The following is a 71,737-nucleotide window of genomic DNA, read 5'->3' on the forward strand; positions in this document are numbered from 1 at the left end:
AGTTTTTCTGGAGGCCTGTTGTTGATGTGGGATACAACGATGTTTAAAGTAAGTAACTGTTATAAAGGAGTTAGGTGGTTATGTGTGGATGGAGTGCTGATAAAGAATAATTTTTGATGTGCATTCTGCATGGTGTATGGTGAGCATGTTAGGGAAGAAAAGCTCGTTGTGTGGGAAGAGTTGAGCTTCTTGACGGGTTTATGTCAAGTGCCTTTCTGTTTTATGGGGGATTTTAACGAGATTATTCAAGTGAAAGAGAGGCAAGGGGCTACTTCTTTGCCAAGGCCTGCAGAAGAGTTTAAATCATGGATTCACGATATGGAGCTAGTGGACCTCGCTTTAAATGATCGTAAGTTTACTTGGTTCAGGGGTCAGTCATGTAGTCGGATCGATAAAGTCCTGGTTAGTCTGGAGTGGTTAGAAGAGTTTCCTGAAACAAGATTACGAGGCAGTCCAAGAGGCTTGTCAGACCATATGATTATGACTGTCACAAGATTGGGAGGAGGACCACGACCGTTTCGGAGTTTGGATGCATGGTTTGCTCATAATGGTTTTTTTAGGATGGTGAAGGAGGAGTGGAGGAGCCTAGGGGAGATTTAGTTCATGGATAAGTTGAAGGCTATGACGATTCCGCTGGGCAGGTGGCATAGAGAGCACTTTGGAAATCTGGATATGAGGATTAATAAGTTTGAAGAGGAGATTAGGAAAGTTGATGATTTGGTGAGCAATGGAGTATATGATGGAACAACGGAAGCCAGAAGAAAGGCGCTTGTGAGCTCTTGCAAGAAATGGTATATCAGGAAAGAAATATATTCGAAGCAGATGTCACTGTCTAGGCATGCTAAAGAGATGGATAAAAACACTAGATACTTCCACAATTTAGCCTCGGCTCATCGAAGAAACAATCGGATTGAAGTCTTAAGGATCCATGGACGCTTAGTGCGGAATCAACCTCGGATTAAGGTTGCTATAAGAGATTTCTATAAGGAGTTGTACCATCAGGAGACATCACCAAACATTGGTTTTCGGGAAGGACTGGTAAGGCGAATAAATGAGGATGAGGCAACAGAGCTGGAGCTGATGCCGAGTGCTGAGGAAATAAAGTCTGCAGTGTGGGATTGTGAGTCAACAAAAGCACCAGAAAGCGATGGGTATAACATGAATTTTATCAAGAAGTGTTGGGCAGAAGTTGAGAAGGAATTCACGGATGCAGTGATGGGGTTCTTCCACTCAGCATTGTTACCTGCAAGATCGAATGTCACGTGGGTGGCGCTGGCACCAAAATTCGTTGGAGCTACAGAAATAAAAGATCTTCATCCGATTAGTATGGTGGGTTATGTCTATAAGGTCATTTCTAAGGTGTTGGTTCGGAGGATACGGAAAGTAATGCCAGACTTAGTAGGCGAGACTCAGAGTGCTTTTGTGCAGGGTAGGAAAACTCACGATGGGGCTTTGATAGCTTGTGAAACTGTACATTGGCTAAGGTCAAGAAAAAGGAGTTCAGCGATAATTAAACTGGATTTTCAGAAGGCATACGATAGAGTCAAATGGAGTTTTGTGGATGTAGTGCTGCAGAAGATGGGTTTTGGACATAGGTGGCGGGGGTGGATTAAGGAATGTGTTTGTTCTGCGACTATGTCAGTGCTCATTAATGGATCTCCCTCTAAGCCTTTCAAAATGGAAAGGGGCCTACGACAAGGGGATCATTTATCTCCCTTTCTGTTTGTGCTCGTTGTTGACGTACTTCATAGAATGATCGGGGAGGCGGTGAGGAATGGGTGCATATCACCGCTGTTGGTTGGACGGGATAACATCGAGTTGTCACACTTACAGTTTGCGGATGACACTATCCTTTTCTGCCCTCCAGAGGAAGAGACCATACGGAATTACCAACGCCTACTGCAATGCTTCGAGCTGATGTCTAGGTTGAGTATCAATTTTGAGAAATCCAGCTTCATTTCGGTTAATTGTGAACAGAGTTAGGCCCGCAAGATGTGTCTTTTGGTGGGATGTAAGGAGGCCTCTCTCCCTGTACGGTACCTTGGCATCTCTTTGGGAGTGAATCCGAGGCTAGTTAAGACGTGGAAACCAATGATTGATAAGGTGGAAGAAAAGCTAAGTCTGTGGAAAGTAAAGACCCTCAATAAAGCGGGTGTTGCAGGAAGCAGTACTTCTGGAGGAAATAAAAAGCTATAACTTCACTAGTGCTATCTGGAGGGGTTTCCTCCCGCCTAGGGTCGAATTATTTTCTTGGTTTGTCTTGGTTGACAGGGTGAATACTAAAGAAAGACTTTGTAGATTAGGGTTCATTAACCAGCTTGATAATTCGTGTGCGTTATGCTGTAAGGCTGTTGAGTCTGCTTTTCATCTATTTCTTGGGTGTGAGATCACTTGGCAGGTGTGGGGTGCTTGGCTGTACGCTTTTGGAAGAGACTGGATCATACCAGGTACACTAAAGCAACACTTTGAGAGCTGGACGACTGCCACACAGAGAAAGGATGAGAAGAAGAAGTGGTTGATTGGATTCTTTGCTGTAATATGGACAATTTGGCTGGAAAGGAATAATCGAGTGTTCAACAATAAAGGCTCAGATGTCGTGAAAATCACCAACAGATCCTTTTGTGCTCTCCGAGGAGTGGATTGGGGGTGCTCCCTTTGGTTGTTGATGGCAATGCCGAAGATGACTAGGGGTTGCTTTACTTTCTTTAGTTAGTAGTTCTATTTTATGTTCAGTTGTACTTATGGTTCTTGGTTTCTGATTTGTTTACTCCACCTAGTGTGTTGAGCTTTTTAATTCAAAAAAAATATCGGTCTCCATGGGAGACTTCAACGAAATTGTGCAGGTAGAAAGGAGAAAGGATGCTGTCAAATTAACATAGTTTTGCTTAGCTATTGACAGAATTTTAGTAAAATTGGAGTGGCCAAAGATGTTTCAATGAATACAAAATTAAGAGTACAAAATTAGAAGTACACTATACAAAAAATCTAAAAAATAATTGATAATTTTTTTGTGATTTTTTTAAAATTTGTCTGTTTATTTATTATTATTTTTGTTTTATTTATTGTGTTGAATTTTTTTATTTAAATTAAAAAAAGAGCTATATATATATATATATATATATATATATATATATATAATGAATTTGAGAAGTAACAAATTGACAATATCCTCTTTACACTATTTAACCTACTCCATGTACTTGTTAATTCAAATTTCATAAATTGAGTAAAAAAGTCTTGACTTAAAAAATATAAATAAATAAAAGAGAAAAGGCAATAAAAGTGGGTTAGTTTTTGGATTGTTTGAGGAGGACCACTAACCCTGGGTACTCCATTGTGATGAATTTGATCCATGAGTGATCACCGAAGGAACCAATGCATGCATGAATTGTAGTCTCGATTCGATAATAAAAGAACCCTTCCTTAACATACATTGGCTACCAAATAAAATTTACAATATCCCAATGCAAGCTCATTTTTCATTCTTTTGGGGTTTTTCAGGAACATTAAATATCTTATTATCATATTTTATTATTATCAGGTTAATTAATTAGGTTCACATAAATGCTGATCACAAATGCGTATATACTGTAGACTTGTGTTAGAAGGGACGAAACTAATTAATAATACTCAAACAATAACAAAATAAATGTATTCTTTATTTTTTAATTATATTAAATATATTAATTATATAAAATTAATAAGTGTAGTATAAAAAAATTACAATATATAAAAGCATATGAAATAGTGCAACATTTTCTTTACGAAATAAAAAAAGTACTGAACTTAATAATTGAAATAAATGGTAAAAGTAAAGAAAGGAGAACGAATTGGATGAATAAATGAGAGAGTTTCTTTAAGGTTAGGCAATGGAAGAGTAAGATACATGCTTTTGAAGTTTTGATGACTCGACACGATAAAGAGTATGAGGTGTAGGTGTGTGAGTGTCTTGTATTAGTTCATTTTCAGAGTTTATAAATACGGCAGTCATGCATGGATCACGACATGATATGATATCTTAGAAGGTGATATATATTCTTCATCAACCGGTAAGGCGGTGCTGTGTTCTCCAAGTCACCACCAACACTTAATTAATTGCCCGTATCAATCGTTTTGGTTGTTCTCATCCGTCTCGACACGCCAAACAAATAAAATATTAATATCACACAAATTATTATCTATTTTTTTCATATATTTGAGAAGACAAATGAAAAATAAACAACATTTTAACTACCGCAAATCATAATGCAAGAGAAATGAGAGATTGATCAAACACGTGCTGTTATCTTCTTGGAGTTACAAAAATCGGCTGCTTGGTACTTGATACTTGATAGTGTTTATTATGTATTTCAATAACGTAATAAACTAGAAAAAAATATGAAAAGTACTAGATAAATAATGATCATTTGAAATAATATGAATAACTATCAATTAAATAAAAAATATTTATAAATTATACACTTAAATTTTAATATTAAAATAATTATTTATATAACTAATAAAATAAATATTTAATATATTTATTATTTATATCATTTAATATTTTTATTGTCTGTCTATACTTTTTCAAAAAATATATATTCTGAGGACAAATGTTTCGAAGGGATTCTTTTGTTATAATTATTTGCATGGGGAGCTAGAGTTAATTACTAATTCCAATTCTAAAAAATTTAGACATTCATAAAAAATTCTTTACTAGATGTTATTGATGAAATAATTATTAAATAATTTAAAAATATAATAAAAATAATTAATAAATATTGTATTTTTTATAAGTGATAAAAAAATTTGTTATATTTAACAAATAATTTATTTATTTAATCTGAATTTTTATGACAATATTTAAATAAATATTTAAAAAATACGAATAAAATTAAAATAAAATTTGATCTTTATGTATATTTTTTATTTTTTAAAAAAATTAGTCATTTACAATAAAAAATTTAAACAAATTTATTTAACATAAAATTACTAAATTTTAAGAATAAAAAATTATTTTATTATTTTTATTATTTGTAAATATATTTAGTATTTTATCACTTTTCAACTCCTTTTGTTTTCGTGATCAAAATTCTCATAATCTTTTGTTGCTCGTTAAAATTTTTATTTTATTTAATTAAAAAAATACATCTAATTAATAAATTAAAATAAACATGGTTATATATTTTTGTAGATATTCTTATCAAAATATCATTACTACTTCAATAATCTCCGATTAATTCTAAAAGTATTAATATATTTCTATTTTAAAATAAATATTAACTTTTGAATGTAAACATGATAAAAAAATATTAAAAATATTATTGTAAATTAAAATTAATTATTATATTTTCTAATTAAATATATATAATTTAATTTATTTTTAATATATATCTTATATTTTAATACGTATTCTATATTAATACTTAATTTTTTGTGGTCGATTTTGGTTAGTGTGGTTGGAAAAGTATATTCTATTAAGGATTATTCCTATCTTTAATTTTCTTCGTTCCATAGTATCATTTTTCACTAATTAATATTTCTAAAGAACAGATAGAATAGTTATAGTAAAATACAAAAGAGAGGATGAAAATAAAAATGAAAATATGTTATGAAGGAAAAATTTCAGAAGGTGAATCCAGATAGAATGAATATAGTATTTATAAACAAGAAGAATTATAAAGTGCATTTGTCTTCTGTACCGGTGGCTTTTAATTTGTTTTTGTTTTGTTCCACTTCCACTTTAATTTATAACACTCTCCGATCGCAATTGCATTGTTTTCAAAGGAAAGAAAAGGATAAATGAAGATAAGGACGATGTGCCAATCAATGTTTTCTATCTTTTCTATGACTACAAAGACTCAATACATAACTAGTAGGAACCAATTTCGTAATTTAATGAGATGTATAAAATAAAAAATCAACTTTTAGAATATATATTTAAATTATTATTATTAATAAGTTTTTTAAATTTAATTTTATACTTTAATAAATATATAAAAGCTTAAATTTATATACTTTTATAAAATTCTTTTCAATTGATAATGTTATACTCTTGTAGTAGTGTATGTGGTTTCATTAACTTTATAATTATAAAAACTTGAAAATAACTTTAAACCGTTTGTTTATGTTAAAAATAATGATATTCCATACTTTTATATAAAAAAATTAGATAACAAACATTATGTGATGATTTAAATATATGGTTAGTTTAAGGGACTACAATACTGATGTGATAATTAACTTGTTACATCAATATTTAATCTAAATTAATGATATAAATTAAAATAAAAATATTTTAATTTTTATAAATATTAGAATAAAAAAAGTAGATATTTTTATAGGAATAAAAATTTACTTAAGCCATTAATTTTAATTGATGAATAAAATTAAATCTTGATACATAAAAATTTATTTTGACGATTAATTGTAATGTATAAATAATATTTTTTATAAAAAATAAAAAGGTCAAAATAATTTTCTTCAATAATAAAATGATAAACAGTAACTTATATTTCCTAACTTCTTATAAAAAATAATTCAGTAGCAATAATAAATTAATAAATATTTTTAAATTATATTTTATATTAATTAATTATTATTAATTAATAATTATTTAAATTTTATTTTTTAAAATATAAAATTATCAATTATTAATTATAATTATTTAAAATTTACTAATTAAAAATAATTTATTTATACCTTTTTATAAAAAAAATTATAAAACTGAATGAGAAGAAGAGAGCCGTACAGACTCAACGTTGTACATATAAAAGTAAAAGCAAAAGGCGGTGTTTGTTGTTGTTCTTTTTTGGAGATTTGATATCGATGATGGCAACAATTAGCGACAGAGTGGTGAGCAACCTCACAAGCATCTATGTGGCAGTGATCGCATGTATGAAGGTGTACTGTGTTGCCTGTGGCCAAAACATGGGAGGCGCTTTTGTTCTCATCTTCTTCGCTTCCATTTTCGTGGCTCTCATCTTGCTGGCAGCACTCGCCTGGGATCTATCATGCAAGGCCATGTATGCATTTGCCGCCTCCGCCGCTACAGCAAACAATCATCGTTCTCACAAGGTGTGCAAAGGAGGCATCTGCTGGCATGGTGTTGCCGTCCGATCACCCGCTTCTCAGGTCCATTTCAGGCTCCCACACCATCTTCCTACTTATCCCACTTCCTGATCCAAACACAACACCACCTCACTTCGCACTTCAGACATTTCTTTTTCTTTATAATATATACATACTTATGCCGAATCAAATCATGAGTAGTGACTGCTGAGATGTCAAATTTCGATAGGAAAACAGTAATTTTAATTTTAGTCTTCTGAGTATACATATATACTAAGTGTTTATGTTGTTTTTAGCTTTCTTTTACTGGTTTCTGCTTTTAATTTGCTTTTTTTTGGTAACTTGTCGGTGATGTACTTGTAGTTTCTTAGGTTTATGCTACTTTAACCACTTGGATATGTTAATGTTATTTATATTATTTTTTATTAGTTTTATATTAATAATAATTAATTATAATAAAAGTACATAAAGAGTACATAAATTTAATTACCTAATATTTTTTAATTTTTTATTTTTATTGATTAAAATTTTTAAAATAAAGAGGACTAATTACTGTTATCTTTTTTTTTTTCTTTTTTTTTTTTTTAGTTAGGAATTTCGACATGTATAGTTAAATTTGTGTATATACCTACTATGCAATATAACAGCTGATTAAATTGAACTTATCTGAACAAATGATGATGACAAATTTATTAATTGTTTTATATAATTAAAAGTTTTATATATTAAATAAATAATTAGAAAGATGATGACTTCTTTACTAGCATAGTATTCTAATAGTATATACTAAGTCAAGACTGATGATTGATGAGAAATTTATGCAGGAGATAGACGAAGGAGAGCGGGGACTAAATAGATAGAGTTTGGTGAATGTGGACTGATAATAATGAATGCAATTTTTGGCTATTCTTGCTTTGACATATTTGGAAAAAAGCAATATGCTAGATATATATTAAAAATAAATAAAAATATATATATTAATTAGTTTTAGTATATAAATGATATTAAAAAAAATAAAAAACAATTTTTTTAACGGATTATTAGCTAATATATATTATAAGGACAGAAACTAAAGCTATAAACTGTAAAAATTGAATTGATATTGATTAAAAAAAATTGCTTTACTAAGAGTCTAACATTGCTCTGTCTGAATCAGGACCAAACCACACATGCACGCTACTCTAATCTACTCTGAGGGCACTGTCATTCATACAACACATATAACCCTATCATATTACAATTTATTTCATCTAACTTAATTAAAAAAATTTCTAAGAAGTTTTAATTTGGTGACTATTTTTGGAGAATATATAGTACTGTGAATGATAAACAAAAGATAATACTTGATTCTAACATCCATGTTGTATTTCTTTTACGGTATAACCCTGTATTATATGTTCCTGTGTGTTGTCTTTTATTAATTATACGTATCTGATTAGGACCCATCAGACATAACTAAAAATCAGGGGTCCCTTGTGTTGCGTATGATAATAACTTGTTTGGCCTTGAATTAGCCATTTGGCCACAGCATATTTTTCATAAGATTCTGAGGAAGGAAAATTCTAAATAGCAACAGTGACTTTTGATAAATACTAAATACCAATTACCAATTAGCAGAATGAGAGTCAGCGATGACTTACCTACTTTTGATTTTTTTCAAATAAGAAAATTAGCCTAAAGGCCAATGGCTAACAAGTTAACGGATTTCGTAATATAAAAATATTAATGATGTTAGATATTATATTTAGTAACTGATTTATGTACACATAATATAATAGTTGTTTGCAATAATGTGGTTAAAGATACTTAATGCACCTTAATCAAAGGCAATGTAATTACAAAAGTAGTAATGGATTTTGCAATAATAGTCCACGTTGGGGATTGGCCGTTGGTAGGAAGTGTACGAAGCAAGTTGTTTGGAACGTGGGCAGTGATATTGTTCCTGGAGAGGTTCAACAAGCTTAGAACCTCCAAATGATTAATCTCACCAACAAGAACAAGCATGTTACTACTCAAATCCAATGACATGAGTGAAGTGCATTGAGAAATTGAATTTGTAATAGGACCACTCATTTTGTTGCTACTCCAGTTAGATAATTCATCCCCAGTGAGGTTACAGTTGGCCATGTCAAGAACTTCAAGTCTAAATGTTTCAATCTCTGCTGGAATGGTGCCAAACAGAGGAATCAAGGAAACATTCAGGCCAATTACTCTCCAGTTTTTGTTCCAGTCTTCATGACACTCTTGAGCTTTAACAACCCCGCAGACCCTTATTATGCAAAGCCATAAAACTGAAGCATGCAACATAATATGGCAAAAGGCTTTAGTTCTTCTCATCTTTCTGCTTGCTTCTCTTGATTATTAGATTGCTTATATTGGAAGAAAACTATCTCAAGGAGAAGAAAGCGTATAATGATAAGTTGGAGATGGAAGTAGCCGTTTAGGAATGTTTTAGTAATTCACAAGAAAATGGAATGAGAGAATGAGCAACATGTGTTCATGATGGATATAGTATCTTGTATTCTTCACTAGCTTAGCTTCACTTGTATATTTATATGGAGGTTTCATTAATACCTTCAAATATTTTTTGGAAACCAATTCCTTACTACAGTAAATTATAGTTATCTATAAAGGAAATTAATGAATATCGTGTGTCAGAAAAAAAGAAATTTAAAGAAAAAGAAAAATATTTTCTTAAAAAAGTTGGTTAATTTACTCTATAAATTATAACAGTATAGGCATCCACATAGTTAAATTTGAGTCACTCATTAATAGAAGATATTGATATACCCTGCCTCATAGGAAAACTAATGATATGACTTGTTTAAATGTGCATGTTTGAAGTGATCACAAGTTGCTAAGTTGACACCGAGAAAACGGCGAAGAATCTATACTCTGACAAAAGGCTTTTCAAGTTTGAACACCTTGCACTTGCTGCATTAAATTAAAAGGAATTTGAATGTCTCATAATTGTTTTCCTACGAGTGCTTTGGAACCTAACAGCAACATATTTTCTTATCCTTTAGGAATAACCACGTGTTGCTAATTAGTAATTCACAAAACATTCTATAAAGAGTAACTCCTAAGGTACTTATTGAAGTTGTTTGTTTAATGTTTATACATCAAATGCTCCAAATTTTGTTTACAAAATTATAAACACTGTATGTTGATCAAGGAGTTCTCCACTGAAGCTCAATTTGAATCTTTCCATTTCTTGAGTCAATGAGATGATATTTCTCGTTGATTCTTTTGTTGCTAACAGCATCAGATAGATTTATATCCACATAACCCAAGGTTTCCTGCTTGCAAAAAGATAATCATAAATAGAGCGGACAAATTATTTAGTCAAGATTTAAAAATGAGAAATACCTTGGGATGAAGCAGGCCTAGTTTAGAGGAGGCACTAAGCACTTCAACATATAGCCTCTCATTGGTGGGAGGTTCCTCCAGTGTAAATTGAAATGTTTCATTCCATCTTGGATCTCTATTTTTCTTCACATGCTGCAAAGTTAAGACTCAAATTAAAACTTGTGTTCATTCTAAATAGAATAAGAAAATAAATAACACCTTGGTTTTTCTCTCCTCTCCTTTGAAAATGAGTCTTGCATATGGATTTGTGTGGTGTTTCCCTTCAACATCTTCAGCTTCATGGATGATAATAACAAGCAAACCACCAGTGGCAGGTGTTCCTTCAGGAGCCTTTTCTATTGCATTAGGGTCCTCTGAATTCTGAGCCAACTCATCATCTTTAAAAGGCTTATATAGAACTTGTACCGTGATCTCTCCCCGTGACTTCTCATTCTCTGGATCATTAGGCTCCATAGTCTTGCGTAAATCAAGAGTCAGCTCTTTGGCTTCGTCCGCTGTAAGCTCTTTCAATTGAATGACATTCATTCCCATCTTGTCATGCTTCCCAATCTAGGCAATTCAAAGTGAAAGAAAGAATAAGAAACATGTCTTACAAAGTTTGTTACATAACCACACAATTACCTGCTCCCAATCATAAACACTAAGTTCCAAGAATTGAGATTCCGGATCTTTGACAACCATATTGAATTCCTCATTCCATTCTGGATTCAATTTCTTATATTTCACGCTAGTTTTCTTTGAAGGAAGTTTGTCGTCAGAGAGTTTAAGCTTCACGTACGGGTCTGATCCTCCGAGTAGATCTTTCTTCTTGAGATTTGTTGCTCTAAGAACCTTCACATGGAGGATTCCTACAGGTACTTTCATGGCCCTAACAAAACAAACCAAGCAAACTTATTAGCTCACTCTAACACCTAGTAATGTTATGAAACTGATGAAAAGAAGAAAATAAAACATACTTTGTTGGATCCATTATTTGCACCTCAAGGGCCTTAGGCCATAAGTACATTTTTGCTACCTGTTCTTTGATGATTTCCTGAAAATGAAGAGGAAAAATCAGTGCTACAACTTCACAAACACAAGTTGATGACTTGCACCAATTTGAATTTGAGTATTAGATACCTGGACAAGCCTATAAACACCAGGAATAGACATTACATCAGCTCCAAGCAGTTTTAATCCAAAGTCAACATGTGGCTGCAATCACAACACAATGTGACCATTATTTTGCTCATTAGTTTCTGTAATTTATATAGAATTGGCCAAAGTATCAGATATTTTTGCTATCACTAGAAATCACAATGAAAATAGTCATACACACCTTCTCCATGAGTGACACATAAATATTCGCAAAGCAAGGAAAACTCGGGACTAAAGGCTTCAATGTGATTCGTGGAGAGGCAAATACTTGCAGATCAACAACCTGGCATGTTAAAATCATAAGCCAAACATTTCTTTTTTCTGTTCTTCAGATACTAAGAGAATACAAACCTGAACTGTGGCTCGCAACCCGAATGCTTTGATTGCAACTATAATGTTAGGATTCCCAGCCCATTTTACTGATGGTTCCATAATTAACTCCTTTTCATCAGTATTGTAGACTTTCATTCCTGAATATATTGACAAATTTATGGGTCAAAATTGTGTCTCCACGGATCAGATGAATAAATTATTTGGAATTGTGAAAGATAACGGCACAACAATCCATCACAATGATTTCATCTTTTCAGTGCAATCAAGACCTTTGACATTACTTAAGTGACAAGGTACCAATAATTTATAATCTGTTATCTTTTAGCAGCCAACCTTAGCTTCAAAGAATCTTACATCTAAATAAAACTAACCAGTTTACTACTAGCTCAGTTGTACACTTGATGGTATTGACATGTCACAATAAGAACCACATAAAAATCACAAAGATTTTGTTCTTTTCACCTTCCTAAAGATATGGAGGGAAAGAAAAGTAACATTGAAAACAAATAAGAGCTCAACCTTGAAAAGTTGGAGGTAAAGAACCCAAGGTAAGCGTTTCAAATTCTACTGAATCAATCTTGTACTTGGGAATTTGCTCAGCAATAATGGGCTTTGCTATAGTCCTTGCAGTCTTGCAAATTGCCTAAGAAGATTGAATTATTGTTACTATTTGGAAAAATGTGATAAGAAATTATGATAAGGCCACAATATACAATCTTGGTAGATTGCATACCTTGTCTAGATAAGGCCACATATGCTCAACAAATCTATTGAGCCAGTCAAGCTGCAAACAAGAAAAATCTGATAAACTTTTATTTGGAAACCCAAGAAATATACAAGGGGCAAAGTGTAACAACATACACGATCAAAATCTGGATTCTTTATCCACAAGGGTATCTCTGGAAGCATTTGTTGCAGAGTTTTGGCATCTTGCTCGGCCAAAGGACGAATTATGGGATCCTGAAATTAAGAATGTCATAGTCTGAAAGTGTTAATTAACTAACCAAAAGATAAGGTAATGAATAGCATCTTCTATAGTTAAATCATAACAAAACTTTGAAGCTACCCTCTTTCCCCACTATGGTGTTTCAGCTGAAAGTATGCGTTCGCAAAATTCAGTAGTGATTAAAGCTGATATAGTACAATTATATTAGATTCAACAAATAAGTCATGATTACCGGAAGAAAAGGCAGACCAAGTACTGCATTTTCCTTGGATTAGAACCTTAATTATGACACATCTTATATGAAAACTAAGTCTTGCTTTTCGGCATCTTACTTTAGACAAAAACAATCTTCATCAATAAAAATTATCATAGAAAAAATCTACTATATAGCATATACACCTAGCAAGGAGGTACCTTTTAGTTTCATGCAAAAGTCTTCTAATGGTAAATTTAATTGGCATACTGGATCCAAAAATTAAAAGGAATAATAAAACAAAATAAAATAAGAACAGTTGAATTAGTTTAGAGGAAGAAACTAACCTTGACATGTGTTGGCTGAAAGTATATAAACACATAGTATCCAATGACCACACCAATTGAAGTTCCAATTCCGAAGCCAATACAAGTACCTATGGTACTAAAAACACCCATCTTAGCTGAAAGTTTTGTCTGTTCAATGTGTAAAATGGAGAGTGAAGCTAACTAAAACTTGCACAATAACAGACTGGGTAGTTAAGTAAAGACCTGAACTCACTCACTTTGTGTGCCTGAAAAAGACAAGAACCTATCTTTAATTTGTATATCTTGTTAGAAAAACGTTCCCTTGAAAACCAGTGGCCAGTAACTTTAGCTTGATCAACCATCATTTGATCCACACAAAACTGTTTGATAACGAAATTTGCAAAGACGCGTGAGGTGGCAATTAATTAGTGTCGGTAAGGTCCTCTATGCTCTTTCAGATATATATTTTTCTTCTTTGACAGAGAGGTAGGGGGCCAGTGATCTTATTACACTGCATTCATTCATAAATATATGATAATATACGGTAAACTTATGAATACCATTTTCTCTCAAAATATCAAACGATGGAGGTCCCACTCTCCCTCTAGCACATGTTTCTGTGTCCATTGTAATTGAGACAAAACTCACAAACTTTCTGATTTATTAATAATGCTTCCTTATAATTTTGTGCTTCCCACATCATTCCTTTTCAGTGTGTTGCATTTGCATGTATACATAATTCTTACTGGATAGTGGATATATAATTCCTGTAAAAGAATAAAATGAAAAAGAAAAGGAACAAGTAAAAAGTGCCTGGGCCACCTTCCAACACAGACAATATTATGCAATGCATTAATGCTGGGAACAGAACCACTTGCCAGATCTTTTGAACCTTTCTTCTTTTATTTTATTTTATTTTTTATTTGATGAAGACAAGTCCATCATCATCCAAGACCAATTACAAGCTATTGCCAACATTTTCTTAACAAAACATAAAGTAATGACCCAAGAAAAAAACACTATCGATAACTTTATTGTCTCTATCAATTCCATGATCCAAGTCCCTTTGTTTTTTGTTAATGTAAAAATCAGCTTATGGATTAAAATAAAAAAATTAAAGAGGGGAAAAAATCCGGTGCATATTGTCCTGCCATTCAAGTTTCATTTTCACAAGATTAATCATAATGTCAAAGGGACGGTGCTATGTACTTTGATTTTTAAGTTCTTCTCTCATCCGTTAGGACCTGAAAAACAATCCATGATTGTGAATCTGTACTTTTTCCTTCTATTAAGGTCAGCAAGGGTGAAAATCTTGCTTAGATATATCTGCCTATAATTAGTTGCAGCTTTTCTTTGTCCTTTTCCTCCAATATGGCCCAAACTTTAGTGACAACTAAAACACTACACTAGAGGATTCAACTCTAAAGACTAGGATGTATCTCATAGTCATTAGACTACTCGATCTATATACTTTTTCATAAAAAAATTTCTATTTCTTTATAGGAATTTTTAGATTTTTAATATTTGTGATTTCATCAACAACTATTGTTAAGGTATAATATTAGAAAATAATTAAGATAATATATACACTTCTGCTGCCTAAAATTTTAGAGTGCCAGGTCTCAGTCTATAATTTAGGCATTAAACAAGCTAATAATGCATTGGTATTGTCCTTTAATTTTAGGCTAAAAAAAATTTCTTGGTCAATTTTTTTCACCGTATCCTCTAACCTAGCAAGATAGAAACTAAATTTCTACGGATTTGAGCTTGATGGTTATCATGGCTAAAAGAATGGGGGATTGAATCTTAGTTTTTTTTTCTACTAAATAGTACTTTTTCTTTTTTAAAGAAACTTAGCAGATATTTTTACTTTTATCTCGCAACGAGTTGAAAGACATTTTCATTTTGTCTCATAAGTAACAGAAATAGAAACGAAGTAGAGAAGAAGGAATAACACCAAATATATCCTGGTTCAACTATTTAGTGCAATGTAACCTACATCCAGTCTTCGTCATAACTATGATGGAATTTCACTATCTCTTTTCAAGATTACAAACTCCAATGCTTCCCTAGGATCTACCCAATCATATCCGGAACAAATCTAAATTCTAACCCAATTCGAATTTGATTAGGACTCACCGTAGCTTTTAACTGCAAAGTGCTAACCCAACTTGTAAGAAAATTTCCACAGGATCATGACACAAAATAAAAAGATGTACAAAGCAAACTTGAGATAGCTTATGACCTTTTCTCATTGTTTATCTCACTGCTTTTACCTCTCATTGGTTTTTTCTTACAAACCACACCATGTTTGTCTTTTTCAATGAGACTCGGACATAATAAACTAAGAAAAAGAAAATATTATATGAACTACATGAAGAAGAAGGACTCAAACAGTTTGGGTAGTTATGAGAGTGAACGCCGTGCTTTTCACTTACTCTCCTTACCTTCAACACTTGGCCGTTCACCCTTAATATAGAAAAATGAAACTTCCAAGGTTGAATCAAGTTCAACCCGAACACTGTCTTTTTCTCCAACATCAGAGACTAGCAGCGGTTTCATCAGAGAGGAGAGAGAAATTCGAATTTGTTGCATGCAACTCATCTATTCTCTTTCATCTTTTTTCGTCAAGATTCTTCAATCTTGACCGTTGAGCTTGACTTTGGCTCCAAATTTTGATTTTGAGCATTGATGAGCTTCTGAACCAAGTTGACTTCACATTCTCCATTATTGCTTCTTCTGTGCTTGAGACCTTGTGGCTTTCTTCTTGATTCCTCGACGTAGCACAAATGAGAGAAGATACTTTTGATGTGCTTTGACCGAGTGAGACTAACTACTTGGTTGTAAACTCTTTTCCTTGTTTTGATTTAGCAAAACTCTTTTTGCCTTTCTTCCTCACCATTTTTATGTGGTTTTCATTTTCTTCTTTCTTCTTCTTTAATTGACGTGACCAAAGCAAGAGTGAGAAGAGAAAGAAGTGATGGCTTTCGATGAAAGTTTCAAAGAAATTAAAGTGAATTGGAACTTGGAAATTAAGTTGCTTGAACTATGAAAGTAGGTAACCATAAGAAAAATTTCAAGTGTACTGGAAACACCGATGTTTCAGTTATTTTAACCGTTGATTTTAATTAATATATATTATATATATCTTTTATAATTCAGATTAACGGTAAAAATAACTAGAATATCGGTGTTCTCGGTATAATTAAAACTCTTCCTGTAATCATATGAAGCTTAAGTTACTTTACTGATTGGACTTGATTTCTTTCTTTGGGTCTTTTTTGTTTTCTTTCTTCCGCCATTAGTCTTGAATCAATTTGATATAAGACTGAATTTATTTATTGATCAAGGTGGGCTTGTTTAATTGCACCAGCATGAAATTTAATTTGCTTTCCTGCAAAGTACTATACCAAATACATCACATAAACAATTGGCAATATTTTAATAAACACTTAATAATATTTTAATAATATTTGTTCATAATTTTAATTGAATATTAGTTTTTCAAAATCAACAAAGCTCTATCTAAAGATTTATTGTTGACAAATAAATTGTTGGATAAATAAAGCGAGATTCTTAATCAAATTTTTAATTAGACAAATTAATATTTGCCAAAAAATTGGAACGGGCTCTTGAGGGTGTTAAATATTGGACAGATTTAAAAGTTGAAGCCCAAAGTGAGATGATAAGGCTAGCCCATAAAGTATTTGTTGCATGTGGCGATATTGGCGAAGATTTTTGTGTGGCTTTCCTTGACCTGAAAGTGCTTGACAGCAATGTCTTAAGCAACAGTCCAAACACAACACAGCCAAAATATTGCACACAAAAATTGATTCCTCCTACACATCTCTAAACGACATATATAGAAAATGATGTGCAGCAATGATTAAAATATATTTTAGCAAATACATTTTAAGATGGGTAAAGAATACAACATGCTACTTGTCATATTAAATTCTATTAGACATGATACTTGTTTAATTATATATATTTTTTGGAAAAGTTACGACTGATTATTAAGAAAAGTAGATTTTATGGTGGTTACTGGTTACTATAACTATGCTGCATTATGATTTGAAAAAAAGCGAAAGCCATGAAAGATAAATAAATCCACCTAGCCCTAGCTGCCGAATTTTTTTCTAAGTCAGACTGGAACCGTTGGTCACGATCCTCTAAACGGCTATTACTAAAACCATAATCCAACGGCTCCCATCACTCCGGCGGTTGCCGCCCAGTCTTAGAAGTAACCGACCACCACATCTTGTTGCTAATTTACGAGTAAATCTTGACCCATCCCCCCTCTTTATTATTTTTATTTTAATTATCAATACCATCATCCTCTGATCCATGCATATATAATATTATAATCTTAATACTAATTGTAGAATATTCCAACTTGAGTTTGCCGTATTGCACCAGCTATATATATACATACCCTAGCACGCATCTTGTTATATGATAGAATGATATTTAATTTGATTTAGTAGAAGGTAAATTATTGTTGAATTGCATCATTCTCATTCAATGGATCAAACACTTGCTCCGAATTACAAGCAAAAAAGGAATAGCAACCCAAAGAAAAACATGATAAGAAGAAGCAAATCCATCTCCAATTCAGGTCCAAGACCTCATTATTCTCTTCAACAACCACCTCTTCTTCCTCTTCCAACACACGCTCACTATCCTTTGCTACCGAAACCAGGTACCACAATGATTCACAATGTTGAATCCAACAAGAGAACAACACATTATTATTCCTCCTTCTCATCACACTCTCTCACTCCCCCTCTCCCTGTTGCTTCAACACCCTCTTCTTTGAGTTCAACCACATGCAATATTGGACATGCCATGCTTTCAAGTAATGTTTTGTCTCCCCCACCTAGCAGCCTACCACTGCCAAAGTTTTGTATCAGATCAAAGCTAAGTTGCAAAGCCAAAACTGGTTGTGCTCTACGCCTCAATTGAACTTCATTTTCAGAAAGAAAGATAAGATAACATGATATGAAGGTGATTTTGTTAGAACCACAAGTAATTTGGTCGGTCTTGGTGATCTACGTTATTAACTAATATAATAATAATGATACATGTTTAGTATCTTAAGCTGTTTTTATCATATCTTATCGTTGTTGTTTGTTCTTTTCCCAATGGGAGTGATGATGCCCTTTTTTTTTGTAAGGTGCATTTTGTGTATACCACTTTTGTTTTTCAATTAGTGGTGCACAGGAGATGCTGATGGAGCCTTTTTTTTCCACCCTACTCATCCATGTAATACTCTCTCATTAATTAATTACAAGTTCAAGTTATAACTTCTAAGACTTATTTCTGCGCGCTGTATGAGGCTAACTACTATTATGTTTATATTTAGTTGTAATAGCTACACTATATTATTATTATTATTATTATTATTATTATTATTATTATTATTATTATTATTATTATTATTATTATTATTATTTGTTTTTGAGTTGTTTCTCTTTATTATACTATATTTATATCTTGTTACTCTAGTTTTGGATTATTTAATAGGGTAAATCATTAGAATAAAATAATTCCAACTTAAAATTACAAAACTACTTCATATTTTAAATTAGAATGAGTTAAAATTAATTTATGCTGTTTACATATAACTTTTACATATAACTTGATTCGATTTATCATGAATGTGTTGCAGAGTTAAAAATAATTTAATTTGATTTATATATAAATAGCATATTTGATTCGATTTATATAAGATTATGTGTAACCAATTATAATTTAAGACATATATTTGTGCAATTTTAAACTGAAATATTTTATTTGTGTGATTTACTAATTTATTACCAACCTTAAAATAAAGTAAGTATTATTATTTTTAGTAATAAACATTATTATAAAGAAATTCAAAACAAAGACTTTAATTTAGTATCAGTGGCTAGCCAAAAGCATAAAGATATAAAAAATGTCTAACTAGATATACTTACACTGATTTTCAGACGTATACATGAGAGAAAAGAAAAATCTTAATTAGTTGTTTTTTAATGAGATTTGGGTTTGAAAAAGTTGAGTGAAAGGGAAAGAATATTGTCATATTCAAGTGATGAATTGGGAGTGATCCGCCGAAATCAGAAATCGTGGTATGTTGGTCAATTGCAATGTATTTATTATTGTTATATCTAATTTTTTCTTCTACTGAATTCTAGCTTGAATACGATTCAATCTTTCGAATTTACAAAAAGTTTGACTTGGGATCTATAACTACTGTTGGGCAATTGATTCTTGACAGTTGTCAAGGCCTTCAAGCATCTCCAAACTACTCTCCATTTTATAGGAGCTAGAAAAAATGACTTATATATATATAAAGGGATGCATGGTGGAAATAAATTAATTAATGGTCTTTCCTTTCTGTTTGATAAAAAATCAACGGCAAAGTTTATACAAACACGAAAGGTCTGGTACAATAACGAAAAGTATAATTCATATATACACATCAAAGTTAAGATATTCATCACATTTTTTTCTGAAAACAATGAGATTGAATGGACTTTAAATTAGAATTTGTGTTACATCATAACTTATAAGGCAAGAACCTGAGGATGAGCTTGGCCCAAATAGCTAGATCCGATTATCTTAACTTCGGCACATTAATACATATTTTAAGAAGTAAGACAACAGATAAATATATAAATAAATAATAAACTAACAATAAAAGTTTACATATTTTAAGACCCTTGTTACAACTATTTATCTTTTATTTCATATTGTATATACTCGTTATGCCTCTACATTAAGTTAATGTACATTTCTTTATTCTTAAATAAGATGCAAAATTCTATATATTTCATGAATCACATGTCTTATTCAGTAGGTACAACAGATATATATAACATCTCAATGTGTATGAGACAAACACACACACTTGTACTTGTAGTTTGCTGTGAGTAAAACTACGATTTACGTTTAGAGAGAAAAGACATGTTATTAATTCTCTTACACAATGTTTCAGAATTCCTATTATATAATTTACTTTGATGCAGAAGAATCCCCATCATTGGTAAGGTTGTTAGCCATTGCCCATACTAAAAGGCTCATCATCTCATAATACAATTAATACAAAGTGACCTAAGCAATAAATCATAGGTGAATTATTAAGTAGATTGTAGTAAGGAAGGAAGTTTGTATGGGCAATTCAACTCACAAGTCACACTCTTTGAACCACAAATTCGGCATTGGGGTTGTTGGCTCTTAATGACTCGTATATATGAGGTTTACATTTCTTAATGCTTTATTTCATAACAGATAACTTGCTTAGCTTCCTCCCATTCCTACTCACTATTTCTATCTTATTATCCCACACGGAGAGGGATTAGAACATTATACTTTGTATCTTTATTAAGGATTTATATAACACTTATGTTATATATATATATATATATATATATATATATATATATATATATATATATACACACTACCAAATAATTATTGTATAAAAATATTTAATTATATTATTCTACTATGATATGCTAAATTATTCTTATAGTAAATTATATTATTTTACTAAAAAATATATAAAATAATACAAATATATAATAATTAATTTTTTATATTCATAAATACTTTTGTTTATTGAATGAGTTTTGCTCATATAAAGCCAAAAAATACTTGATAAAACTTCAAATTAACTACTTTTTAAGCCTTAATAAGCCCTTGTAGAAAATATATAATTTCTTTTTTTTTTTGGGACGGAATATAATTTCTTAATCAATTAAATCATCAAACCATAACTATATGTTGTATTGTTATAAATAAATCATGTAGATACTGTGTTTAGAATCATGATATATATAACTAAAAAGCAACTATTAGATCAAGCACTTATATATAGAATAGATATATTGTAATATAAAATAATACATGTATTTATCTACAACAAATATATTACGTAATTATTTTGGTGATTGATTTTTTTTTGCATGCGGTATTTTTCTTAAGTAAATAATCCTTTAAGAAGATTGTAAGTTAAGGAAAAGTATAGGGTACCAACATATTATCTGCCAACTTATTACCAACAATGATTAATTATTATATTTTAAGCATATATACAAAGAGACACATTCAAAAAATATATCTATAAAGACACTTCTATTAAACACAGCTATAAAAAAGATATTTTTATTAGATACATCTACAAAGACACTTCCATTAAATACTCTTATAAATAAAAGTTGGCAGTTGGCAGAAATGTTGTTGGTAACTAGCGGATTGGTAGGTTAATAACAAAACAGCTAAACTAAATAAACCTCGTTTGTGTGCCTTTAATAAAAACAGCTACTTAACTTTGATGTATGTATATAAATAGTTTATAAACAGAGTCCTTAATGTATAAGTTTTGAATTTAATGAGACACTTTTGTACAAGCATATTGAACAAATATTTCATTAAATGGAATAATGCAAAAATACTGGTATGAAAATAGTTACTATCTTCCAAAATGATTGATTATATAGCCGATTTGTTAGTTGGCAATGCAGAAATGGATGGTTGGTTGAGCTTTGATCTCACTTTATATTTATTGGCGGGAATGGACTAACTCAACCATACCCCACGAGTTTTCCATTTCGATCTTGGCTAACACACTTTTTTCCTTCAAAGTCCAACAATGGAAGAACTGGAGCTTGCTTCTTCAGGTTCTCGTTTGGAAAAAGGACAAACAACATCATCTTTTAAGATGGATCAACAAAAAGATTCAAAATCAAACCAAATGGAGAGTGTTTCCTTCTTTGGCTTGTTTGCTGCAGCTGATTCAGTCGACTATGTGTTAATGTTCCTAGGAAGTGTTGGTGCTTGTGTTCATGGTGCTGCTCTGCCTCTCTTCTTTGTTTTGTTTGGTCGCATGATTGATTCTTTGGGACATCTTAATAGGGATCCTCACAAATTGTCATCACGGGTTTCTGAGGTACAATACATACACTTCTGTTTTTTTTAGTTAGCCATTATTATTATTGGTAATCATGGCTTATGTTACAAACAGGAATTTGATTAGAGAATAATTAAAAAGAATGCGACTAAGTGGGACTTAGAATATAGAGAGAAGATTTAAGTGAACTTCACTAACTTTTACAAATGATACCATTCAACTATATATTTATAATTCTAACTAGTATTATAACATTGCACTTGGGATTCATTTTATCGTGTGTTTAATTATATTCAAACTTAGAGAGTGAGTAACAGATGCAACTCTTTATACTATACATGGTTTTAAGGAAATAAGTTAATATTTTAAGTACTCATAGCAACTAAACCCAAAATTTTATGGATGAGCTCCTTAAATTTTCACCCTCAGTTTTAATTTTATCTCGAACGAAACGCACACTTGATAGTATCAAGAAACTTTCTGTTGAAAACAAATTTGAACTCAAAATAAGCTAATCTCAACACACACCAGTTCTTGTTATTCTGTCTGGCTATAAACTGTATATATAGATTTTGGTTGTGTAGACCTTCTAAATGCTTATATATGTAATCCTGTATATTAATGCTAATTCATTCTCCATTGCAGCATGCTTTGTACTTGGTATATCTTGGACTTCTTGTTATGGTATCAGCTTGGATGGGTACATTACATACATCTTCCCACCTGAACTTTATCTCTTTCTTTCTTTCTTTCTTTCTTTCTTTCTTTCTTTCCAAGTAATAGACTTGTTTCCAAGGATCACAGCATATCATGATGATGACAACAAACTACTGTTCTTCAGGTGTTGCATTCTGGATGCAAACCGGTGAGAGGCAAACGGCTCGGTTGCGCTTAAATTACTTGAGGTCAGTGCTAAAGAAGGACATTAATTTCTTTGACAATGAAGCCAGAGATGCTAATATCATTTTCCACATCTCGAGTGATGTAATTTTGGTACAAGATGCAATAGGCGACAAGGTAACATGTTCATTTTGAAATGTTTAGAACTAAAATGAATAATGCTTAAAAAAAGCCAAGGATTTTTATTTGATTGTTCCTATTTATGTTGAACTGAATGCAGACAGGCCATGCCATACGTTACCTATCCCAATTCATTGTTGGATTTGGCATTGGATTCACATCAGTGTGGCAGCTCACACTACTCACCTTGGCTGTTGTTCCATTGATAGCTGTAGCAGGAGGAGCTTATACAATTATTATGTCTACTCTCTCAGAAAAGGGTGAAGCAGCATATGCTGAAGCTGGCAAGGTGGCAGAAGAGGTAGTAAAAGATATGAAGCACAGATACACCAACAAAGCAACATGTTCATGTCTTACATAAACTATCTGAGCTTTTCTTGTTTGCATGGAACAGGCAATATCTCAAGTGCGCACCGTTTACTCATTTGTAGGAGAAGAGAAAGTGGTTGGCACATACTCTAAGTCACTTGACAAAGCTCTTAAGATGGGGAAGAAGAGTGGTTTTGCAAAAGGAATTGGTGTTGGTTTTACATATGGCCTATTGTTTTGTGCTTGGGCATTGCTTCTATGGTATTCTAGCATACTTGTGAGGCATCACAAGACAAATGGAGGGAAAGCATTTACAACTATCATCAATGTCATCTTTAGTGGATTGTAAGTCCTATGATTTGAAATGATAATGATATAAGATGTATTATGGATTACAAAGTTGACTCTTTCTTTCTTTCTTTCTTTCTTTCTTTCAAGTGCGCTTGGCCAAGCTGCTCCAAGCCTTGGTTCCATTGCTAAAGGGCGTGCTGCCGCAGCGAATATCATGAACATGATTGCGTCTGCTGCGGACGTGGCAAAAAGGTTGGATGACGGCACTGTTCTGCAACAAGTGGAAGGGAAAATTGAATTCTCTGAGGTCTGCTTTGCTTACCCTTCAAGGTCCAATATGGTCTTTGAAAATTTGAGCTTCTTAGTCAGTGCTGGGAAGAGTATAGCAGTTGTTGGTCCTAGTGGTTCAGGAAAGAGCACAATCATTTCCATGATTCAACGATTTTATGATCCTACTTCAGGTAATTGATACTACTATATCGGGTGAGGATGTAAAATTATGATCAAACTGAGTAAAATCATACCTAAGATTCATCTTTGAATTTTTCACCTCTATTTTTACTAAAGTCACACCTGCGTTGAAATACTATCTCAATTCTGAGGACAAAAAGTACAAAAACATTAAGATGCATAAACCTGACATATATCACACTTGATTGAAATAGTTCACAGACAGTTGTTTTATATAGAGTTGTGCATTTAGGAGGAGAGGTTAATGCATTAATTTTCACTTAGGTAAGATCCTGTTGGATGGATATGACTTAAAGAATCTTCAATTGAAATGGTTGAGAGAACAGATGGGACTGGTAAGTCAAGAACCAGCACTATTTGCCACAACAATAGCTGGCAACATTTTATTTGGAAAAGAAGGTGCTGACATGGATCAAATCATACAAGCTGCCAAGGCTTCAAATGCTCATTCCTTCATTGAAGGATTACCTGATGGTTATAATACTCAGGTGTGTCCACCACACAATTAATTGAGTAAGACTACACTTCAGTTCCTCAAGATTAAGATAAATACATTTTAATCCTCAAAAGGGACTAGAGTGTTAAAACGAAAATCTTTCGGTAACTAAAGTGTAGATCTAAAACACTTTGATATCAGAAAATACGTATTCAAATTTGAAGCCTGATAATTTGTTTCTAACGCAGGTTGGAGAAGGTGGCACCCAACTTTCTGGAGGACAGAAGCAGAGAATTGCTATAGCTAGAGCAGTTCTCAGAAACCCAAAAATATTGCTTTTAGATGAAGCCACCAGTGCTCTAGATGCTGAATCAGAACTCATAGTGCAGCAGGCATTGGAAAAAATAATGTCAAACCGGACAACAATAATTGTTGCGCATAGATTATCTACCATACGCGATGTAGATACAATTATTGTGTTGAAGAATGGTCAAGTTGCTGAGAGTGGTACTCATTCAGAACTGATGCTGAAAAATGGGGATTATGTGAGTCTGGTGAGCATGCAGGAATCACAGAATTTCACACACTCTAGCTCAATATCACGCTCTGGAAGTTCAAGGAACTCTAGCTTTAGAGAACCTTTTGACAGTAGGAACTATCAAGATGTGAATACAGAAAGAGAGCTTCAGTCAAGTGATCAAGGCATGCCATTGAACGCGGCTTCTGTTCCATCCATTTTGGACTTACTGAGACTGAATGCTCCAGAGTGGCCTTATGCAGCACTTGGTTCAATTGGTGCCATTCTGGCTGGAATGGAGGCTCCTCTCTTTGCCCTTGGAATCACACATATTCTAACTGCATTTTACTCTGGTTCTAAAATCAAGCAAGAAGTTGATCGGATAGCGATAGCATTTGTTGGATTGGCTGTTATAACTATACCTATTTACCTATTGCAACATTACTTTTATACTCTGATGGGAGAGCGCCTCACCGCCCGTGTGCGCTTATTAATGTTCTCAGGTACACTCCTACAGCTACAACAAAATTACTATTGTTACCTTTTTGGCCTGTTCTTGATAAATTTTCATATGATTTGAATTGTAGCTATCCTTACAAATGAGATCGCATGGTTCGACTTGGATGAGAACAACACTGGTTCAATAACAGCCATGCTAGCTGCAGATGCAACATTAGTAAGAAGTGCTCTAGCTGACAGAATTTCTACCATTGTGCAAAATGTAGCTCTCACCGCAACAGCATTTGCCATTGCCTTCACACTCAGTTGGAAACTCACTTGTGTGGTTGTAGCATGCCTCCCCCTACTCATAGGGGCTTCTATCACAGAGGTTCACTAATCTGCTTCTTCTTGCAGCATGCTTGATGATTACTCATTTACTTTTCTTTTATTTGAAACTTGGTCTTATTTAATAATTAACACCAGCTTGTAGCTTAAAAACTAAAAAGTACTCATTTACTACTTCTATTTGAGTTTTAACTACTTTAGCTTGATTCACGTGATAAATACCTTGACTTTCAACCTATATGCAGCAACTGTTTCTCAAGGGATTTGGAGGAGACTATAGTCATGCATACTCTAGAGCAATTTCTTTGGCACGGGAAGCTATTGCCAACATACGTACCGTGGCTGCTTTTGGAGCAGAAGATCGTATCTCAATTCAGTTTTCCTGCGAGTTGAACAAGCCCAACAAGCAAGCACTTTTAAGAGGCCACATATCAGGTCTCGGCTATGGTGTTACACAGCTGTTTGCTTTCTGTTCCTATGCGCTTGGACTTTGGTATGCATCCCTTTTAATCAAGCAGAAGGACTCAAATTTCGGGGATGTCATGAAATCCTTCATGATCTTGATCATCACTGCCCTGGCAATAGCAGAAACACTAGCTCTTACCCCAGACATCGTGAAGGGATCGCAAGCGTTAGGATCAGTTTTCAGCATTCTCCAAAGGAGAACAGCAATAAGCCCCGACAACCCCAACTCCAAGATGGTAACCGATATCAAAGGAGATATAGAGTTTAGAAATGTGTGCTTCAACTATCCAATGAGACCTGATATCCCCATATTTCAGAACTTAAATCTCAAAGTCTCCGCAGGAAAGAGTCTTGCAGTAGTAGGACAAAGTGGTTCGGGGAAGAGTACTGTGATTTCTCTGGTAATGAGATTTTATGACCCCATTTCTGGGTCTGTTCTAATCGATGAATCTGATATCAGAAGCCTAAACTTGAGATCCTTAAGGCTGAGAATAGGATTGGTTCAGCAAGAGCCAGCTTTGTTTTCGACTACACTTTACGAAAACATCAAGTATGGAACTGAGGAGGCATCAGAGATAGAGGTAATGAAAGCAGCAAGAGCAGCTAATGCTCATGAATTCATTAGTAGAATGCCAGATGGGTACAGAACTCAAGTTGGTGAAAGAGGGGTGCAGTTATCAGGAGGACAGAAACAAAGGGTGGCTATTGCTAGAGCTATTCTGAAGAATCCATCCATTCTTCTATTGGATGAGGCGACAAGCGCGCTCGACACGGTGTCAGAGAGGCTTGTCCAAGAGGCTCTTGATAAACTTATGGAAGGAAGAACTACAATTTTGGTAGCTCACAGGTTGTCAACTGTTAGAGATGCAAACAACATTGCAGTGCTGCAAAATGGGAGGGTTGCTGAAATGGGGAGCCATCAGAGGCTGATTTCAAAACCAGGAAGCATCTACAAGCAATTGGTTAGTCTACAGCAAGAGAAGCATGGCCAAGGCCATTAATGGATTCATGTATATCTTTTACGTAAATATATATTGATATCTTCAATTCAAAGTATAGTGTGACTGCTGTATGTAACTTAAATTGAGGCATGGCATATATGTGATTGCCGAGCATGCCTAAGAAAAAAAAAATCAAACAATGAAACTGTTGATTGATACACACGAAGTTTAAGATAAAATTCAATGCTTATGATTGGTTTCTGCTGCAGAATAGTGTTTCAATTTCTGTATTATATTAATCATCAAAGAACCTTAAGACATATCAGCTCATCAATAGCACGCATTCTTTACCTTTTAGGTGCACAAACGGCATGATTCCAAAGAATTGAGCATACTGTTAAATTGATCCTTGATATCTAAACGTTCACTCTTTCATTTTAGTATATTTTATTTTGCCAATTCTTTCCACAACTGATAATATGAACTTAGAAGGAACGGATAACCCTCATAACTGGAAACTTTTTGGATATGGCTTTAGCGGACATTAAACTGCAAATGCCAATTTTGCTTTAGAATGGCAATGACGACACTACTGCGAACAAATTTAATGCACAAGTGATGAAACAAATGGCCATCACTACACCACTGCGAACAAATTTAATGATGAAACACTGTTAAGGCTACATGCTTGGTTTGTTGGCATTACTTACACAATATGTGCATCTTGAAAAACCAAGGGATTCAGACCTTGATAGATTCATATTTCTCACCCAGTATACCACCTTTCTGCTTTTGGAATTGTATGTACCGCAATGTGCTTGTAAAGAAGGGATCCGAAGTTGGAAGAGCAGATGTAGAATCACCTTGTATCTCGGTTGTGATTAATTCTATCAGCCCCTGAATCGTTGCACTTGTGATTTGTGGGTTTCCTTTCTCAAAATAGTATATGTACCTGGAACAAATTGATCAGTGGGTAAGTAGCCATGAAATAGAATGCTAACTAAGCTTCCTAGCTTTTATTGCACAGGTGACCAACTTGTTTAGTATTTCAACAAATAGCGTCACTGGACCACTGCTACCCCTTGCTACATTGGCCATTTGCTGCGCAGCATTTGCGATCCTCAATGCACGCTTAAGGCAAAGCAATACCCTGCAGTCAAGCAATCAATCAACACCCGCACCCAAGCAGAAAAAAAATAATGAAAGATGTCAATTTGAAGACTCTTCATCATAATTTTCTGCCCGAGAAATAAAATTCCCAATTCTAAAAGCTTGCACAAATTATAGAGGCATAATCAGACAAGTTACTTAGAAAGACATACTTCTTCAACTCTGATGATACATTGAAAACAAGACATAATCACGTAATTACTTCAGGAAACACACGTATGCAAAGGGAATGATACAAAGAAACAAACAAAGCTTGACCCACTTAAACTCGGTAAGCCTTTCATAGCATACCTCTCTCCATCTTTAATACCATCTTGATCATCGACCCAGAAGAGATGTGAGCACGCATAAACTGCTCGGCACTGATCAGGTTTCTTCAAAAGCTTTGCCGAATACTGCAGAAAGAACAGCATTTCTAGTTTTAGCATAAATGCAATAATAAACTGAATAACAGTTGCGACAACCCATTTGTCCAGTGACCACACTCTCAGCACGTTTTCTTTTTCTATTTTGTGTGCGTGTGTGTGTCTATATATATAACCTTGGTGGATAGAAAGAAGAAAAATGAAAAACAAGTCAAAAGGAACATACCCCTGTGGCCTTATGAGTTAACGTATCCCTGTTCTCGACTCCAAAGACGTTCATCCTTTGAAGTGTCCCAATAATAAGATGTATTGCAGTTACCTGGGCTTTAGAGTCCTGAAAAGTACTTAGAAATAGATTAGTAATTTTCTTAATGAAATCAAGAAAATCGTGAAATGGATTGTCTTACTAAAACTTACCGCAATTTCTTCTTCATATAACACAAATGCTTCGGTGAAAAACTCATATGCAACAGGCTCAAGGTCACAGTCATTAGCAGCCTGATGGTCACAAAACAAATGGAAGAGGCAAAACATTTAGCCACTGAAACAGTTGGGCAAAATGAGAGACTTGTCATAATTAGCATAGAGAGTAAATATTGATGTTAGGAAAAATTTAGTAGCAGAGAGATTATAAGTCATGTCCTATACAGCCCATAAAAATAATTTCCCACACAGACTAAAGAGCTAACCCATTAATCAAGCCTACCTCAGCACATTGCAGGTACAATCTCAAGGCCAGTTCGGGAGATGATACAGAAGAAAGGGCTTCAATGATCTGCAACAAAAGATCTGTTAATTACCCCATCACATGTGATTCTACACCAAGATTATACATTTAAAATACCTCATTTAAAAGCTGAAATATCTTTTTTGGTGTCGTTGGAACTTCTTCACCCACAACATCTCCATCTTGTCCTTGTAATTGCCTGACCAACTGCAGAAAAATATGATTCAAATTAGAGAAATAAGACAACTTAACGGAATTACATGGACAACTCAATTCAAAATTTCAAATACTACTCTACCCAACCCCAAAAGAATTCAACACAGAAAGTAAAATATGTTCTAGAGATCAAACAAAGTGAAAGAACAGTGAATTGAGGAAGAAAGATACCCTAAGTGCAGAAAAAATAAGGGAAGGAACTGTGAAAGGTAAACGTCTTGGTCCTCCTCTCATAATGTGCTTCTTTACACTACATATTATCTGAAGGCCAATGCATCACAAGTTATAGGAATTAGAAAGCACGTAATATAAATACACCAACCAAATGTAGTTTGAATTATATATTATTGTAACCTTAAACATTTCCTCTGGATCATTGTTATGAAGCATGTGTATGAGCCGAGCAACAGAATTTTGTTCTTCGCTGAAATCTTCTTCATCAACCTTAAAGGCAAGATAAGAAACAAAAGCACACGAATTACATTGAGCTTGAGCAAATATTATATTTATTTAGAAAAAAAATTACACATGTGAATTGAAGAGTTGATTCAGCAAGTTGGCAATTGAATCTTTATAGCAAAAGTCGAAAAATTATAGTCTCTCGCACACCTCATCCACAGTTGTGGCATCCAAATCTGTAATAAGCCCTTTTATTAATTCAAATAAAACTTCAACCTACAAAAGCAAAAGCAAGAGTAAAATGAATAATACGTGTTACATAGTCTTACTTAGAGATAAACTCATCATCTTGAGCAAACAGCTGAACAACATACCTTATCAGCAGTAGATATGAGAGTGTTATTCTTCATAATACTTTGGATAATAAGCATAGCCATCACTTTATTTGTTTGGTTATCAAGATGATCCATTACACGCGGATAATTAGAAAGTCTAAGGGCTGTCACAATATCATTGTATTTATCCAGTGGAGCACTTAAAAGTGCAACAACTTGCTTTGTTGCTCTATTATCAAGCTTTGGTTTTCCAGAAAGCTTCTTGACACATGATCCCTGCATAAATTCCAGAAAAGAATCCGTTTATCTAAGATGCAAATCATGTCCCTTACAAAACAGGACATTCATAGGTGCTCCGAATGTTTGAAAAGTAATATACCAGCACTTGGTCCACATAATCAAGCCGATCAGGATGAACACGGAGAGTGAATGTCAGAAGAGAGACATGCAAAGATATTGCTCCGACAATAGGTATGTCAGCCTGTGCTTCTATCACCTGCATTATAATTAACAGATATAAAATAGATTGGTATCAGTTTCAACTTCAACAACCATTATGGCCAAGCTTTAATTGAAAATACTTCCAACACTGCACAATAAATACTTACCCTGCCTATTGCTGTGCTTAGTTTGGTAAAAGCTTCCACTTGCAGAAATTCGGGCAGCACCTATGTCAGAAATGATGTCAACAACATATGGAAGCTTAATAAAATTCCAAAAATGTGTACAACTTACTTCAGCATTTGAAGCAGCATAATTTGATAACCTGTCCATTAACTGAGATAGTATGGTCTTGATGTCTACTGTTGACTGCAAATGCAATCAAGTCAGGAAAATAGGATAGAGACAAGGTTTGGAGTCTTCCAGAAATGTGATCAAAATGCCAATGGAAGACATATGGAAAGGAAGAAAAAGAAAATTCCTATTACTCTACATTAGTGACCACTTGACCAGTCATCACAAAGTTCCCTTTTGAAAGAAAAAAACCTCAAGCACATGAAGGGTCATCAATTTCCAATTGTTACCATGTTACCCACCTGCAGTTGGGGGTAAGCACCAAGAAGTGTCTCAAGAGTCTGCAAGTGGTACTCATCTGGGAAAACTTGGATTATGCACTCCATGAGGTAAAATTGGGCAAGCTCATCTTTACAATTGACAACCTGCTCAATATAATTTAGTCATTGAGCAATATTATAACCTTAAAGGCTTGCAATAAGAGGAAAATTATTTTTAGGAAGAAAAAGTACTTTATTAGACCTGCTCTAAGACACTCGGAAGGACAGTGTCTTTGTACATTTCAAGGTCCACACCCTCTATCTGACTGAGAATGTGAAGATTCTTTCCAACCTAATAATTGGAAAAAGAAAACAAGAAAAAAGTGAATTACTAATAAATCTATCAAAATGTATAAAATTTATAACACAATATTTCATCAAGTGATAGCAGATTTTCATATTACAAGATCGCGAAGCTCATTTCTTTCTTTCTCCCTCTTGTCTCTTATCCGACCAGGTCCCTGCAGACCAGAAAGCCCAATTGAAGGCCTAAGCTCAGGATCGCCAAAGATTAAGCATGATTAAGTAGCACCATAACACCTGCATTGCCAGAAATCATGTTCTCATGATTTATTTTTACCTCTATGGCTATGGCATGCAAGTACTGTGGTGCTATGCATCTCGTAAGAGTATAATTGATAACAGTAACGAAGTTAAATAAACCTGATGTTGCAATCGAACCCAAAGCTTATTCATTTCCATGAAATTTTGTAGGATAAATTCAACAGCATCCATGACATTTCCCGAATCCCTGCAAGGAAAGAAGCTACTGACTCGTTTAATTCTTGTTAACCCAAATATGATGCCAAAAATAAAACTTCCAATTTCATAAATTTCAAAGTAAAAACCATAGAAATTTTTACAATTCGGGTGTTCAAATATCCAGCAAACTTTTGCAGCAGAAGTAAAATAAGGCCATTCTTTCACAGAATAATTACTATTGTCGATTAAATTAGAACTACTGAAATCATTAACTGTCGTCACAACCGAAAAAATATCAAAGAACTATGGATGCATTACCAGCCAATTAATGTGCTTACCCTTCTCCTTCATATTCAGAGCCAATATCAGGTAACTTATCCTTGCTGATTTGAGCAAGGTAACTCCTCAAAAACAGGCCGCGAATTGGGTGCTGAACCGCACGACACATTTCCACCAGATCCTTAAGAACATCCTTCACAGGAGCATCCTTACATCTGAGGTACACCGACCCCACTGTGCAAAGGAGATACCTGGCAGCAAAATCAACAACCATTCAAGTTCAAAACATGACATAACATAGCACTGGCTTCATCGGATAGATGAAGAAAGCACTTACAATCTAGGCAATACATTTCCAGCGTGCTGAACAAGCTCGTAGAGATCAAAAATGGAAACGCCATGCCTGCTCTCATCTTTGAAGAACAACTCCAACCTCCTAAGCTCGTCAAACGCTCTCATATCTAATTCAACCACAGGCACACCATAAATAAATAAAAAAGAAAGCATGATTTAAAAGACTAATTGAGTATGAATAGTTTGTAAGGGCAACAGAGGAATTGTACACAGTTCATAGTATTTGTGAGGGGAGAGCCTCGAAGTTCGAAGCTCGGAAAGCATTAGCGAGGAGTATTTTAAAGCGTCCCTGAGATTGTTGTCGTCCTGCGCGAAAACGCGAATAACTGAATTAGGAATAACGAGAAAAAAAAAAGCGAAGGATCTATGAGTGGAATACTGACGAGGGCGCGGTGCATGAAGAAAGCGTGATGTTGAACGCCGGCGATGCCCTCCGCCAGCCACTTCTCTTCATCGTCGATTCCATCTGCAACAATCATTTTCGGTTTTGGATGATCACTACTCTCAGATCTAGCTCGATGATGCGGGTTTCAGACGTTGGAGTTGAATCTCGGGTGAAGCTCATTGACGCCCCCCGTGGAGTTTTGTTTTTGTTTTTGTTTTCGCGGAATTACGTGTTCGTTTATTTAATGCAGGGTTTTTTTGTCTAATTAAAATGTTCTCTGAGGTGAAAATAGTCATTTACCATAAAATAAAATCAAATTCTTAAATGATTGGATGAATATATTTTCCTTTTCCATGTTTGTTTTCATGGAGTGAAGCTTGGCGTTGCGCGTCAACACTATTCCGATCACTCATTATTCCTTCTTCCAAGCCAAGACAATAAAGGACAAGAGAAGACCATAATCCCAGCTGAGTCTGTGAGAGAGTGATTATCATCTTCACCTGCCTCCATCGTCGAAAAGGTACGCACCTCATTTCAGCGATGCAGCAAGGAGATTACACCTCCACTCCATACTATCAGTTCCCTCATCTCCCAAATTCCAATCCCAATCCCAATCCCAACCCTAACCCTAATTCCGATCCACACTCAGCCCCTTACGCATCCGCACCACCCTTCTCCTCCGGTTACGCTCCCTCCGATTACACCTCTTACTACCCTACATATCCCCCAAATCCCGATCCTATCCCTGCCCCACCCGCACCTCCTGTCCCTGCCCCTCCCTCCCCCACTGCTCCTTCCTTCACCAATTTCCCTTCCTTCAATTCTCCATCCTTTGACTCTCACCTTTCGTACCAACAACCACCGCCACATCAGCATCAACCACCACCACAACAGCAACCTTATTATCCACCTTTCGACCAGCATCAAGCGGCTCCAGCTCCGATCTACGCTCCTCCTCCACCACCACCCCCCTCCGTTACGCCACCGTACTCCGCACCGTATAGCCACGCTGGATCTACGGTCCCTCCAGCTCCCTCCGCATATGATCCACCCTACGATAACAGTCCCGCCAAGTTCGATCACTCTGGCGCTTTCTTTGACGACGGCTACAACAGCTTTAACCGTAGTAACCGTTCCGATTCGTATGGTAACCGACACGATGACGGTTTCAGCGGGTTTAACCGTGGTAATCATCGTTCTGATTACCGCGAGGAGGTGTACGGGGATGGCGTGTACGCTTACGAAGGAGGGAAGGTGGAACCGTACGGGGCTCGTGGAACCGCACCAAAATCGTCGACTTGGTCCGGTTTCGATGATTACGGGAGAGCGATCAGTCTTCCAACGGCCGCAAAGGAACCTTCCGGTGGAAGCAAGATTGTGAAGGCAGTGCCGAAGGTGGAGACGCGAGAGGATCCCGGAAGCGGGGTGCAGAAGTTCCGGGTGAAGCTCTTGGCGGAAAGTGGTGGCCAGAGCACCATGGATGTTCTGTGTCAGGTTTGAACTTACTCGTTAGCTGCATTACTCGGCTAATTGATTTCAATTTCTATTCCGCATGTTTATGGGAATAATTACAGTAATGTCTGTAAAGTTAAGAAGTAGATGTTTTTTATTATTTTTTTTATGATATCTGCTATAATGTAAGAAATCTAGTAGAAATAATCAAGTGTAGATTATCGAAACGGTTGGTTACGGAGTTAATTGTGACTTGTGAGGGTTGAATCACTGATGAGAATAGTAGGTGTTGGGTTTTTTTCCTCTGATTACTGCTTGTTGTAATAATTTATTGAGCTTTATATGGAGCTGGTCTGCGTCTTTACATATAAATAGCCAACAGGTGAAATTTTTTTGGCCTTTTTAACCAGCGTAGGAGTTAGCTAACCGCAGTTGTGTCGTTAAATTAGTTCGGCACTTGTTTCCCTTTAGATTGGGTTCCCGTTTGAGTTTTCTAAAAATAAACAAATAAAAATAAACCCAACAAACAAACTTGGAAGAGATTTCAGATGACCTGACTTGAACCAGATCAGTCAAGATTTAATGATTTATAGACTTCGGATGATGTTGCTTTATACTTTAGGGTTTAGACTCACCAAAGAAAGAAGGGTAATTCAGTTTAGAACATTAGACAGTTTGGGGATACACAAAAGTAATTTTTATACATTTTCCCCCCATACCTCTACATTTATTGTGCTTCTATGAAGATTTTAAGAATCTTTCGGGCTTGTGTAGGAAGTTATTTTGTCACTTTCTTCTTTGGGTCTTTATCTCGCAATTAGTATATTTTTGCTATTTATCCATTCATAATCATTCCATCTGTTTATGACTTTAGTTGTACTGTGGCTACTGAACTGAATTTGTGATTCTGTCTATGTTTGTTCTTTCAGATTGGTTTGGATGGAATTCGAATGCTGGAACCGAATACTAGTCGAACATTGAGAATATATCCTCTTGAGAACATAACAAGATGTGAGGTGAGCTTGTTCATTCCCTTCATGAAATTTTTACGCTGTCATCAAAATTAATATTTGTATCCTAATTTGTAATATTTTTACTAATTGGACTATGCAGAGGTTTGATTCGACTACCCTTGCATTCTGGTCAAAGAGCCCAGTGGACATTGAGCCACGACGAATCAGATTGCAATCCAATAGTTACACTACCAACACACTTTTGGATACTGTAACTGCTGCCACCATACAGGTATACAGAGAATTTCATCCTTTTGACATGTTCTCTATCGTATCTTCATTTTGTTGACACTATTCCCATTAATTCTCTAAGTTATTTTGAATCTCACATAAAAGATTTCTTCGATGAAGAGCTTCTGCTCTTTCTTTTTCTCTGGTCCTTGTTTACTTAATCAAGATCGCTGAATTTTTTCCTGAAATTATATGTCATGATCTTTCGTCTTGTTTTTGCAGTACAAGGAAATGGGTGGAAGCAAAAGACCCACAGAATCGTTAAGAACTAATGAACAGCCTGCAGAGAAAAGGAAAGGATTTGGCGATTGGATGAATTTGATTAAACCTCCCAATGAAGAGAAGGATCATTGGGTAAGATGGATACTAGATCCAAATTTAGTTTTCTTGCTCCTTTTTCTTAACACCCTACCCCCCTTTCTCTCTCTCTCTCTCTCTCTCTCTCTCTCTCTCTCTCTCTCACACACACACACACACACACACACAGAGTCTCCTAAGGCTTTGTCAGATTTTTCTTCCTTTGAATTATTTTAATTAATACTAGGATTCAGTGTTTTATGCTGGTAGTTGGTTGTGTTTGTTTGCATGAGCTGGTATATTGTCAATTATTGTTGTAAGCCATGGTGTTTATTTCTTTCTACCCTTGGGAAAAGATCTTAAGTGTCTAAATAAAACTTAATCACAAAGAATGATTTGGTAAGCTGTGTTATTCTACAGCAGCTTTAACAAGGGTCAATTTATTTATTTTCCATTTACTCAAATGGAGTTCTTATGAGGTTCAAATTATGTAATAGGTCCCAGATGAAGCAGTCTCGAAATGTACAGCATGTGGCACTGATTTTGGAGCTTTCAATCGCAGGGTTGATCTCCTCTCCCTTTTCTTTATGTATGCTTTATGTTTCTTGTGCTAGGCTGCTAATGTTGATCATATATGCTTCTAACAGCATCACTGTAGAAATTGTGGAGATATTTTCTGTGATAAATGTACACATGGTAGAATTGCTCTAACTGCTGACGAGAATGCTCAACCAGTACGTGTTTGTGACCGATGCATGGTATGCATAATCTTTGTTGACTTTTCTCTTCATCCCTTCTTCATTAACCAATGCATTGAATGTGTTTGCTTTAGTAATTTCCGAATTGCTAATGCAACTAATGGGTGCTTTGTAGAATGGATATGGTTTTCCCCTAATCACTGATCTTGCTCTACATTTTTTAACTTTTTATTTCTTCATTTGTTAGTTGATTCAGGATATTCAACAGTAGAAATGTAGAGCCATGTAGTTTGACATTATATATATATATATCCAATTGTAATTATGGGTCACAGCGTTAAACTTCTATTGCATTACCTATGAATTTAGTTTTGCCAATTCATCTAGTTGAACTTTAAAAATTTATTCACTATATTTTTTGCTCCAATTTTTCTATAACTATGCCCTACGTTAGTATAACTTCATTTCTAAATGGTAGGAACTGTTAGGCTTGGAAGAAAGATTAAGCATAATGTTGGTCTTGGAGGAGGATTGATAAATGAAAGTAGTGAATTGCTGAATGGTTAAAGTTCTGGTGCACAGTTTGCAGTGTTGTTTTGCTACTCTTTAAGTTGAGTCAAGTTATTTGCAATTTTACCTTCTGTTTTTTCATGATATTTTAGTGTTTAGGTAGGAAAAAGGGGAAATATAGAATAAATACTCCAATTGGTAGGATATTGGAACGACATGGTGTGTGATAATGTGAATACCTCTTAGCCCACTTGTATAATAAGACCCCTATCCCTAGGCAAGGTCAGCTACATGCCAATGACGCACAACACACACAATGTTGCTAGCACTAATTAAACTTTAAACAAGGAAATAAAGTAGGGAACATGACGAAATCAAGAATCAAATTCAATTATTGCTTGATAGATAATTGTTTCATTGAAATATTCAAAATAGATTTTGCTGACTTAAAAGCCATGCTTTGTTTGCATTCAAAAGACTTTGGTCTTATAGTCTTTGTTGTTTAGGCAGAAGTGACTCAGAGACTGAGTAATGCTAAAGAAGCAGCAAATAAACCTGTGTTGCAAAGTCATGAGGATCTTGCCAGGAAACTTCAGGTATATAGTAGTGCATGCCGTAATATGTCTTTCTGCTTCGTTTTTTAACTTTTTATTGCCCAATCAAGGTTTAAATTCACGTATCTGATTACTTTGGTTTGTGCACATGGGTTAATGAGCATGAAATACATGTTAATTTGTGTTATTGGTGAATTTTGGTAGGAGGAGCTGGAGAGGAATCGAAAGGCATCAGGTATTGTAATGAGTTCAACTCTTGGAGACTGGTCTTAAAAATTGTTTTTATGGTTTTGATTAGTTAATTGTCAAACGAAGTAGCAGGTTTCAATGAGAATATGTTATATGGGTAGCTTAGTTGGAATTTCTTCCCAAACGGTAAGTTGATGTCTCTGGCTCATTCAAGTGCTCTGGTTCACAGGTTCCAAGTCTGAAGGATCTGGAAGACGGATGAAGGAAGTTGCATGTCCTATTTGCACTGTCCATCTGCAGGTTTGAAATATATTGATTGGTTTTCTTAGGAATCATTCCTCACTTCTCTTGAACATGAATGTTATCATCTTCATTGGGGACTTAAGATGTGGCACTATTGCAGGTCCAGGTACCCAGCTCAGGTTCAGAGACCATAGAGTGTGGAGTTTGCCAGCACCCATTTCTTGTGAGTGCTCATTGATGAAGGTGTCCATATGTGTCAACTTGTTAACTTGTTTTAAATTCAATTTTTCTTATCAATCTCTTGCAGTCTAATAATTTTATATGGACTTTTATGTTCTGCGGTTTTTCTTTTCGGCGCTTCGAGCTTGGCATGTATATGTATACCTGTATTTTTATCCTCCTTAAAATGCTGCGATTTGCTTGTCCCTTTGTATAAAAAAGATGTAGATGGTGAACATGCATGTATAGCTGTGTCGATGTCTTTGCAGCTTAACTGGTTTGAAACTCAATACCAAAAAAAACTGGTTTTGAAACAATGTGGTATCTATGTCAACTGTTTTTGATATTCGGTATGTTGGATTAAAATTAATCCGCCTTATAAATATTTTGGGGAAATTTAAATAGGTCTGTGTTTTGGACGTTTCTAAATTGTGCGTCTTTTTTTTTTTTTTTGGACCAGAATTGTGCGTCTAAACTTCTTGTAATACTTGATATCTGTAGGATAAAGGGTGGCCGTTTCAAATCCTAATAGGATAATATTACTCACCTAGATTTCTTCATGTTAAAAAAAAAATAGAAGAAAAACAATAACACTATCACTTGACTCTCGCACTTATTAGCCATGACAACAGATTGATTTTTATACGTTAACGAAGTTTGTCACAATTCTTTTTGTAAATAAATAACAATACATATTTTATACTTTTTATACTAATTGACTAGCTGGAATCAGATAAAAGCGATGCCATCCAATGTTTTTCAATGGAGTGTTTTAATAGGAGAATGTATTTTTTTAGAACATTAATACTTTTAAGAAAAATTAGTGTGTGGATACTTAATTGAAAGTATTCTCACTTCAAAATGCATAGAAATAGATCCTCTTCATTTTTTTCTAACACTTAGAGAGAATAAAGTGTGATTTTTCATCTTTAATTCTATATGTGGGATCAAAAATAAATAAAAAAGAGAGAGCAATGAAGGGTGAAATTAAATACGGGATACTATCTAGTTTTTTTTTTCCACTGGAATGAACCTACTTCCCAAAATTAAAAAAAAAAGTACCAATTTAGTTCTTTATGGTAGCAAAGAGTGGATATATGATATCTTTTTGGCAATTTATTAACTAAAATTTAACAATGATATTTATATGTATTATTAACTATTCTGATGTGTCTATCTATGAAAGATAGTCATATAGATAATAATTTTTGGAGTGAAATTTTACCTGTTTTGGTAGAATTTGTGATAAATGAAAAATAATTAATAAATAGTATATGAAACTCAAAAGATAATAAATATTTTATTGTTCAAAATTACATCGTTTTTATGTTCAAGTGGTAGCAAGGAGATATACACCACGGTAGATAATGAAATATATAGACAATTTTATTTTATTTCACACTATTTATTGACAGAAAAATATACGTGTCCATCGTTTATTATTATAGAAGACCTATTTAATATGTTTTTTTTCTTCAAGGATTAACTAATATAAAATCAAAATATTTGAAGATCTAATTGTCACTTTAAGATTAATTAACATTCAAAATTAATAGATGATAAAATTAACTAATTTTTCGAGACTTCTGATAAAATTAACGGTATATTTTATGAATAAAAATAATCTAACTATATTTTCAAACAAGCGTTTTAAAAATAGTAAAATACTACACCCAAACACAACAGTGTCACCAGATTTTTCCCACAAAGAACCTGCATTGAATTGTATGAATTTCATTACCTAATTATTCTAATATCACTATCTTTAAGACCCCTTGAAAACGAGTTCTTTTCCCATTAATTTAATGCTTTTGCTCCATGATTGTCAACGTCATTTAAATTCGGTGAACTGTGTAGTGCTTAAAATATGCTTTATAATATGTAACACTTCAAGCATTATGTTACTTTACAACTTTTTTACATAATTTTTCAAGAGATACTCTAAAATAATATTTTCTTATTTTATTATTCGTTTTATATTAACTGATTCATTGCTTGGTTGATTCGAAATATTTGTAATAAGTGGTACATCTTTTAAGATATAAGTTATAGAGTATTTATAAATGTGAAATATTTTTCACTTTTTGAATTGAATTAGATCCATTCAATTAAATGTGACTGTTCTCATACCTTTAAGATGTGTGAGAGAATTTATATTCTATTACTACAACAATTTCGACAGATAGCGGCATAAATATTGCGGCGGTTTTATAAAATCGCCGTAAAACGACAACTTATGGTACATATAGCGGCGGTTATTGGTTGAGGTTGTAATTAGGACTATATTTAGCGGCGATTTTTTTCAAAACACCGCTATATGTCAATCAGGCTTGCATTTAGCGGTGTCTTTTCGAAAATCGCCGCTATATGTACCGTCGGGTGAGTTATTATTTTACATTTTGCGGCGGTTTTATTTAAACCTCCGCAAAATGCGTATTACCACATATTGCAATGTTTTCTTTAGTAATAATCATCTGGGTATAATCTAGTTAAGTAAACACTACTATCTTAAACTACATATGTTTAAATCATTGTTACCTAAACTCATAACACTTTTTCTACATTCATTTTACGTAAAAAAAATTCACAAGTTAAATAAGCTATATATGTTAACTCATGTGAACAAGTATACAACAAATTATTGTGTGGCAATAAAAAAATATGTGAACAAGTATATCACGACTCTAATTGTGCATTTTACCCAATATATAAGGTGCCTATAATAACTATGATTAGATATAAAGTATACAGCAAAAAATTGTGTGACAATCAAATGTGTTCATATGATATATATATATATATATATATATATATATATATATATATATATATATATATATATATATATATATATATATAATTATTAGCGCTATATACATCAAAGAGATACTTGGTTTGGTGCTAACATGACATTGTTAAACCTTTTCCTTCTTTCACGTTTGTGGAAGGCTTTACATAGTTAATATTCTACAGTGATCCACATGTTGTGGGTCTATTGGTGGAAGCACGGGTTTAACGATTGAGTCGGTTGGACCACTGAACGGTCCGGTCCAATTCTAAAACAAATGCTGTTTTCGTTTATTTGTTATTTAGCGGCGGTTGCAAACCGCCGCAAAATTGATAAACGTTTAGCGGCGGTTATTCCAGCGGTTAGCTAAAACTGCCGCTAACCGTTTACCCACAGCCTATCTTCCACCTTTTCGTTTAACCGTCGCAATATTTTGCAATATAGCCCCCCATAACCGCCGCTATCTGCCGAAATTGTTGTAGTGGATATATATAGATCAATATAATATAGACATGTGTTATCATTAATTTTAGTTAGCTAATAATTAAATAATTTTAAAAATTAAAATTTAATATATTTTAAAAATATATTAAATATTATCTGTGTACGAATACCAACATGATTAATCATAATTAAATATTATATTTTATTAAAATTAATATAAAATAAAAAATATTTCTTCTTTTTCTCACCCTCCCTTTACTCTAAATACTAAAGACTCTCTACTCAAAAAAATTTCACCCTCAAATCTGAATTTTCGCCAACAGCTCTTTCACAATTGTCGTTCACCATCGTTCACCAACACTATTACATCCCTTTTATCTTTTACTCTTTTGTCTATCTCCATCACCGTCTATTGCGTCTTTGGCCTTTGTGACTCTGATTCCATCCCTTGGTCTGCTTCCTCCACCAGTGTCGTCACGTCTCGCCACCATTTCTCACATCCTGAGCCTCCGTGATCCTATGTGTCCGCCTCTTCCGATCTATCAGAGTCGTCGCATCTCTATCACTGTCTGTCACATCCGTCCTGTTCGCACCACCCGGTCCGGCTCCTCCAGCAGTGCTGTCGCACCTCGCCATAGCCACTGCGTTTGCCATCATTGGTAGCAGTCTATTTTATTTTGTATTAAGTTTAATAAAATATAATATTTAATCATAATTAATCATGTATGATTAATGATATATATATATATATATTTATATACAAATAATTTTTAATATATTTTTAAAATATATTAAATTTTAATTTTTTAAATATTTAATTATTATCTGATTGAAATGAATGATATCACATATCTATATTATATTGGTTCACATATACAGGATATAAATTCTCTTACAAACATTTTGGAGTGTGAGAGCAATCACCTAAATTAAAATAATATTGAGAATTGCGAGATTTTTACTTTTAAGTACTGTGGGTTTTTTTTTTTTTTATGGTGGAGGAATTTGGCTCGAACCAAATTTCACTTGGAGTTTAAAATAAACTCTTCAAATGAAAAAAAAAAGACTAATACTATTAGTGGTTAAGACCTGAAAACTTTATTTTTCTATTTTCATATTCTACTGGCTGCTGATACTGATACACAGTTAAATTACGTCTAAATCTGTACTGCACTTATTCTTTAGAGTTTAGACGCGTTATCTTTTGTTTTATCTTTAAGAGAATTATCTAAAATACGCTACGTATGGCTCATGATGTATGTACTTGTCTATGCTTATACTCTGATGGGAATTGCTATCCATTATATATCTTCCTCACATTATTGCTTGATACACTGTATTACCAGCTTTTTGCAGGTCTAATTAATAAGATGGCGCTACGATATATCTTAGTGTTAGTTTGATGATCATATCTTTTCAGTTTTAATGTTTAAGCGTGGTTAAAGTGGTAACTTTTAAGCAGATGCATTGAATAGATCAGAATGAGTACTAATTGAGATATCTTTTCAGTTTGATGATCATATCTTTGATTTTGAAGGAACTTTAGGAACACTAGTCGTCTAAAATTTGTGGGAAGCTTGTAAATTATTAACAAATTTCTTTGTAGTGGATATACTTTTATTATATATATAGTTGTAAGTTACTTTGTGAAACCTTTAGGAACAGTAGCTAGATAGCATATACTTAATTTAATATATGGGGCCTAACCCTCATTTGAAAACCAAAGCTTTAATTTGATGGTACTCACAACTTACAACTAACTCTACTAGGTCCAGCTAATCCGAATTCAATGGATACAAACAATAACATTGTTTTCTCTTTGATATATATCTCATTAATTATGTGTTTATTTGAACAGATTTGATTAATTTATTTGTTTTGGATAAATCAACGCAACTGTATCATGACTATCATCTCAAGTAGGATAGCGAGATAATATACAATTCTAGGTCAGCATTCTAGAAATGATAAATTTGATTCCCAATAAATGCAAAATAATTAATGTTCTTCCCTTTTTAGTGAAATTTGTTTTCTTTTCACCGCATGCATGTTTGTTCTCAAATATATGTGTATTATGTTTAATTTCCCCTTTTCATGTACAGAGTGTAGTTTTTGGTACGTATTTGAATTTGGAAGTCAAGCATATATATGCATTATTATTATGCTTGACACAACCCGCATAGTTAGATGCAATAATTAATAATGCTCAGTCTGCCTCTATCAATAATAATAATGAGCGCTGAAACGTTCTATGCAACATGATACACACGTATATATATATAGCTGGATCCCTACTGGTCCAAACTAAAACAAATAAATAAGTTAGTTGCTCATGACTATCGAAACAATTATATAGATATGGTTGTTTCTACTATGAAACTGTGGTTATGTGGTGGTTGTTTGTTCCTCCGTTGCATAATATTGTTAGGTGTGTTATGCAAAACAAAGGGATTAGTGAAACTGCCACCGAATGTAACGGTTCCGGCAGTGTTTGTGTTTGGAGATTCCATCGTGGACACAGGAAATAACAACGATAACAAGCTAACGCCGGCAAAATGCAACTACCCGCCGTATGGCAAAGATTTCAAGGGAAGCATACCGACTGGCCGCTTCAGCAATGGCAAGGTTCCGTCAGACCTTATTGGTACACATCTTCTCTTTCTTCCATATTTTTTCTTTTGTTTTGTATATACAATTGGTAGGTGTAGACTGTAGTTAATTTCATGTTAAATTAATAGCGGAGAATTATTAGAGAATAATTTAATTAAATTTATTAAATAATTTAATAATTTTTAATTATTAACTTCACAATTTCACATTATATGAAATTAATTTCATGAGTTTTTACTATTTTTTATAAGGAGACCATTTTAATAAAGATTAAAAATATTTTTTTTAAAGATGTTTATACGTGTCTTGTTATTATTGGACATCTTTATTAAACCAGTTAATAATTTATTTTTTAATAAACTAGAACAAAATTAGTTTATTATAGTAACAATAACAAACCCAATTGTCTGTATTATAATTATTAGATCCGATTTAATCTGATCGAATTACACAATCTAAATCGAATATCTTTAATTCTTTAATAAAAAGACAAATATATCCCTAACTTTTTGTTTTGCAGACATTTAAATTCCCAAAAATTTTAAAATACAATTAAATTTAAAAAAAAAAGATTTATCGTTATTGTTATAAAAAAATCAATTTTATTTTAATTTATTAAAAAATTAAAAAAAATCAATTCATAAATAAGTCCAATAATAATATAACACATAAATATCTTTATAAAAAAAACATTTTACACATTTTTATAGCAACATTCCTTCTTACAATAAGTTATTTATATTCAGTATTCAATTTGGAAGGATACTACCTTTGCCTATCCAAAAAGTGCCATGCCATGTAACGGTCTCATGCGCACATTTTACATGATTTTAAATTTTTAATACATTGTCGGTAAATATGCAGCTAATGTAAAAGTTAAATGTTTTTAATAAATATTAAAATCATTACAAAATAATTGTATACAAGAATAATTCTTTCAAATAATAGATTATCGAAACTCTTAAAAGATTTATCATCATAACCATGCATTTCTTAACATTATGGGGCTTAATTTCGGTTTATCACCTAGAACTAAACCAATGATAAATTTAATTATGAAAAAACTATCATTTGTACTCATGAAAGTTAAAAACGTTGATATATCTACCCATAAAAAAAGAAAATTACTATTTATACTCATGAAATATAAAATTTTACTAATAAAACTATCCAAATTCAAAAAAATTATTTAAAATTTCCAAATTACCCCACCACAACCACTTACTCCACACCACCACTTTTCCAATCCCAAACTCACCACCAAAATTCTTTTTCACCACCATCCTAAACCCTAATTACCACCATCACTCAATTGAAAGGCATCACCACCTCATTTCCTTCATCACTACCATTACCACCACCACCACTATACCTCTATTATCACATTCTTCAAATAAAGCAACAACAACAACAACAACAATAGAAAAAGCAAATTGTCTAAGACCACCGCACCACCGGCGAACACCAAGCTATCCCCCCTCACCCGATTTCCACTCTTCTTCCTCTCTCTCGCTCCTTCTTAGCTCCTCTGCGTAACCACCGCCGCGGCACTCAATAGTCGCTGGCGCCGCCAAGTCCCACCCAACCTCTACTCACCGCCGCCGCGTCCTTTCCCCCTTTCTTTCCTCTTCCACCCTTTCCCTCTCTCTTTCTTCTTCTTCCCCTTGCCTCACCTCCACGACCCCGGGACTACCGTCGCTTTCTGTTTTCGCCGCCTTTTACAACTCTAGAGCCGCTGCCGCTGCCGCTGCCTGATCGCTACCAATGCCCCAATACGTTCCAACTAGCCCTCCATCTCTCGCTGACACAGAGCTCCAGCCCTTGTCCAGTCCAGGGTTCCACCCGTTCTTCCCCAGTTTACAAACTCAGAGACCACTGAACCTACATCACGTAACCATTTGAAGAAGTAGAAGAGAGAGAAGCAAAATATAGAAGGAAAGAGAGAGAAGAGAGAGAGAGAAAAGAGTTGGCAGAGTTGACGGACTCTGGCGGCGGCGACGAGCTCAGAAAATGGAAGGAGAGAGAGAGAGAGGATGGGGTTAGAGTTAGTGGTGGTGGTGGGAAAAAGATGATGCAGATGATGATAAGAATAATTTAGAGTTTTTATGTGATTTTTTAGTGTTTGAATAATTTTATTATATAGAACTTATGTTTCATGGATACAAATGATAATTTCTTTTTTTTATAGATAGATATGTCAGCATTTTCAATTTTTGTGGATAGAAATGGTAGTTTACTCCTTAATTATCGTATCTTGTTATTTTCTTAGTTGAGTTAATCCTTAAGATCATATGTGAGTTTATTTATTTCTCTAAAAAGTTAATGTCTCATTTAATTTCTAAAAAATAAGATAAGTCAAATTCACATATTAATTTTTTGAGGAGCGCTAAGAAATTAGCATATTTTGTAATTTGTAGCCATTAATTAGTTATTAATAGTATTTTTAATAGTATTTCATCTAATAGTGAAGAATTACTTATTTTTCTTTTGCTAGCTAAATGTTGGCCAAATTTTAATAAAAAACTAACTCTTTAACTTTCTCTATTTTTTTTTAATTTTTTCATATTGAAATATCGCCCTTAATTGTAAAATAAAATTTGTCATATATTAAATACGAAAATGTTTGAATTGTCAAAAACAGGTATTGATAAAACTAATAAATATTAAATAAGACAAGTTCAAAAAAATTTTTGTCTCTCTAATATTATTATATTAAATAATAGTAATATATTAGCATAAAAAATTTAACAAAATAACTTAATTGCATTAGTATCTTTTAAAAAGCAAATGAATTTACATGTGATATTTTAGTCGGTAATGGTATTTTCTGTATTTACCAGTTGAAGATTTAGGTATTAAAGAGTATCTACCAGCATACTTGGATCCAAATCTCCAATCTAGTGATTTGCTTACTGGAGTGAATTTTGCATCTGGTGGTGCTGGATATGACCCTCTCACTTCACTATCAGCGGTATGAAACATTGTTTTGATACTTTTGTTGATTTGTGCATTAAGTAATGGAATGAATTGAATGAATAAGCAGGCTGCTATATCTTTATCGGGACAAGTAGATTTGTTCAAAGAATGCATAGGGAAGTTGAAAGGAGAGGTTGGAGAGGAGAGAAGCAATTTCATCCTAAACAACAGTTTCTATATTGTGGTGTTTGGAAGCAATGACATCTCCAACACCTACTTCTTGACTCGCGTTAGACAGTTACAATATGACCTTCCTACTTACACTGACATTCTCCTCAAATCAGCTTCTAATTTCTTGAAGGAATTATACCAACTTGGTGCAAGGAGAATTGCAGTATTCGGTATTCCACCCCTTGGATGTATACCATTTCAGAGGACGGCAGCTGGTGGAATAGAAAGAAATTGTGCAGAACAAATAAATGATGCTGCAAAGTTCTTTAATGCCAAACTCTCAAACAAGCTTGATTCCTTTAATCAACAATTTCCAGATGCCAGGACTGTTTACATTGATGTTTACACCCCTCTTCTCGATATCATTCTAAACTACCAAAAATATGGTATGTATATATACATATATAGTTCCATTATTATATTGTTTAATTAATAAGTAGCTATCATGATATATATACATGCATGCATGGATTATGGCAGGTTATAAAGTGGCAAACAAAGGTTGCTGTGGAACAGGGATAATAGAGGTAGTGGAATTATGCAATCGATTTGTTCCAACGTGTCCCAATGATTTGGAGTATGTCTTTTGGGATAGCTTTCACCCTACCGAGGTCGTTTACAAAAGCCTCATTTCTCCTATTGTTTCTAAATATCTCCCCAAATTCTTGTGACATTATTAATTCTTTTTTCATTATTCCCAATAAACCCACGCACCAAAGGTGCATCACCCATGTATCTTCTGTTTCATTTATACCTATATCAAAATACATTATAATTAACTCTGTTGTATGTGTTCATCGTTCTTTATGTAATTACCGCTTTTAATTTTTCTCTGTTTTTTCACTTTTTTAAACGAGAAATTGAACTAATTTTATTAATTTAAATGCAAAACTGTTTTAGTATGTAATATTATCTAACAACTTTTAATTATAACTTCACGTCAAAGTAATTGTAAGTGAGTTTCAATTGTCTTATACAAGGAAAAGTATATTGAATGATTTTGACTTATAGAGTGGCGCAATAAATGATTGATGTGATATTATTTATAAAAGTCTTGTAGGTTATATAATAATGATGACAAATAAATTATCTGTTAGTGTACTAGCTAGTTTAGTTGTGTTCCTAACTGCTATATTTATTAGTCCCGACAGATGTGTCATACTCAAATAGTGAAATTACCAGAATTGCAGATAATGCAAAATAATTTCAGTGTCCTACAAAATGGAGTAGATAGATCATAATTATCTATTAAAAACATTTAAAAAGAAAAACGAAATTGCAAAAGGTTGAAGATTGCGAAACGTGCTAAGGAAACTTGACGCAACGTATATACATGTGGCGGATGCAAAAATAAAATTGGCAAGTTTGTTTGGTTTCTAACCAAATTGAAGGATTGAACAATGACTGATGAGAAGAATATATAGCTTCTAAGAAAGGTTCTGTATTATTATCATCGTCGATCACGAGAGCATCCTAATTATATGCATGGATAGTACAGTTAGTTATAAGTAACACTACACTAGAATCAACCAATTGAGCACGTGATTAATTAAATTAATGGATATGGTTAGTTATAAGTCAGTTAGTTTGTAGTTACTTGCAGTTGCTTTTTATGTTTCCTTTTTAGTCACAACCATTTCCGGGAATTGGTTTACGGTCCTCTGTTTATAATTATATATACTTTCTCTTCTTCTAATCATCGAATCATATACTTTGACCCATTCTAACTCAAATGCGGTTTATATTAGAAAATAATAGTATAATGATAAGAAGCTTCTAATTCCGCATTTTCGTCGCTCTCATCAATTCTTCCGCCGCCACGCACTCACTTTTCAATTTTCATGAATAATAATGTTCCAGATATACATACAGATCACTTGTCATATAATTAGAGAGAAGGTTTATTAAGGCCTGATTAAATATAATTAAATTAGTTCACTAAATCAACTAATATTGCTGTCCAAATTAAAGTGGCTATCACTACGTGTCTCCCACCTGCAATGAATTTGAATTATCTAAAATTGTTAATTTTAAAAATCCATTGTTCCAAGTTTAAAAATTTCTCTGTTTTCTTGATTTATCCCTCTTTCTCAAGGTTTAGAAAAACCTTTAAAAATGAATTATCTAAAATTAAACTACTTGATAATCAGAAATGCGATAACACATCAGACATATATGATTATAAATTAAGAAGAATGACATGTGCATTTTTTTTTTTCATTATTCCATCTGTGTTGGGCATATGATTTTTAGCAGTTTAGTTGGGACAAGTAGCACGCAATACTATTTTGAGCAGAGTGTGACACAACACTAATACTATTCATCATTTTATCTTACAATAAAAGTTTATCTGCCTTAAACAATACACACCTCCTCCAATTGTATAGTATAATTCTTCTAGCTCTATGTCTCTGGATATTTATAGTTAATTTCTGGTTTTACAAAGATACTCATAAGACCCTATTACAATAAATCAATTTAACCATGTAATAATCAAATAATAGATAGTTAGTTAGGTTTACCACCAGTCAGATCTGTGATTTTCATTTCATTCAGAGTGTAACACACAAAGCATTATCTTCTATTAATATGATGAAAAAGGGGAAACAAAACAAAAAAGAAGTAACTAACCTACACTTCATTATCACAATGAGCTACGAGTTTTAATGGTAATCTATCCTCCAAACGACAGAGTTTCGTCAATTTAATGCATAGTAGATATATATGCATGGGGTAGGGAAAAACCAGTTGTTTATTAACAAGAAAATAGAAAAACTTATTTACATTTCAATGATAGTGATTGATATATATATCGTTCCACTTGCAAGTAGCCAAATATCACATGAATCAATTCACGCCTTTTTCTTTTCTTACTTTTCTTTTTATTTTTTGGCGAATAGTTGGCACCTTTATATATAGGTAATTATTAATAATTATTAATAAGGTAATGTTCGAAAATTTTCTAAGATTACGAATCCTAATCAGATAATGAAATTGCCGAAATTACCAAACAATTAAAAAAAATTTGTCTGTTTTCTGATTTCCTAATAAAATTATATATATTCACTTTTAAAAATGGAATCGAAGCTACACAATGCACTTGAAATCTGAAGAAAATATAAACTTTAATGCCCATACTCAGACTATAGCAGCATGATTTCAAATATATTATTGTTATAGTGTACCTGCGATAGCAAAATTACAAATATTAATAATATAACGAACATTCCCAATTATTTTCACCAAAATGTCGATGTATTATTGAGCACTAAGCTAGCTACTACAACAATATTGCTACCACAATTTAAAATCATGCTCTATAGTGTCGGCTATATGCCACTATTTCTTGAGCCACACAATAATGGCAGGGACTGAAGAATTTTCAACGATAGTAGAAAGGTCTAAGCATACGTACTGCACAGTGGTGCATGAGCATGAATTGCTAAATGATATAAGTAATATAAGACAGAAATTAAATCATGAAACATTATAACATATTATGAACATTTTAAAATATTTCTTTATTTGTAGATATAGATAAGATTATTCATTGTGTGCATGATTATATTGTGACATAATAAAAAAAATGTTGATGATGTTAGTGTATAAGATAACTGTGGTTTGAGGAGGGATGAAATGAGAGAGTAGTGAGTGTGAGGGAAAGCTAGCTTGCAATTACTGTAATGTCAGAAGGAACCACCTAATAACTCGGTTTGTTTGAATCAGTGGTTAGATGCAATAAATACACCAACTAGCTTGCATTCTGCAACACTAATATAAATGGCAATGGCAATTGCTGCTGCTGCTATCTATACACACAGGTAGATTAATTTCCAACGTTAAGTACAAAAATATTGCAGCTACATACGGTTACTGCAACTTACTTGCCTCTTTCCTCATTATTCGTTATTAGTATAGTACAAAACAGTAATAACTCACAGAATGGTTCTTTCTATGAATAAGAAGAACCTGTTTCCTTCACCACCTGGTTCAATTTGTCACTTATTGCTTCTTTTAGTTATTATTCCCTTAAGAACATTGGGTCTTGTGAGATTGCCACCAAATGTTACTATTCCTGCAGTGTTTGTGTTTGGAGATTCCATAATGGATACTGGAAACAACAACAACAACTTGAAAACGGAAGCAAGGTGCAATTTCCCACCATATGGAGAAGATCTTGAAGGTGGAGGAATGCCTACTGGAAGGTTTAGCAATGGAAAGGTTCCATCAGATTTTGTAGGTATAGAATTAATTGCTTTCTCTTTATATATATTTTGCACCTGCCAACCTGCTGTAACATATGTACACTAGCTATGAAGGATAATAAATGCTACAAAAAATATAATACAATAAAATATTAGCTGCACCATTATATAAAAAAGTATGGAAGATTGCAGAGAGTATAATTCTGATCTGTTAAGTCAGTTAGAGTTTGTTATTATTGAATTCTATTAACCTTGCTGTCTCAGCTCTTAGTACCCTTGTGCATATATAATAATCATCAACATTGTCAGATTCTCCCTTCTCTTACCCTCTCTGCTTCGCATCCTTGTTTAATTTGTTGTATGAAATAATACATACAGTGACTGTTAAAATCCCTATGGAATGGAGTGTTAATAAATATTCTCGTACTGTTTGTTTAATAATGATAATAACCCTCCTTTAAAGTAACGAAATAATAAATGATCAGTTGAAGAATTAGGCATTAAACAGCTTCTACCACCATATTTGGATCCAAATCTACAACCCACTGATCTTGTCACCGGTGTCTGCTTTGCATCCGGTGGCGCCGGCTATGATCCCTTAACGTCAAAACTTGCGGTACGCATATGATTTGATTTGATATTTTGTGTCCTATGTATGGCTATGATGTTGATTTTGTAACTTATTTTGATTGCATGATGAGAAGTCAGCGATACATTTTGACTCTCAAATAGAAATGTTCAAAGATTACATAGGCAAGTTAAGAGGGGTGGTTGGAGAAGAGAGAGCAGAGTACATAATAGAGAACAGCCTTTATCTTGTTGTCATGGGCAGTAATGACATTTCCAACACATACTTCTTGTCACATGTTAGACAGTTGGAATATGATGTCCCTGCTTACACTGATCTATTGCTCCGCTTAGCCTCTACTTACTTTAAGGTATGCTATATCTTAATTAATTAATGCTTACATAGTTATAAACACAAATTTAATTTGATTTGATTTAATTATAAAGGAAATATATGAACTTGGGGCAAGGAGAATAGGAGTATTCAGCACTCCCCCAATTGGGTGCGTACCGTTTCAGAGAACAGTGGCTGGAGGAATAACAAGACACTGTGTGGATAAGATAAATGATGCATGCAAGTTATTTAACGCCAAACTGCCAAATGCATTGGATTCCCTCAACAGGAATTTGCCAGATTCCAGATTTGTATTTATTGATGTCTACAACCCTTTACTTGATGTTATTGTCAACTACCCAAAATATGGTGAGATCCAAATCACATGAACAATTTTCAATCAACTTTTACTACTACTCATGTATATATATATTTTTTGAACCTTCAGGATATAAAATTGAAGACAGAGGGTGCTGTGGCACGGGCAAAATAGAAGTTACGTTTTTATGCACGCAGTTGCAACCAACTTGTCCCAACGTTTTGGATCATGTTTTTTGGGACAGTTTTCACCCGACGCAATCTGTTTACAAAAAGCTCGTCGCCTCTGTTCTACAAAAATACATACAGCCTCTTTCCGTGTGACAATCCACCTTCATTCTTGATTTCATTATTAGTATGGATGCTTTTTCTCAAGCTGCCATATAGATTGAAAATGTATCTATTTATTACATGCATGAGGAAACTCTTAATTATGGTCCCATAAGTGAGTTGTTTTTTGGGTTTTAGAAAATGATAGGGAGACGGAAACATGTTAAACTAAACACAATTTTAGAAGACTAGAATATTTTCAAGACTTGTTATATATTCTGTTTAATAGGTCACTTGACAGTTATAAATGCTTTTTCAGATGCAGAGAAATGGGATAAGATCAGAGAGAATCTAAAATTACACTTCAACTACCACTTATTATTTATACTACTTGCTAACTAACTTTCCTTGTGGTTAGAAGTGCTGAGTGATACTAACAAACAACTTTAGCAGCCTGACTAACTAGCCTTAATTACACAAAACAGAATCAGTGCCAACTTGCTTGTGTTGCTTGCATTCACTTAAGCTAGGTCCAGTACCAGCATCCCCACCATCATAAATAATTTTAGGATCCCGCTAGAGAGACAATGGATCGAACTCTTTACCAAGGATTAAACTCTTTACCTTTCGGATCTAGCGCTCTAATACTATGTTATGATACCACTCATCCCAAAAGCTTCAGCTGATGGAAAAATATAACACTAATGATTATATCTCTAATATTCCATAAACCTCCATTGTATACATTGTATAAATATTACATTGACTCCTCATCCTTTCCCATAATTTTATAACATTCGAATTATTGACCATGTAAATTAAGTCGATAAAAGTGACAAATTTGTTTTTTAACAATAACGGAAAGAAATCAATCCTCTTTTATATACAGCGGATGCTTATAATCTGTAAAGTAAGAAAACGTTAATCACCTCTTTATTAATCATTTCATCGTAAATTAGTCTTTAATGTACAAGTTACTCATTTAAGAATGACTAATCTTTTACCATTTTACTATACCATTTTGTCTCTCTAGAGGACTTTCTCCCTTAATTGTATGGTATAAATTTGTCTACTAAGAAATTGTACGGTGGAGTATAAATTTGTCATTGTTTTCTAATGTTGAGATACTTTTTATTTCATGATGATCTAAATAGAGGTTTTTTTCCTTCAAGATAGATTGGATAATCCCCACGAAATATTTATGGGTTTTTGTCTATTACTTAATCTCAGCTAAATTTTAAATACTTATAAGTTTTGTCAAGTATTTATTATAATTAATTGGTTATCAACTTATAGATTTTATTGTTTTATTTTAACTGTTTGATAAAAAAATTAAAAAATTTCAAAAGAAAAATTATGGTGGGTCAGAGTGTATGTTCCGATAAAGTGAGATAGTCTAAAATTTTTTAATTACTTATTTTGATCGGAAGTTACTTCATCAAATTTTTTTTTTCTATTACATAAAAATTTTGTTTTCTCTCTTACTTCGTTGTGTTTAATAAAATTTGTAATTTGTAATTAGTCTTTAATAATAATGCCAAAAAGGATTAACTATGAATCAAAGAAAATTTTTCTCTTCTATTTAGGTAGACATTAGTAAGAATGATCTAAAAAAAAGTCACAAACAGATATATAAGAAAGGGAACCGGTGCGCAGATTGACTTGCCAGAGAAAATTTAAAGATATATTCTAATTTACATCAAGAATACATTCATACTACACACTCACACACCTAACATTAAAGAATTCCATTATTAAGTTTGAACCATACTAACAACCTCAGCTTCAGAATCAATGACCGAGTATATCGCACAAACGTAAAATCCTTGGTAAAACCACAAAAACCGAGATTCCCGCACCAACAAACCAAACAATTTGTAATCATAATAAACTCTCCTGAAAAACCGATCATTACCTCGGCAAACCATTGTAGAGATTAACTTCAACAGCTCTATAAAACAGGCGAACAAAACTCACAAATACACAACAAATACTAGGCATATTACTCCTGCTGAAAAATAACGGCAGTTCACATAACATTAGCAAATTAGCTTAATTTTCTTTTTCTTAAGGAAGTTATTGACTTGAGCGTCGGAGTCTTTTTTACAGATTCCACGCCAGAGTTCAAGTTCCGAGGATAGTCTCTCACAGATCATATAAGCTCGAAGAACAATTTGCTGATGAGCTATAACTCGGACAGATATCCTTTGATAGAACATTTGGCGCCCACCGTGGGGCTGATCTGTTTAACCCCACTTTTTCCTCTACCCTACTTTTATCTTCTTTTGCAAGGTTACCAGTCTCCACACATGGCGGATAACGGAATCCAATAGCCCGCGCAAGCGAGCTAATGGCTATGATATCCGAGCTTCAGGTTGAAGTTCGGAAAATAGTTGAACAGTCTACCAAAAACCAAAACGGAAACATAGGAGGAGATGACCCCAAAAACCTCGGTGGGAGCAATACCCAATCACGAGAAATAGAACCCCATGAGGTCACTCCACCGAAGGAAAGGCTAACAATAGATAATCCATTCTCAGAAGACATCATGAAATTCCAAATGCCGAATAACTTTGTGCTGCCAACCAGCCTCAAACCATACGCAGGGTTCGGCGATCCCCGTGTCCACATCAAAATTTCAGTCTATGATGTTTTTTAACGGTGCCTCTGAACCTATACTTTGCCGAGCATTTTCTACTTTCTTAGACAGTGTTGCATTACTTTGATTTTCTAAGTTGTCTGCAGGTTCGATCTCTTCTTTTGAGGAAATGGCGCGATCTTTCATTGACTATTTCGCAGCATCGAGGATATATGTGCACAGATCTGACTACCTGAGCACAATCAAGTAAGAGCAGCACGAGAGCTCCAGAAGTCCATCTGCATGCCCTCAAAAGCGGCCTCAGACTTGGAAAGTTCCAAGAAACTATAGCCGTAACTAAACCAAAAATGCTAGAGGAATTTCGAGAAAAGGCCGCTGGCCAGATGGAAATCGAAGAACTCAGGGAAGCTCGACGAGCCGATAAACAGCAACCTCGGCGGGAAGAGGAAAAGCACCACAAAACTCCAAATTAGAAGGACCACAAGAAACCTTTCAAATTAACACCAAAATACGACGCGTACACACAATTCAATGCCAGGAGAGAAGACATCATTAAAGAGATACTGAATGCAAAAATCATCAAGCCACCAAGCAGAGCAGGCTCATATCAAGATCAGAGATATGTTGACAAGTCAAAGCACTGTGCTTTCCACAAAAAGTTCGGCCACACCACCGACGAATGCGTGATTGCAAAAGATCTCCTAGAAAGGTTGGCCAGGCAAGGACACTTGGATAAATACGTAAGTGGACGAATACAATAAGGTTAGCAAAGCTCAGCCGACAAATTGATACAAATAACATTTATTCATTTCAATACTAGTCTATATATGTAACACCCTAATTACCATAAGCCTTACCTCGTGTCGTAAAGCAAAGGTTAATCAGAGGTCATGACAATCCTAAGACTTATACATAAATATATATAGAAGGAATAATAATAATTCTAGAAGCCCGATGAAGAAATAAGCTCAAATGCGGAATTACAAAAGCGCGAAACGTTCTCACGAAACTAATAACTTAAGGTACAAGATAGACATACAGACATTAAGACTTATATAGATACATAAGAGTATAATAGTATAAAGATCTAACCGCAGCTCGTGGAGTTTAAGCTGGCTAGCTATATACAGACAATACAGAGTTTTGAAAGTAAAACAGCATATACAAAATATCTCTCTTTTATAAGCACATAAATAAATACAAAAGTGAGAGATCAAATCAAAATGAATCAAAAGACTTCAAAACAGGGCCAGGATCCTCCGCTCTGTCACCATCAAAGCAACTCACCGAGTTGGATTGCGACCTGCATCTGAAAAATACAACAGAGTATGGAATGAGAACCGGAGGTTCTCAGTATGGTAACAGTGCTCAGTGATGTAAGATATAAGACTCATGGACGCCAGAGGCAATCCTAGAGCTTCATATCCATCAAGAGATTCAACTTAAAGCATAACTAAAACTTTAAAACATAATTTAAAACCATAATAATAGAGGGGTAATCTAACTTAGTGGATTTTCTAATTTATTCGTTTCACCGCTGTCCTACAGCCTTCACCAACCTATCCTCCATGCGATCCCATCGCCACCGCCTTCCGAACCTCCTCAATCCCAGTAGAATACACAGATAGTAGCAATGCAAGTAAAGCACAAGTATAAGCATGTATATCAAGTAATCCAGATAGGCAATTAGACATGTTACACAATTAGGCAAACAATACAAGTCGGCGAAGCAAGCAAACAAATAAAAGATGCACATGATGAATGCCTGTCCTATTTGGCTGTGATATCACATTGTCTGTTTAACTGCCAACCCGACACATTTCTATGGAGACGTCGCCCTTCGGTCTCATATTGGGAACCCCCGAGATATCGTGCCCGGATCACGGTCCAAGATGTCAGTGCCTGCACACTATAGTGATTCTGAAGGGATGCGAGCGGGATACTCTTGCCACCGACCTCACATCTCAACGTAAGTGGGATTAACCACCGTCCTTACGCCGCCACCGCGACCTCGACAAGCGGGATTAACCACCGTCCTTGCCAGGCGCATAACGTCTTAACAATCTCAACTTTAAAAGTGTTACATCAGTGGTTTTCAAAATTATTTCATTCAGTATATCAATAATCCATTATTCCATTCCGAGTCCCAAACTCATCTCAACCACTATTAGTTCATAATTTTCACAACACATTATATCTATCGTTATCACAGTGCATTCGTCATCTCTCTTAACTAATCCATCCTTAGTACACTAGAAACCTAAGTCTCCGTCTTCTAAATTTAGGTAAAAGTCCATCTATTTAAGTCACTAGTTATTCTCCACTAAGCTTAGGACCTAATTACTAGGCAATACTCTTAAACAGAAATTTAAAGAATGTTTGGAAAGCATAAGAACCTTTAAAAACGAATAAAAGCAATTTTTCAGGAAAACAGGGGTTGTGCGTACGCACACCCCGACCGTGCGTACACACACGAGTAAAAATGAGTGGTCGCGTACGCGACCCCCTACTCGCGTCGCGTGTTAAAGTTCGCGTACGTAGCCAGTACAAAACTTAGAAAAATATCAATGTTGCAGAATTCAGTTTTTGGCATCAAACTTTAAGCAGTCATAACTTTTTCTACAAAAATCCATTTTCTACAAACTTGTTATCAATTTTAAGCTCTCAAATGAACCTTTAATTTAAAATAATTTTCATTCAATTTCAAGTTTTGAGGCTCAAGTTATGATCTATCAAAATTCACCAAAAACTAGTTTTTACCAAAATAATAAGATTCTCAACTTTTCAAAATTCATATCCAAAACCAATTCAAAACTACATCAAACCCTTATTCACATAAAAACTTATCCTTTTTGTATCTCCTTTTACCAAACTTACCAAATTTCCATCCACATCCCATGATGTCTAACCTCCATAATCAAACATATCATACTAAACTAATTTTCAACTAACATATTCATCATTCTATCACTACAAATCATCAATATCAATCTCATTCATATCTCAACAACAATATTCAACACTATTTATCAACATCACCATCATTATTCATCAAAATTATTCAAAGTCATCAACTCATCATACATCATCAATCAACAAGTTCATCAACCAATTCAATCCAAACATATCCCACGGGTCACTAGCCTAAGTGTCCAGAAATATTATATATTACATAGAGGAAACCAAAACCATACCTTAGCCAATTCCCAATATACACTAATTCACCAAATTGACCTCAACCAAGCTTCCACAAGTTCTCAAGTCACCAAGTCCACTTCCAAGCAATTCAAGTCACCAACATTCTCCATACAACACCAATTCAAGCTATATGCACATAATTCATAACTAATCAACCTAGGGTTCATCAAAATCACAATTTCACAAAGGGTAAGAGTAAACTCACCTTACCCAATATTGATTAAGCCAAAACCCAATAGGAATCAAGTGCTAGAGTGTACCTAAACACCCAAAATCACAAGATTTCACTCAAAACCAAAATTCAAAATTTGAATTTCACAAGGGCAGGAAACTAGGCAGGGAATTATGAGATCTTACCTACATAAGTGGGATAGAACTAATGGGCTCGGCAAGAGCTTCGTGTAGCCGCTGACGGTAGGGGTGTTCAAAACCGATCTAAACATATCAAAACCGATCGTCCGAACCAAATAAACTGATAACCGAATAAACCGATAACCAAAAAAACCTAAAAAATGAAATTTTGCAGTTTTTTGTTCGGTTCGGTTTGGTTTTCGGTTTTAATTCCAAAAACTTGAACCAAACCAAACCGAACCGATAAACTTAACTACACATAAGTTAATTTACAAAATTATCCCCACTTCTACACCTTACCTACCTAAACCCAAATCCACTCACACTCACTCACTCACTCTGAAGAAGAAGCGCCGCACACTCCTCTCTGACTCTCTCACTCACGCACACAAACTGCTCTCTCACTCACTCAGTGTCAGTCACCACTCTCCTCTCTCTTAGTCACAGACTCACAGTCCTTCACTCTTCTCTACTGTCGCCGTCCAACAAAGGGCAAAAACTGTCGTTTTCATCTCGTCGTCCGTCAAAGCCTCACGACATCTATCAGCGTCATCTAGCAGTGGCGTCGTTCTTAGCATGGTCGCTCTTGGCAGCTGTGTGTGTTATGCTCCGTCATCTTCAGTCTCTCCACCGTTGTTCATGGCCCTGTGCCAGCCATGATACTTCTTCGTTCTCAGTCTCTGCGCATCCTTGGTTGCATCTTCCAATGGAGTCTCAGGTATCACTTGTTCATTCTTTGTTCCGATTTCTTGTTTATTATTATTTTTAAAATTTTCAAGCCTTAGGGTTTTTATTTATTTAATTCTGTTTATAAATTGTGTTTACTTGCTGAAACTTGCAAATTCTTTGTTCTGATTCCTTAGGTTTTTTTAGGTTTGTTTGTAAATTCTATTTTATTTGCTAGAATTCGTTGTTATGCTTCTGATTTTTAAAACAATACAAAAATTGAGGCACAATCCCTGCTATCCTACTTTGAAGATTGAGATTAAAATAAGTTAATGAATGATATTTCAAACAAGTTTCTGCACATGTTATAAGTTAGAAATTTCTTTGATTTCCATTTTGAAGGTTAGTTAGGCCAAAAGGGTAATGATTATCCAATATAACTTAGTTTCATTGTCCAGTAATCACATATCTCTAGCCTATGTTGGATTTTAACTTAAATCAATATAACTCAGTTTCATTGTTTGCTATTAATTTTTTTTGTTATAACTCAGTTTCTGATTTTAGGTTCTTTGCTTGCTGAACAATGTTTTGCTATCTTGCTAGAGAAACTCCTCTCTCACTCGCGCAGTCTCAGACTCCGTTCTCCTCTCTCAGTCCCAGTCCTCTCTGCTATATTTTCAAGTCTTGGGGTTTTTTTTAATGCTGTTTATTTCTCACAATTTGTTGTCATAATTCTATTTTTAATCTATCATTTGTTACTTGCTGATTTTTGTTAGGATTATTTGCTGATGGCTCTGATTGTTTAATTTCATTGTTTTTGTTTTCGTTAATTATAATCTGATTATTTGTTAGGGTTATTTGTTGATAGCTCTGATTGTTTAATTTCATTGTTTTTGTTCTTGTCGATTTTAATCTGATTATTTGTTACGTGTAGTTTTTGTTGTAATTTTTTGTTCTTGCCTCTGTTTCTATATAGCCAATCCTAACCGGTTAATTCTCTATTTTTTGTTATTCATTTTTTGTTGTATTCAGTATATTATGTATTCGTAAATGGGGTTCTTTTAATTTGGTTGTTTTATCTTTTTGGTGGGTTGAATTTTTAAGCTTCTGTTGGTGACACGAAGATGAAAGGGTTGTGATCCTTAGAGTAATGAAAAATTGGGAATATATGATATACATAATTTGGAGGATTGGGGAAAAGAAAAATATAATGGTGCAAATCCATACTTACACAATGCCAATGTTTTCTTTGATTTGTTGAACTTTGAACTATCTTAGTTATTCTATTGTATTATTGCAAACTATTTTTAGCTATTTTGCTCCACTCTCAGCCCTCAACTATTTCTCATTTTCATGATTAATTGAACTTAATTTTTACTAAATAAGTTCCACTAATTTGTCATAAATGTCACATCCTTCATAGCAATTTTAGTAATTTTTTATACTTCAGTCTTGGCTCTAATAGTTCTTGCAGTTTTAAGCTTTTTTTCTGAAATTAATTGAAAAATCGAACAAACCAAACCGATTTCAATTGGTTTGGTTTGGTTCGGATGATTTCGATAAAAAAATCGAACCAAACCGAACCGCAGTTGAATTAATTGATTAGATCGGATGACTTTTCTCTAAAAAACCGAACCAAACCACACCGCAAACACCCCTAGCTGATGGCACGTGAATCGAAGCACCGTAGCTCAAGTTATGGTTGAATGAAGTTGAAGATGAATAGTGAATTGTGGAACCCTACCTCTCTTCTCTCTTTTCACGTTGCTGCTGGCTGTGTTGTGTTAAATTGGCTGAAATGGCCACTTAGTGGACTTATATAGTGTTGGGCTTGGGCCCAACTTGGACCCGGTCCAATCCGTTAGCGTTTTTTTTGCCCGTTTTGCCTAATTTCGGGCCAAACTTTTAAAATTAATGCCCGATTTTTAATTCTAAATATTTTCCTATGGTTTTTTTTTACTGTTTTTATTATTCTTGCACAGTACTGGACCGATTTAACCGGTACTGCCGGTTAACTTATCGGTTCGCATTTTTATGCGATTTTTCGTAGAAAATTACATTTTCCAACTCAGAAAAATCTACTGAGTCTGAAATCATATTAAAATTTTTTAATTAATATTCTAAAATTTTGGACCTCTTTCGGACAATTAAATTATTATTATTTTACGTTAATTAATCGGTTAATTAATTTGCGGTTCTTACAACATATCGTAGAAATAAATTATAACAATGGCAATTAGTAAATGTGCTTACTTTTCCATATTAGCATTGACATCATAGTGTTTTTCATTGCTCACGAGACTAGGTGCTCCACGATCAGCAACAACTTCTTCTTGGAGCTCATGACTATACACACTAAGTCATTTAACTCATTATAATATAACAGAAAAAGACTTACTTAAACACGTCTAAAATTACACAACATTACGAAAGTAATTACTGAAACACATCCAAAATGATACTAAAAAGACATATTCATTCCAATACTAGTGTACATATCATATAGGTATATTGTAAGATCAATAATTAGTAAATGCATTTACTTTTCAATGCTAGCATCGACAACTTCTTGTAGATCAAGACTATACACACCAAGTCATTCAATTATTATATAATATAATGAATAATTGCACTCATACAAATTTAGCCACAGAAGGAAGGAATATAAAATTAATTCTAAAATAAAATATCATTTAAACTTGCCTTTCCTGACTATTTTTGGTGCCATTCAACACTCAATCTCGAGACAAGGGAACATTAATTTTTTCTGAGGATGTTGAGCCTGTGTTCTCTCTATGACACAATTCTTTATTACTAATGTCAGTCTTGGTGAAAGTTTTTTCTTCATTTGACTCAGCAACAATTTTTTTCGGCCTTTTTCTTGTTCTCTCCTTAGTTCGAGGTATAGCTTGTGCACCCCGTCGTTTATCATGTGTTCTCTTTTGTGGTTCATCGATGTTGCCCTTTTCCCCCTCGGATTTTTTTAACTCATCAATCTTCCATATTGGACCCTGTTAACACTATTAATTAATTCTCAAGCGTAGGTCCATAGTAAAAAAATTAAATACATGTACATATGTATCTATACCGATTCCCGAACTTGTTCTTCCTTTACTACTTCTCTAAGCTCAGCAACAGTCCATTCCTAAGTCCATGGTTCAACGCCACCAGAATATCCCCTAAAATCCCCATGTTTGTTCATATGCAAGTAAAGTATCTACCACAAAAATAGATGAGCAAATTAGCACTACCTTTCAAGCAAATCTAGTTATAACAAGTGATATGGCTCAACTTACCAAGAGAGCAAACATGCATCCATCAATAGTCCTTATGTCATCTTCTTTATATTTTCTTAAGCCCTCCTTAACACAATCATAAATGTGTCTACCCTAAAAAAATCTCATTGGATTACGCACATCTATCACGCCTGGGATGAATGAAGTGGTAATATACTTATTACTGGAAGCAAATAGAAAGGCCTTCATGACAAACATTATGAAGTAGCGCCGGAACTCCTCCTTTTCTACTTCTGTTGTAACCGAGCATCTAATAACATGGGTCTTAATCTCTTTTTGGGTTCTGCCTTCAAATGTCTCTATGAGGCTTCTTCCGATCTAATTTCGGAAAGTTATCACCTGTAAAATAGAAACCACAGGGTTAAGAGAATTATTACTACATCCAAAAAGCACTAACTAGCAATAGGCTTACTAGGCACCATAGAAGAAAACATATATGCACTTTACATTAAATATATATTTTATGTATTACTCTTTGCAGGGAGTCCCAATGCTTGACTTATCACTCGTGCATTCACCGGTATATCTCCGGTCTCAACCTCCAAATGCATTTGAACCTTGTTATATGACCGTGCTAGGGCGACTATCAAATCTTGGTTCATCGACCACTTAGGGATGTGCTTCAGGCATCCAAAACTCATTTTCTTAACTTCTTAGTATTTGATCGGATATTTATCTTTTAGATGCTCCATCATATCCGCAATGGCAGTTGGAGAGCAGCGGGTATTAAGTGTTTTCTAAAAAATTGAGCCACTAATTAGTATATGTGAAATTGTGTATGTCACCTGCTATCCTCGAAAATTTTCAAAGTGAGAAACAAACTACCTTTTTAGGATCCTCTGGTTTCTTCGGCCTTCCAACTTTCTTTTTGACATTAGTAACATTAGATTCATCAAGTCTGCCATCGGAAGCCTTACTAGCTGCTGATTTACCTTTCTTTGGACCAGGCGAAGTACCTTTTTTAATTTGCATTATTATTCTAGCCTGCATATTGTTCATATCATAAGGTTAAACATAAAGCTTTGACCGAAAATACTTGTAGAATTGAGGAAACAATATAAACACATCCGGAATAATAATAATCCACGGTAATTACTTCATCAACACATCCGAAACTCATATACCTATGATAAGATTATAAATCCAAATTTATAAGATTACACATCCAAAATTTATACCTATTACATATCCAAAATTGATAATATTACACATTTAAAATTATACGTTTACACAATCTAAATAAGCAAATAACTAATATCTAAAGAAAACACGACTTGCATATTTAAAGTTAGTAATCACTAGAACTTTCGGTCATCATCAAAGTATTTGAAAGAATAATGCCTCAATGAATGAGCATTTGATAATCGGTATTCTATTTCAAAACTACTCAAATTTTATAGGAAGAAAATGATTAGCTGTATAGTACATAAATCAATAAATAATCGATGATAAGTTGATTAATTGCTTTTTGGCTAAAGATTAAAATTCTGAAAGTAAAATCCTCAACAAAAAGATTTTCAATAAAAACAAATACATCTTCAACACATATTGAATATAGAATATAAAGATTGAATAATAAATAATTTATTTATAAGTCTGACTGAGCAGAAGATCAAGTACACACAAACCAGAAACAAAGCAAAACTAGTCATAAAAGGAAAAATTAATCACACTAACAATCTCATTAAATATTAAGTGAACTATGAATGAGGATGGTGAAAACTAATCTTCAAACTTTTAAGTTTTACAGGTTGTTGTATCAACAGGTCAACACATTAATTCTCCTAAAACATTGAATATTTTTTGGTATATCTAATACATGGAATATATGTCCACAATTTGATATTTTAACTTACAAATCAGCAAGAAGTGAAAATAAACTAAAAAAATTACAAGGTAGACTGATTTTTCATGACGCAGAGCACAATATTGAGGATTAATTACAAGCTATGTCCATAATACAAATAGATATTATTTTCTTTTTCCAATCCTAGCACACACTGATAAAAATATAATGTGGAAGACAAATCTAAATGGGTGCATAGTCCTCATCTGCAGGTGGAGCATTAGATAAAGCACAAATAAACATAATTATTATTTAAAAATAAACATAAAAATCTAATCTTCTCACGCCATTTTATTCGAATTTTATTTTCAAAAAAAAATCAAATCTTTATGCAGAATAATACAATAATTAGTGGTGTCAGAGAACCATCCAAACCTTAGGTAAGTCGTCGGAATGGACGAATGGTGATGTTGATGCGAATGAACGGCGAGAAGGAGGAGGACGGCAGCGACGAAGATGAGCTTGGAAGGAGAGGAATGCAGCGTTGTGGATGAGTGTCATGGCCCAAAATGATCCATGACCGGCGCTGAGAAAAATAGTCCCTTAGCAAGCCTAAACCAACTCAAATATAAGTTGAATAAGAAAGTTATAAATATTTTACAAGTTCTAAAATAAATAGTTATATATTTTTAACAAAAATAAAATAATTACGAATGGTTGGATCTTGCCTGTGACATATGGAGCATATACATCTAGGAACTCGACAAAGAATACGTACTCGTTGCAAATTGTTACTCTTGAATAAAAAGTCTCACATAGTCAAGTATTTGTTCCTGAAAAATGTTTTTAAAAAAAACGGGGTGAGTTTTACAACTTAGTGACTAGACAGTACATCTATAATTGACATGAGACCATATAAACATTATTATCAAAGTAACTTTAATTAGAAAATAATAGTTGATAATAATAAGTGAATCAATAAGGGAGTTCTCATACAGAAATCAAATCAAAAGTCCACACATGGGCGGCTCCACCACTATGGGTAGCCCTTTCCTCTTGTGTGTCCTAACAGAATAATAGATCTAACGTGTGGCCTACACGTTAGGCTAGCAACACCCCTGCTAGCTGGAGTCTGAGTCAGATGCATTTAAGTTAACGTCATTATCGCCGTTAACTACGGTTTTCTAATACGAGTCTCCCAAACCAATTCAAAACATATTGTTTCAAATACAATAAATCTTTAATCTCTCAAATATATAAGGTATCGAATCAAATCAATCAGATAATATTTTCTTATCAGAAATATTTTCATATCATACTTTTTCAATCATAGAAACATATTTCATAATTTCTAAGTGAGTGCCAACAAATACTTTAATACTTCAAAAGTATATATTCGAATAAAATTAATATTCTAAAATAATATAAAGTTTTATCAAACATATATATAGTCTCATGTAAAAATTTCTAATATATGAATTTCATAAGAATAATTATTCAGCTATAATAAATCAATTATTATAATCAAATCAAAGTTCTTCAATAATAGTTTTATAAATATAATTAAAAACTCATAATAGTATAAACCAAAAGCTTAACGGCTATAAATGTAAATCCTACTCACAACATGGTCCCAAGGGACCGAAGATACCAAACCCGGAGTGCCAAATTCAAAGTAAGGAGGATTGAAGTGAAATGAAACGAATGAGCACAAAATTTGGACCGGAGTAGCGACAAGATGGAACTGGCAATAGTTCTGGGAATCCAAAACAAAGCAAAACTAAAATCGAATTAAAACAAAGACAAGGCAGATTAAATGGTGATAGAATAGGACATAAAAGCTAGAACAGAATCAGAAAAAAGGCTGGACCAGGATAGTGACAGGAACGGTTCAACTCTAGGGACACCAATAGCTCTGGCAACAAGGACGGGCTTGGTTCAGGTTCACCCGAACGGCAACAGCAAGCCCCAACGGTGGCAACGACAACGGTAATAGTGGTGGCAGCAGACGGTTCCTCCTCCTTCGCGTTTCACTCTCTCTACAAACTCCTTTTCTCTCTCTTCGAAGACCCTCTATTTGCGTCACTCTTTCTCAAGTTGTCTCGCTTCGAGCCTCCACGCCTGCAGCTGTGGTGACGGCAACAAGGTTAGAGTGGCTGAACGGCGGCAGAAGCATCCCCTAGCTCCAATCGCGACAACACCTTTCTCTCTGCTCGTGTTCTCATTTTTCCCTCTCCTCAGCAGCAACGACACGGCAGCAGCCCCTCGCTCATCCTCCTCTCTTTCCTTTTCTTCATCCCATCTCTTTATTTCTCCTTTCGATCCTCTTTCTCTCTTTTGTTTTGTCTTTTCCATTCCCTGATCTTTCTGAAGCTGCAATTAATTTAGCTTCCTTTGTACTTTTCTTACACCTTTCTACCTGTAAAAGCTTATCAGCTACAAACTCGGGGCTCCCGAAGTCTCCATGATTTGCAAGACGAACTGGGTTCACGACAATCCCAATGTTGTTGCACCCCATACTTGCATCTCAAAACAAAGCAGTTGCCCCAACTTAGTCCAAGAAGAAGGTATAAGAAGAGTGAAACCTTCCTTGGAATTAGTGTATCTGTAAAACTCCAAGTCCAACTCTTGAGCCATCAACAATGCACAAGTAGTGTTTGATAAATTACTCGAAAGAAAAGTTGTGAGAAGAAGAGTAAGATGGAGCTTCCACTTAGTAAAAAAATGTTGATAAATGCAGGACGTAGTTGTTGTGAGGTTCATTGTGAAGAATGCAGGTAGTAGAATTGAAAGAGGGGATTGAGAAGAAGGTTCTGGAAGAAGAGTGTTAGTGGGTTTGATTTGAAAAAATGGGGTTAGGGTTTAGTTTGGGAAAAAGAGGAGTAAGGGTATTTGAGGTATTTTACATTCTAACCTCCTTACAAAAATTTTTACCCTCGAAAATTGATATAATCTGCAAGACTTTACTTGGTTTTAGCACTTTACCAAATATGAGAAAGAAGTATAAAAAGGTGCAAAAGTTACAAGATAAGTTTTCATTAAAAAGATGCGGTTGACATTCACCGACCCATATTCCCTTGACAGCTCAGATGTACATAACACTCTTCACTTCGTTCGTCAATCTCCTCAAAATGCAATCTTAATTCATACTCTTCTTGGTTCTGTAGTATATATCCGTGGATGCAACCGGTCTTATGTCATGTCTTAAAATTACAACTTTTCAAACTTCAGCATCGATAAGCTGTGTCCTAATGAACTAACGTATCGTTTGCTATCTGGGAATTGCACGTGACGCCAAAATAAGCACGAGTTTACTCAAAAGGATTCAAAACTTGGGAAGAGAGAACAAACCTCACATATAGTGTTCACACGAATGTGAAAGAATGCTTAAGATTTCAATTAAGTAATGATGTACAGAAACAATAAAGTGTCCTAGAAAGAGAGTTAATTGAATCTTAACGAGAAAATCTGAATCAAGAAATTTTGATAGAAACAATAAAAGAAAAGATAGTGCATTAGGTCAAAACAATTTTAAGTAGAATCAAAGAAATACAACGTTCACCAAAAGAAGGTAACCAAAGTCAATGGCAATTTTTTTTTACAAAGATTTAAGTGGATGATTGGGGACACGATAAGACAAGAAAAGAATCAAATCAAAAACCTTTTTAGAGAAGACCTGGAACAAGAATTTGAGAATACTAGAAGATATGATGTATCAATAAAGCAAGTTCAGATTACATCAAGGAGTTACATAATTCACGCAAAGGAATGCAACGTCAACATCTATGTTGTCGAGAATCTATGGGATAGCCAAAAGCACGATAAGATCGAGATATGCATAAGATGTAGGACATGAAACAAAATAATCAAATTTCATTTCAACAAGAATTAAAACAAGAAACTTCTGATATGAAATATAACGGAATGAATGATACATCAAATCACGTAGTACGATTATAGCGCATACTTCAACACAAACCGTCCCAAGAAGAACACCTAACATTCCCAAACTTAAAGATTACCATTACTTAAATAAAGGAAACGAAAGAGCTTAGAAGAACTATTTCTCGCAGGTTATAATTTCTAGTCCTCCGTAGATGTGACATCGCTAGATAGAAATATATTTTTTTTTCAACAAAACTAGAAAGCAAACAAAACAAAACAGAGTCCAACCGAACAATATCATCATAGCATAAGAGGCTTTAGGGCATAAGTAAATATTGAAATTACTGAAAAAGCTTCACCATATTTCTTATTCCATAACCATTCCTCATCAACATCATCATCAAGACTCTAAATGGCCAAAAATGATAAAAGTATTGCAAATAACTGAGAGAGCAAATTAGGAAAAGGACATAGATGTTGCATCCAAAATTAGAAGCTAGCATATATAAGAAAAAAAAATAGTATCACCTGGAGATTTCTACTTCTAAACATCAACAGCAATAAAAAAATGGAATATTCAAACACAATCAATTAAAGTATAATAATAAAGGAAATATTTAGAATGAGCAAATGCAACATATGAAAAAAAAAATTCAAAATAAATGAACGAACTAAAAATAAGAAACTCATGAAAAGAAAATATTGATAAATTTGACATTTCCAAGATCAAACTATGATTAATTCATACCCATCATTTCTCATGTTAACAAGTTTTAGGGTTAAACAACTTAAGATTAAATCCAATGACTCAAAATGAACCCATCAGTTTAAAAGAATTTAAACATTTTCAATTTTCATACATTGCAAACAAGTACCAAAACTGTCATAAAATTAGAAAAGTAATCAATTATATATATATATATATATATATATATATATATATATATATATATATATATATATATATAATGCCTACTTTATGATAATCCGTAAATTTAATAAGGAAAAAACTCATAAAGAATTTGTTCAACTTTAGGGAATTAGATAGCCAATCTTTTTCATCCAAAATCGCAAAAAATTCTTTCCAATATCTAAAACCTATAATCTCAATCTCACAAACTCAGAAAATCAATCTCTCCAAATCTCTGATAATAAAACAATAGTTGAAAATAGAGGAATTTTCAAAAAAAATAAGGGTTAAAAAGATTTTCAAATTTCATATCTTAACCAAAAAGCAAAGTTCATCTTTTACTCATCAACAAAAGCAAGCGTTCATAATTTATATTTTACCTTCACATGCATTATTCGTTTGAGAGTAGACCAAATCCCTTCACAATTAATAAACTGAGATACCACTCAAGCAAATATCCAGTTTAAAATCAAATTCAAACAACAAAGTAGCATTATTGTTACAGTTATATATCTGAAATTAGCTAATAAAAATAAAAGACAAACATCACCGAAACAAATAAAATTATCAGAGCTGATTCTAACACACCCTCATCTATACATAAAGGAATTTTTTTTGTCATGATAATACACACAAAATAAGTTGTTTGAACAGCCATTTAGTAAGGCATTCGCGTCTAAATGTAATCCACTATCGCAACAATAAAATCAAAGCATAACACAGAATTATTAAAAGACACAGACACATCGATTGTAGTATGCACTTCTAAAATCAAGCCAATCAAATTATTTCAACTTCCAGTTTTAAAATAATGAACATGATCATAAAAATTCACTTGAAAGTACGAAGTCATTTTGACATAATCACGAAAAATATTTCTTAATCTAACTAATGATAAACCTGAAAAAAGTATAAAGGTAGTATAATAGAAAGTCTTCTAAGCTGTACTTCCATCTAAACAGAATAGAAGGGATCCCAATTGAATAGATGGAAAGTTGTGTCAACCAATAAAACATCATATTGTAAGCATTCAAAAGTTAAACAATTTTTCTCCATGTTCTCCAATTTAAGTCTGCAAAATTAGCTCTCTTCTCTTTCTTTAAGTATCATATATCTCTTAAAAATCTCTTGAAATAACTAATTTCTCTCACAAGCATCAGATTCCTCAGAAATCATCAGAATTCAGTAATAATAGAAAAATTATAAAACAACATAATCACAATAATTCTGTGACCGAAAAGCCATGTCTAGCATCACAATACCATAATATAACCAGATTATCAAATTAGACAAATTCAAATAAACTTCTAGATTAGAAAGACCTTTGATCCATCTAACTAATCACCCAATTAATTCACTACACTTAAGCACACAAAATCACAAATCGAATAAGCAACAATAATACTCTATTCATATGTTTCATCACATAGTCCTTCTTGAGCAACTAAATAACAGTTTTCAAAATTATTGATTTGAAAGAAGAATCAAAATCAATTCAAAAT

The 71,737-nt window shown here is 33.8% G+C and overlaps 7 protein-coding genes across 13 annotated transcripts; 5 read left to right on the top strand and 2 right to left on the bottom strand.

The window, feature by feature from the left end:
- The first annotated feature begins 129 nt into the window (after nt 1–129).
- LOC140173634 (uncharacterized) lies at nt 130–600 on the top strand. The gene has a single exon (XM_072198129.1). It carries the CDS (start codon nt 130–132, stop codon nt 598–600), a length of 471 nt encoding a protein of 156 aa, XP_072054230.1.
- Nucleotides 601–6,810: 6,210 nt separating this feature from the next.
- On the top strand, nt 6,811–7,161 carry LOC112805410 (uncharacterized). Its single transcript, XM_025847799.1, has one exon. It carries the CDS (start codon nt 6,811–6,813, stop codon nt 7,159–7,161), a length of 351 nt encoding a protein of 116 aa, XP_025703584.1.
- Nucleotides 7,162–9,957: 2,796 nt separating this feature from the next.
- On the bottom strand, nt 9,958–14,525 carry LOC112696388 (synaptotagmin-2). 6 transcript variants are annotated; one of them, XM_025749133.3, is made up of 13 exons: nt 13,590–14,525; nt 13,376–13,464; nt 12,751–12,849; nt 12,623–12,673; nt 12,409–12,532; nt 11,908–12,026; nt 11,738–11,839; nt 11,539–11,613; nt 11,376–11,452; nt 11,041–11,287; nt 10,618–10,968; nt 10,420–10,551; nt 9,958–10,349 (listed from the first exon to the last, which is right to left on the bottom strand). In XM_025749133.3, the coding sequence occupies exons 1-13, from the start codon at nt 13,699–13,701 to the stop codon at nt 10,221–10,223; spliced, it is 1,707 nt and encodes a 568-aa protein (XP_025604918.1). In that variant the 5' UTR covers nt 13,702–14,525; the 3' UTR covers nt 9,958–10,220. The 6 variants fall into 6 exon arrangements, with proteins under 6 accessions (XP_025604918.1, XP_025604920.1, XP_025604919.1 ...); XM_025749135.3 differs by having other exon boundaries at nt 13,594–13,984; XM_025749134.3 differs by having other exon boundaries at nt 13,580–13,861.
- Nucleotides 14,526–18,474: 3,949 nt separating this feature from the next.
- On the top strand, nt 18,475–27,736 carry LOC112696389 (ABC transporter B family member 13). The gene is made up of 11 exons (XM_025749137.3): nt 18,475–18,601; nt 21,968–22,271; nt 22,878–22,932; nt 23,074–23,249; nt 23,353–23,553; nt 23,647–23,906; nt 24,000–24,313; nt 24,588–24,811; nt 25,008–25,779; nt 25,864–26,105; nt 26,308–27,736. The coding sequence occupies exons 2-11, from the start codon at nt 21,975–21,977 to the stop codon at nt 27,526–27,528; spliced, it is 3,762 nt and encodes a 1,253-aa protein (XP_025604922.1). The 5' UTR covers nt 18,475–18,601; nt 21,968–21,974; the 3' UTR covers nt 27,529–27,736.
- A 351-nt stretch (nt 27,737–28,087) lies between these two features.
- On the bottom strand, nt 28,088–33,651 carry LOC112696390 (vacuolar protein sorting-associated protein 35B). The gene is made up of 22 exons (XM_025749140.3): nt 33,454–33,651; nt 33,280–33,376; nt 33,054–33,177; nt 32,776–32,967; nt 32,399–32,486; nt 32,140–32,196; nt 31,938–32,027; nt 31,718–31,840; nt 31,416–31,490; nt 31,289–31,348; nt 31,060–31,176; nt 30,720–30,956; nt 30,556–30,621; nt 30,301–30,390; nt 30,118–30,207; nt 29,848–29,937; nt 29,710–29,778; nt 29,421–29,501; nt 29,230–29,337; nt 28,930–29,033; nt 28,505–28,618; nt 28,088–28,420 (listed from the first exon to the last, which is right to left on the bottom strand). The coding sequence occupies exons 1-22, from the start codon at nt 33,547–33,549 to the stop codon at nt 28,210–28,212; spliced, it is 2,379 nt and encodes a 792-aa protein (XP_025604925.1). The 5' UTR covers nt 33,550–33,651; the 3' UTR covers nt 28,088–28,209.
- Nucleotides 33,652–33,688: 37 nt separating this feature from the next.
- LOC112696391 (protein FREE1) lies at nt 33,689–39,178 on the top strand. 2 transcript variants are annotated; one of them, XM_025749141.3, is made up of 10 exons: nt 33,689–34,949; nt 35,837–35,923; nt 36,021–36,152; nt 36,374–36,505; nt 36,946–37,011; nt 37,096–37,206; nt 38,163–38,252; nt 38,415–38,445; nt 38,629–38,699; nt 38,803–39,178. In XM_025749141.3, exons 1-10 carry the CDS (start codon nt 33,996–33,998, stop codon nt 38,878–38,880), a joined length of 1,752 nt encoding a protein of 583 aa, XP_025604926.1. In that variant the 5' UTR covers nt 33,689–33,995; the 3' UTR covers nt 38,881–39,178. The 2 variants fall into 2 exon arrangements, 1 of the variants encoding a protein (XP_025604926.1); XR_011862246.1 differs by having other exon boundaries at nt 33,711–34,949; nt 37,625–38,252.
- Nucleotides 39,179–44,187: 5,009 nt separating this feature from the next.
- On the top strand, nt 44,188–53,912 carry LOC112696393 (uncharacterized). The gene is made up of 9 exons (XM_025749143.3): nt 44,188–44,737; nt 47,544–47,674; nt 47,747–48,236; nt 48,331–48,501; nt 51,818–52,090; nt 52,541–52,671; nt 52,760–52,993; nt 53,070–53,325; nt 53,405–53,912. Exons 1-9 carry the CDS (start codon nt 44,452–44,454, stop codon nt 53,596–53,598), a joined length of 2,166 nt encoding a protein of 721 aa, XP_025604928.2. The 5' UTR covers nt 44,188–44,451; the 3' UTR covers nt 53,599–53,912.
- Nucleotides 53,913–71,737: the final 17,825 nt, after the last annotated feature.

This window comes from Arachis hypogaea, chromosome 6 (assembly GCF_003086295.3).
Source record: "Arachis hypogaea cultivar Tifrunner chromosome 6, arahy.Tifrunner.gnm2.J5K5, whole genome shotgun sequence".
Taxonomy (NCBI): Eukaryota; Viridiplantae; Streptophyta; class Magnoliopsida; order Fabales; family Fabaceae; genus Arachis; species Arachis hypogaea.

Coding starts and splice junctions, on each gene's coding strand:
- LOC112696393 (XM_025749143.3), top strand. CDS start 44,452: ATGGTTGTTTCTACTATGAAACTGTGGTTATGTGGTGGTTGTTTGTTC. Junction 47,675..47,746: donor CTCTCACTTCACTATCAGCG/GTATGAAACATT, acceptor ATGAATAAGCAG/GCTGCTATATCTTTATCGGG. Junction 52,091..52,540: donor GGTTCCATCAGATTTTGTAG/GTATAGAATTAA, acceptor ATAAATGATCAG/TTGAAGAATTAGGCATTAAA.
- LOC112696390 (XM_025749140.3), bottom strand. CDS start 33,549: ATGATTGTTGCAGATGGAATCGACGATGAAGAGAAGTGGCTGGCGGAG. Junction 31,491..31,717: donor GTGCTTACCCCCAACTGCAG/GTGGGTAACATG, acceptor TTGCATTTGCAG/TCAACAGTAGACATCAAGAC. Junction 29,338..29,420: donor TATATGAAGAAGAAATTGCG/GTAAGTTTTAGT, acceptor AGTACTTTTCAG/GACTCTAAAGCCCAGGTAAC.
- LOC112696389 (XM_025749137.3), top strand. CDS start 21,975: ATGGAAGAACTGGAGCTTGCTTCTTCAGGTTCTCGTTTGGAAAAAGGA. Junction 23,250..23,352: donor AAGATGCAATAGGCGACAAG/GTAACATGTTCA, acceptor AACTGAATGCAG/ACAGGCCATGCCATACGTTA. Junction 23,907..23,999: donor AATGTCATCTTTAGTGGATT/GTAAGTCCTATG, acceptor CTTTCTTTCAAG/TGCGCTTGGCCAAGCTGCTC.
- LOC112696391 (XM_025749141.3), top strand. CDS start 33,996: ATGCAGCAAGGAGATTACACCTCCACTCCATACTATCAGTTCCCTCAT. Junction 34,950..35,836: donor CCATGGATGTTCTGTGTCAG/GTTTGAACTTAC, acceptor TTGTTCTTTCAG/ATTGGTTTGGATGGAATTCG. Junction 36,506..36,945: donor ATGAAGAGAAGGATCATTGG/GTAAGATGGATA, acceptor ATTATGTAATAG/GTCCCAGATGAAGCAGTCTC.
- LOC112805410 (XM_025847799.1), top strand. CDS start 6,811: ATGGCAACAATTAGCGACAGAGTGGTGAGCAACCTCACAAGCATCTAT.
- LOC112696388 (XM_025749133.3), bottom strand. CDS start 13,701: ATGATGGTTGATCAAGCTAAAGTTACTGGCCACTGGTTTTCAAGGGAA. Junction 12,674..12,750: donor AGAATCCAGATTTTGATCGT/GTATGTTGTTAC, acceptor TCTTGTTTGCAG/CTTGACTGGCTCAATAGATT. Junction 10,552..10,617: donor GAGAGGAGAGAAAAACCAAG/GTGTTATTTATT, acceptor TTAACTTTGCAG/CATGTGAAGAAAAATAGAGA.
- LOC140173634 (XM_072198129.1), top strand. CDS start 130: ATGGTGTATGGTGAGCATGTTAGGGAAGAAAAGCTCGTTGTGTGGGAA.